At 41.5% G+C, this 72089-nt stretch overlaps 1 protein-coding gene across 1 annotated transcript; it reads right to left on the bottom strand.

The window, feature by feature from the left end:
• Window positions 1-29708: 29708 nt before the first annotated feature.
• On the bottom strand, window positions 29709-68321 carry LOC147885702 (uncharacterized). Its single transcript, XM_087396196.1, has 4 exons — window positions 66470-68321; window positions 30752-30926; window positions 30264-30402; window positions 29709-30026 (listed from the first exon to the last, which is right to left on the bottom strand). Exons 1-4 carry the CDS (start codon window positions 68319-68321, stop codon window positions 29709-29711), a joined length of 2484 nt encoding a protein of 827 aa, XP_087252322.1.
• Window positions 68322-72089: the final 3768 nt, after the last annotated feature.

Below are 72089 nucleotides of genomic sequence, written 5' to 3'. Positions count from 1 at the left end.
GAAGGCTCCTCACAATCAGTAACCATTACATAGTCTGACTTTGGAACAAACCTATCAGGTGGTCTAAACACTCTAGGCGATCTTCTTAAGAGAATTTCAGCTTGTTGTCCCACCTATATATTAGTTACATTTGGCTCATCATTTTTACCAATAGATGATCCATCATCTTCCCTTGGAATACCGGATGGCACCATTTCTTGCACATTCGGTGCATGGATAGCTTGCTGTTTATCAACATATGCAGGTGGATTTATATCCTAGAAAGTAATTCTCCTCATTTTCACATCCCTCAGGGTCATTGTTTTCTTGGGTGTAGCCATTTTTGATGAGGTTCTAGAAATTTTCTATATATAGGTATCTTGTATGATTCATAAATTTTCTACATATAGGTATCTTGCATGACCCATAAATTATGCATTGCTCAATGGAATTCGATAAACTTTATCTTCAAGTTGTAGTACATATTCAAAACTTGAACATGAGATCACAAAATTATGAAATAAGGACTTGAAACAAGACCATTAAAGCATTACAAGTGCTATATTGCATGTGAGGCATGCATCTTGAAGACTATAGGATATAGTAATTTATTCAAAAATATCAAATTCAAGTTGTACACATTTTAAACTTGAACACGAGATCCCAAAATTATGGAATAAGCACATGAAACAAGACCATTAAAGCATTACAAGTGTTATGTTGCATGTGAAGCATGCATTCTAAAGACTATAGATTATAGTAATTTATTCAAAAACATGAAAATTTTGTTATGTACATACATGCAATCAAGTAATCATTGAAAAGTACACTATGTGAGCTTCTCCTCAACCTAAGGACACATCTAAATGAGAACATTAGGTATCGGTTAACGGGCCTCCAATATTGTGCTAAAGTGATGCATACTCATTTAAGGGCATGCTCCATATCTTTTTTTGATTTGTTGAAAATCAAAACGGATTGAAACTTTGGAATCCAAACTAGTGGGACTACTACATAGTGGTCTTCAAGCATTGATAGTTGTTGATATTGGTATCTATATTCACCCTAAAATGGAAGAAGACGTAGTTAAAAATGTGCAATTTGTGCATGTACAAAGATCTTTTAATAAATCTAACACTATTTACAATTTTGAATTGTTTCTTTTTCGATCCACTTGCTTGCTGTATGTCTCATAAGTATGCTACCAAAGGTCATTGCATTTCATAATACATAGTATTAAAATCAATAGCGTGTCCTTTGGTCTATTTGTGTTTTGAAGCATTTTAGGTCAGATTGCACTTGTTTGGGATATCCAGTTTTGCTGACGTGTATCATCGGAAGGGGAAACTTAACTGTAGCTGAAAATTTTGCTACTTCCATGAATTTTGAATTTTCACACCTCCTGTCCATCAAATCTTGGAATATTAAGTACTTGCAACTTGTTTCCGCTTTGCACATGTCTTGTAAGCAGCATGCACCTCGACATGACCTTGTGCAGAATTTGGTTTGGCATTGTCTTCTTTTGGTAGGTTGTGTTCTATTCTTTGCTAGCTTCTCTGGGTCTAATTTTGGACTAATCGTGACCATGGCATTGGCGGCAACATGCAGCTTGTCATGGCCTACAAGAGAAGCAGATAGAGGCTATGAGATAGGAAAGTTGAGACGCCTGATCAAGGTATAAGGAATAAATTGCGGGTCGAGGAAAGCAATGACACGGTATCAAAACAACAATGGAAGATACTTTTGCAACATTTGCGAAGGGAGAAACAATGAGAAGAAAGAAGACTCCTTGCAGAGGAGTAGCAAGAAGCAGTTGTTTTGCAGATGCACACATTTGATCATTGTCGTCGGAGCAAAGAACGTGAGCTGTGGTGTCATGATTAGTGGAAGCATTTGAGGCAACAATATTAGGCAATTCAAGTGAATACCAGTTTTCTGTCTTCACAAACTATATCCTGCATCCTAAGTTTTGTAGAGTAATAACTCCACCAACACCTCGGGAGGTGCACATCAAGAGGCGATGTGCTCTTTCAAGAAATTACCTACAGAAAGTGAAAGGGGTGTGCATAGCTTAGATTAACTACCTGCAAAGAGGGTGACATTATGTTGATGTCCCCTGAAACAAAGGAGAAATGGCTTGGGTACACAATGTCAAAGATGTCAATCAGAAGAACCAAGGTGGCTCAAGCGGTTGAACATAGAGCAGAAGCAATGCATGATCATTCCGATTCGAGAAGCCTATGGGTTTCAATGGAAGGCTGCACGTTCAAAAGACGATGCTCTTTTCTAAGAAATTACCTATAGAAAGTGAAAGGGGTGCATAGCTTAGATTAACTAGTTGCAAAGAGGGCGACATTAGCTATGTTGATGTCCCCTAAAACAAAGGAGAAACGGCTTGGGTACACAATGTTAAAGATGTCAATCAGAAGAACCAAGGTGGCTCAAGTAGTTGAACATAGAGCAGAAGCAATGTACGATCATTCTGATCCAAGAAGCCTATGGGCTTCAATGGAAGGCAAGAAAAGGAGAGAGAGATTAAGTGCAAAAGTCATTGCTAGAGTGACGATGTTTTGGTATGAAAGTACGAGAGTTTCTCCAAATAGAAAGGAAATCTGTAAAAAGTGGACGCGATGCAAGGTGTTTGACAAGCACATCATACAGATGCTTGATACAACACATGTCAGTGGTGCCTAAACTTTAATAGTGGTTGTTTGTGATTGAGCTTTGGGATAGCATACTTGTTTCATTTCTTAAACCAAGCTTTGACTAAATGTGATTGTCCTAAATCACTCCGGTGGCGTGGTCGAGTAGAAATTTACAATAATATATTTTTGCAATGGAAAAGAAATATATTGTTATTTTACTAAACCAGTCCTGTGGTTGGAACATCATGCAACGATGGCTACTTCAACTCAATCACCAGTTATGTGATTATCTTAAATCAACATGGTTGAATAGACACAAATTGTTGACCAGCCCAATGGTTGAAATTATTGTGTTTCTTAGTACTTAAATTAGTTAAATTTAATTTCTAAGTATTCGGGACGTATATCACTTAATTTCTAAAATTGGATGGCTAGGGCTTAATGTGATTATCCTAAACCATCCCAGTGCTAGTTCTAGACAAACAACAGTTACTAATTGAAATTGTGAAATTCAAAAATGAATAGCAATATATTGTTATTTTTTAATTGTATAATTCAGAAATGAAAAGCAATATACTTGTTATTGTCTAATATGTGAAGTTGAGACTATCAAGGTAAACCAGTCCAATGGTTGAAATTGTGACAATGTTCTAAATCAACTCGGTGGTTGAAATTGTGAGTGTCTTAAATTAGTCTGGTAGTTGAAATTGTGATTGTCCTAAACGCATTCAACCATCTTGGTGGTTGAAATTGTGACCATGTCCTATATTGTGGAGATTGAAATTGTGTTTGTCTCCTAAACCAGTCTGGTAGTTGAAATTGTGACTGTCCTAATCTAGCAGGGTAGTTGAAATTATTTTTCTTCTAGTAGCTTGATTAGTTCCATTATTAGACGATTAGTTCAATTTAGATGTATTATATGTGACTATATTAAACCAGGCTAGAGATTAATTTTTTTTTGTTTTTCCCTAGGTTGATTACTTTAGTAACACCACATTTTTGCACGTATTGTGTTTTGTATCAATTTTAGTAGTGCAAAAAGGGGGCTCACAGTACTGTTGTTTCCACATGTTGGGTTGGCAGACGGAGTTGTATCTCAATTTTATGGATCAGAATGAGATCAGAATCTTGACATTTCAATTTGGCATAGGAGCTTTGAGCATTGTAAGCTTTGGTATGTTAGGAAACTCAAAGACAAGAATGTTTGTTGTTGCAAAACACACATAGACTTTGACTTGGTCCATCAAGCTATGAATAACTTGAGATCTGGACATGTTGGAGCATTGCCCCATGGGGATCAATGCCCATGTCTCCCCAATGAATGCGCAGTCCCTAGAACACTTGGATCCTCATCATGTGTTACAAGGGAGAGGAGGTTTTGTAGTCTAAGGTCTCTATGGGATCCAGTGGCTTGTCTAAAGGGAGACCGTGAGTTGCACGTGCCACGAATGCATTCAATGTATTACCATGAGAGTGCCAGCATTGCAATCTGAAGCTGAAGAAGAAGATATTTCATGTCCATCCAAATGAAATGAGATAAGATAACCATGGAGGAGATTTGAAAATGTCAATATATGAAAAGATCCGATAAAAAGAGATGGTTCATCAGAGGGAGCTTGTAAGTCACGTGGTTCAATCCATCCCAAAATATGTGCTTCACAATTTCACGGCCAACTGGCATAATAAGTAGTTTAGGACGTGTCTTGTCAATTTTTTCCATGACACTATTGTCTTTGTCATAGATTTCACTGAAAATTATTCATTTCAAGAACAAGAATGGCAACCAATTCTTGAATTGTCATTTCTTGGGAAGAAACAACAATAGGAAATGGTACCCTTTTCTTGTTTGCCATTTCATAGGAATAAATGGTAGCACAAAATCGCAACAATTTCTTGATTGTCATTTTTATAAAAGAAATGGTTGCACAAAATGACAATCATTTCTTGCATCGTGCATGAGTGTTAAAAAGATGTATCAATGTGCTTTTGGTATGTGTGTGTATATAATGGTTATGATACTTTGCAAAGGCCTTAATAAGAGTAACATAGTTTTTCTTGCACACTTTTATGTTGATTAGAACTCATGTGGATGGCTGGGCATGCATATTTTCACAATTCTTACCATGCATCGTGCATGAGTGTTAAAAAATATGCATCAGTGTGCTTCTAGAATGCATGTATGTGTGTGTGTTTGATGGGTATAATGCGTTGCACATTCCTTAATGAGAGTAAGACCCTTGTGCTTGTAAAATTTTTTTTGTATTAGATATCATTTACATGGTAGGGCATGCATATTTCCACAACTCTTGCCTTGCGTTGTGCATGAGTGTCAAAAATATGCATCAATGTACTTCTACCATATGTGTATGTGTGTTTCCATTGGGTATAATACTTTCAGATTACTTAATGATAGTAAGATCCTTGTTCTTGCAAATTTTTATGTGGATCGAGTACCATTTTCATGGTTGTGCATGTATATTTCCATAATTTTTATCATGCATTACGCATAAGGATTAAAAATATGCATTGGTGTGCTTGTACCATATGTGCATTTGTTTGACGAGTATAATTCTTTACATAGGCCTTAATGAGAGTAACATACTTTCTCTTTCAAAGTTTTATGTGGATCCAATATCATTTCCATGGTATATTTCCACAATCCTTACCGTGCACTGTGCATGACTGTTAAAAATAAGCACTAGTTTAGTTCTAGCATATGTGTATGTGTGTCTGAGATGTATGATACTTTGCATAGGCCTTATTATTATGTTTTGATGTGGATAGGGTATGTTTAGGCATGTGTATTTCCACATTTCATAACATGCATCATCCATGAGTGCTAAAAAGATGCATCGATGTGCTTCTAACATATGTGTATGTGTCTGATGGGTATGATACTTTAGATAGAACTTAACGAGGGTATTATCCTTGTTCTTGCAAATTTTTATGCCATTTTCATGGTCAAGGATGCTTATTATCACAATCTTTTCCATGCATCATCCATGAGTGTTAAAAATATGTATCAGTGTACCTTTTAGCATATGTGTGTGTGTTTGATGGGTACGATACTTTGTGGAGGTTTTAATGAGATTAATATCCTTGTTCTTACAAGTGTGATGTGAATCAAATATTATTTTCATGTCTGGGTGCGTGTATTTCCACACTCTTAATGATGCATCGTATAGGAGCCCACTTTCACATTTTTTACCATGCATCATATAGGAGTGCTAAAAAAGGTGCATCAATGTGATTCTAGCATATGCATCTCTATCTAATAGATATGATACTTTGTGTAGGATTTAATTAGAGCAGGAGGCTTTGTTCTTTCAAATTTTGATATGGATCGGATATCATTTTCATGGTTTGGCATGCACATTCTCATATTTCTTACTATGCATCATGCATGAGTTCTAAAAATGTGCATCAATGTGCTTCTAGAATATGTGTGTTTGTTGGATGGGTATGATACTTTGTAAGGATTGAATGAGAGTAAGGTCCTTTTTCTTGCAAAATTTAATGTGAATCAGGTATCATTTTCATGGTCACGCATAAGTATTTGCACAATTCTTACCTCATTCTTATGTTGAATCTTGCATGAGTGTTGAAAATATGCATTAGTGTGCTTCTAGCATATGTGTGTATGTATGATAGCCATGATACTTTATGTAAGACTTAATGAGAGTATGATCCTTATTCTTGTAGTCTTATGTAGATTAGACATCACTTTCATGATTGGGCATGTGTATACCCTCAATTCTTAGCATGCATCGTGCATGAGTAAGATCCTTTTTCTTGCAAAGTCTAATGTGAATCAGGTATCATTTTCATGGTCACACATAAGTATCTGCACAATTCTTACCTCATTCTTATGTTGCATCTTGCATGAGTGTTGAAAAAATGCATTAGTGTGCTTCTAGCATATGTGTATATGTACGATAGGCATGATACTTTGTGTAAGACTTAATGAGAGTACGATCCTTATTCTTGTAAAGTTTTATGTAGATTAGACATCACTTTCATGATTGGGCATGTGTGTACCCTCAATTCTTAGCATGCATCGTGCATGAGTGTTGATAAATATACATTAGCATTCTTCTAGCATATGTGTGTGTGTGTGCTATGGGTATGGTACTTTTTGTAGGCCTTATTAAGAGCAACATTCTTCTTCTTGCAAAGTATAGTGTGTATCAGATATCATTTGCATGGTTGGGCATGTGTATTTCGACAATTCTTACCTTGCATTGTGCATGAGTGCTAAAAATAAAAATTGGAGTATTTCTAATATATTTTTTGGCATCCAATGGGTATGATACTTGTATAGGCCTTAGTTAATATCTTTTACCTTGCAAAGTTTCATGTGGATTGGGTATCATTTGCATGGTTGGGCATATGTATTTCCACAATTCTTACCCTAGATTGTGCATGAGTGTTAAAAATATGCATCGGTGTGCTTACAAGTAGCATACATGTATGTCTTGGATGGATATGCTACTTATATACAAATTGATGAGGGTAATATTCATGTTCTTGCAAGGTTTTATGTGAATAGGGTATCATTTGTATTGTTACACATGGGTATTTTCAAGTTTCTTACAATGCATCATGCATGAGTGTTTAAAGTATGCATCGGTGTAATTCTAGCATATGTGTGTGTTTTCCATGGGTATGATATTTTTTGTAGGCCTACATGATATTAATACCCTTGTTATTGAAACTTTTGACGTGAAATAGATATCAACTGCATAGTTGGGCGTGCATATTTCCACGATTCTTACCATGCATGAGTGTTAAAAATATGCATCGGTGTGCTTCTATCATCTGTGTGTCCTATGGGTATGATACTTTGAATAGGTCTTCATCAAAATAAAATCCTTGTGCTTGCGAAATTTGGATGTGGCTTAGATATCATTTGCATGGTGGGGAATGCATATTTTCATAGTTCTTACTATGCATTGTGCATGTGTATTGAAAATATGCATAAGTGTGCTTTTACCATATGTATATGTTTCCTATGGAAATGATACTTTGCATAGGCCTCCATAAGAGTGATTTACTAATTTTTGTGTGTATTGGATATTTGCATGGTGGGACATGCTTATTTTCACAGTTCTTACCATGCATCGTGCATACATCCTAAACATTTGCATCGGTATGCTTCTAGCATATGTGTGTGTATATTATGGGTATGATACTTTGCATAGTCTTTAATGATATTGAGGTCCTTTTTCTTGCAAATTTTATGTGTATCGGATATCATTTTCATAGTTGTGCATGTGTATTTGAATTATTCTTAGCATGTGTTGTACATGAGTGCCAAAAATATGCATCAATGTGCTCCTAGCATATTTGTGTGTGCCCGATGGAGATGATGCTTTGCCCAAAAATTAATGAGATTAATATCCTTGTTATTGAAAATTTTGATATGGATTTGGTGTCATTTGCATGGTTGGGTATGCATATTTCCACAATTCTTGCCATGCATTATGCATGCGTGTTTAAAATATGCATCGTGTGCTTCTAATATATGTGTATGTATCTGATGGATATGATACTTTGCATAGTAATTAATGAGATTAATACCTCATGCTTATAAATTTTTATGTGGTTCATGTATTATTTGCACGGTGAAGCATGCAAATTTTCACAATTCTTACAATGCGTTGGAGTACATGATTGTTAAAGATATGCATTAGTCTGCTTATCTCATATGTGTACATTTGATACATATGATATTGTACATATGCCTTAATGAGATTAAGATACTTGTATATGCAGAGTTTGATATTTATCAGTTATCATTTTTACGGTTGGGTATGTGTATTTTCACAATTCTTACCATGCATTGTGTATGAGTGTTAAAACTATCCATTTGTGTGCTTTGACATCTACACATCCAGTATTGAAGATGTGGATTATCAAGTGCCACTTATAGATGTGGATTATAAAAGGCAAAGTATCCCCGACGAAGTACTAGTGGATGAAGGGTCAGGAATGTGATCATCCCCTCTGAGGATCTATTAAAAAAATTTTGTTGCAATGAACTTGCACCAGCACCATTTTAGGTCAGAATGGCTGACCAAAGAAGGATACAACCTCTTGGAATACTAAGAGGATAGGAAATTATTATTATGGTGTTGGAAATAGAGGATAGAATCACTCGCACCTCACTTCATCTCTAGCTCATACAACACTCAAAAAACTGAAAGAGAGATAGGCCAAAACTAAGATATATTCCCCCACAATCGTGGGCAACAAAAGCTAAAGAGAGAGCGTGTACAAACAGCCCAAGTGCTGTCCAGAAGATGTTGAGTCTCTTCCTCTCCCTATGCGCTTGCCTGTGTGCAAGGTTGTAAGTGTAGGTGATGAGGAATGAGGGGGGAAGGGGAGGCTATTTATAGGAGGGGCTAGGCCCCCTTGATTTGTCTGACTAGGGAGTCAGTACCTGTCCTAGACACCGACCTGCCAGCCCACCAACCGACTTGATTGGTCAACCTTTGCTGGCTAGTCAAGCCAACTTAGGTCTGTCCTATATAAAGGGCCCATAAGCCCTACCTACGGGCTACTGTTGTAGCTACCAAGTCTGCTGTGTGTAGGCCCAGGAGCACCTCAAATAGTGCGCCATCTTCTTGCTGCTGCATGGGTTGTCAGACAGGTCTGTCTTCTTCCCTTTTCATCTTCCTACCCCCTATGGTCTCTTGCCCCCTTGTTCCCTCAAATCGGGGGCTCATAGGTGGGGCACTATCCTTTTAACACCCCCTCTCAATGTCACAATTGTGGGCCAATCCCCATGCGTCGAATGAGGTGCTCTAGTTGCTCTCTAGGAAGCGCCTTCATGAAGACATTTGAGATGTTGTTGGTTGGGCAGTATATCAACTCTATGACTTCGTCGTCGATGATTTCTCAAACAAAGTGGTAGTGGGCCTTGATGTGCTTCGTTTGTGCATGGAACACGGGGTTGTTGGCGATCACTATGTGTTGAAGACTTAGTCTCCACCTACGTGGCCAATAACCTAGGATCAACATAGGTTAGGATAAGTCAGTCCCATGACAAAAGGCGGTTACTAAGTTGGTAGTGAATACCACTGTCTGTAACGGATAAGTAGTGGGCTAATGCAATAGTATGATGTTTTGTAACAAGGGCTATTACTAAAAAATACAACTGACTATAAACTTATAACAGTCAGAAGGGATTTGGACAGCTATAAAAGTCCTGTAACAACCCATTTTGAGGTTGATTTGTTGTTTATCTCTGCGAAATCATAATACCAAATATCCGTTTTGCAAGTTCATGAGTTGTCTACTATTCTTACGTTGTTTACTTCAGTCTACATGCAGTCCAAATCCTATTAGTCTCTTGTCCAACTCCTTGCACCAGTTGCATTTGAGTTGATGTGTGTTCTATGTTTTCATTAGTTGAATGCATCCTAAACACATTTGGCATTCCTGACAACGTTCATTCCTAGAGTCTCTGGTTCACACTGTTTCATGCTGATATCAATAGCAGAGATAGCAAAGCAACAACTCCATAAACAAAAAAGCAAGTAAAAGAAGAAACATATTTACTAGATATTCTTCTCCTGTGCGTATGCCATTCATACAAACCCATAGCCCAATCGAATACGGTAGCGAGGCTAGAGTGGTGAATGGTCATTCATAGTTCACACACCAAATCTACGTAGTTTGCATTACTACAAAAGCCACATACAATTCATTCAAATCGAATAGCCAGGTGCAGAAGACCACTAAGGTGAGCTATAGCCAAACAAGCTAGACTACATCAATACAGAATTCTGCAGACAACAATAGTCGGATTACCAACGGAAAGAAGACCAACAACAAAATCAACAACAAAAGAAGATTACCATTCATACAAACCCACAGCCCAATCGAATATGGTAGCTAGGCTGGAGCGGTGAACGGTCATTCATAGTTCACACACCAAATCTATGTAGTTTGCATTACTACAAAAGCCGCATACAATTCATTCAAATCAAATAGCCAGGTGCAGAAGACCACTTGTTGAGATATCGAGCTCCACTCGTGATATGCCAGGGTGACCGCTGTGCATTTATGTCACCGACTTGTTAGCTGTAGATGCGGTTGGTACACCGCCCATGAATAATAGCTGGATGACAGCTATCTTTATGTACTCTAGTTAGTGGCTCAGCTAGTATGCCACCTAGGTTAGCTGAGTTTGGTTTGAGACCCACATATAGGGTTCACCTATTCCTTTTGTACTTAGAGAGAGTTCTTTTGGCTTTCACAACAAAGAAGAGGAAAACTGTTTTCAGTTTCCACCTTTGTGTATATTCCCCCATTGTGTATATGAGAAAGCTGCAAGTGAGACTCCTTACTTCTCTCCCACTCTCTTCACATGGTATCAGAGCTCGGTTCGTGGTAAGGAGCTCAAGAAAACAAACCAAGTTTGCGGTGTCTTGGTAAGAGGTTCAGTGTTGCTTTCCTTTTTCGAGTTTAGGAGCAAATCTCTACAGGTAGCACAGCTAGAAAGTGCAAGAGTGCACTGTCTTAGATTGGGATGCCCTTCGCGATGTGGCGAGAGGGCAGTATATGCTACGGGTCAAGGGCAAAGTCCTTGGTGACATTATTTTTTTTATTAGAGGCCATTTTGGGGCCCATTTTGGTGGCGGAAGTTTTCCGTAGGCACTTAGAAAAGTACCCTGTTTTTTGTTGTGCGACCACTGTTCCATAGGTCGGTGAAAAGTTGCTGCAAAAAATTGCATCGTATGCCTATGCACATAGATATTGGGAGTGACAGAATCATTCTTATTGCCTGTTAATGCAAAATTGTCACTAGGAAGTGACTGTGTGGTCAAATACCACTTTTCGTTAGTTTTGTAGATTTGCCCTTGTGAGGCAGAAGTTGTGTTTTTTGCAGTGTTCTGTAATGGCGTTTGATGCTCTTTCATAGATAGTCACTGAAAAGCTTGACAAGAACAACTTCCAAGCATGGAAGTTTAGAATGATGAATTTCCTAAAGGGAAAAGGCTATTGGGAGTTCATTGCTGAAGCTAAACAAGAACCAGTTATTCCTAATGTTCCCAATCAACAGGAGTTGCAGGCATTTAAAGGCTAGCATGAGAGAGCTAGAAAAGTTATGTACTGGTTGTTTATCAATATTTCAGATTCTATGATTGTGCATATTCAAGATGCAAGCACGCCGAAGGAGGCATGGCATACTTTGAAAAAAATGTATAGCACAAATATGCAAACTAGGAAAATGTAGCTCAAGCAAGTGTGCAGAGAGAAAATATGAGCATCAATGACTACCACATGAAGGTGAAGAAGATTGCAGATGCACTCGCTTCGATTGGGTCGCCAGTGGAAGATGATGATTTAGTTTCTGTGACCTTGAATGGTCTAGGAAAGGATTATGCACAATTCCATACATCCATTGCCGTCCGTGAGAATTTTCCTGATTTTGAGGAGTTGATTGCTCTTCTAATTTCTAAAGAGTAGAGAAATGGTGGTGCATCTTCTTCAGGAGGAACTTCAAAAGAAACTGTCTTCTACTCAAATGCTGGAAGAGGTAGAGGTAGAGGTAGAGCAGGCCGATCTGGAGGCCGTGGCAAAAATCAGAATATGCAGCAAATTCAAGAAAACTAGTCATATGGAGGAGCAGGTGGTAACTTTAGAGGCAGGAGGAGCCAAAGATGTCGTGGTGGATGGCAGAGAGGCCAAAATGCAAACAGCAATGTTGAATGCTACTATTGTGGTAAAATGGGTCATATGGTTAAAGACTGCTATAAAAAGCAAAATGACATCATGACTGGAAAATTGCAGTAAGGCAATTATGCATCCTCTAGTAGACAGGGTGATGACAGAAATGAGCATTTGTTTATGGTGCAGCACATGACCAATTCTGTGACAAGTGTAGAAGAAAGCAATGATGTGTGGTATGTTGACTCAGGTGCATCAAACCACATGACAGGTCATGCAGAATGGATGCAGGATGCAAGGAAAATGGAAAGACCAGGATTTGTGGAGTCTGGTGATGATACTGCACATCCTATTGTGTAGATTGGTAAAATTCCTTTGTCTATGCAGGATGGGAAAAAGAAATACCTGTCTGATGTATTTCATGTCCCGAATATCACCAAGAACCTGGTTTCTGTTGGTCAAATGGTTGAGCAGGGCTTGCAGGTCAGATTTAATCCTCATGGATGCTTTGTTGAGGATATGAAAAATAAAGGTCGCTTGATAGCAAAAGGGAAGAAGAAGGGCAGGATGTTTACGTTGGATGCGGACATGCCTCAATTGAGTGCAGCAATGTTTGCACATGGGACCGGTGTAGTTGCAGATATTGATATCTGGCATAAACGCATTGGTCATGTTAATGTACAGCGACTTAAATTAATGTAGGCCCAAAATATTGTTGCAGGATTGCCTAAGTTCAAGGTTGCAGAAATACATAAGGTATGTGAAGCCTGTCAATTTGGAAAACAGGCAAGGAAACCATTTCCTAGACATGTTCAAGAGAGTAAGAGGCCATTGGAATTAATCCACTCTAATGTGTGGACTACTAAAGCTGCATCTATTGGAGGCTATCATTATTTTGTCACTTTTATTGATGACTACAGCAGAAAAGTTTGGGTGTATTTTATGAAAAAGAAAAGTGAAGTGTTTGGGCATTTCAAAGCTTTTAAAGCTATGGTTGAGAAAGAAACAGGCCTGTAAATAAAATGCCTAAGGTCAAATGGAGGGGGAGAGTACCTCTCAAATGAGTTTGCAAGGTTCCTATAGGAGCATGGCATAAAGCAGTAATATTCATGTAGTCATACCCCACAGCAAAATGGACTTGCAGAAAGGAAAAATAGGCATATTGGAGAGGTATCTCGTGCCATGCTCAACGAAAAAGACCTGCCAAATTATTATTGGGCTGAAGCAGTTGCTACAACAGTCTACATAATGAACAAGACTCGCACTGCAGCAATACATGGCATGACACCAGAGGAGAGGTATACTGGTAGGAAACCAGATATTTCTCATTTGAAAGTTTTTGGTTGCATTGCCTATGTTCATGTGTCAAATGAGTTGAGATCCAAGTTGGATCCAAAAGATGAGAAGTGTATCTTTATTGGTTATTCTCTGCAGCAGAAAGGGTATAGATGCTATAACCCTTCTACTCGTAAGTTTACAGTAAGTAGAGATGCTGTTTTTGATGAGATGAGCAGTTGGTATAAACCAGTAAATGTGATTGATGATGTAGATGCACAAAATGGTAATGCTGCACAGAATTCACAATAGCAATCACAAAATATTAGTGGACCTGTAGTGTCCTCTAGCAGTGGTTCACATACTTTGTCATGGACAGGCAGATTGAGATCAGGAGGATCTCCTCAAAGCAATGCAAATAGTGGTATGCAAGTATCACAAAAAGGAAAAGAGAAAGTAGATCAGCCCATGTTTGATGTGAATGCAAGTCACTCTTATGTGGATGGTGAATCCAATGGCTCAGAACAGATCCTTGATGATGAGTTGGGTATTCCTTTTGTTGTTACACCTGGAGTAAGGAAGATAAGGGATGTTTTGAGAGCACTTGGTAGTGAGCCTATTTTGCGCAGGTCTACCAGAGTTAAGTATCTTGTGGATAGGCTGAAATATAATGGATTTACAGCCATTCACTATGCCTATATGGTCAAAGTGATACAAGAACCAGAACCCACTTCTTTTGAGCAAGCCATGGGAAAAGAAATCCATGGATGAAGAAATGGATGCCTTGGAAGCAAATGCTACATGGGAATTGGTGCCTTTGCCTAAAGACAAGAATGCAATTGACTGGAAGTGGGTTTATAAGGTGAAGCACAATGCAGATGGTTCTGTGAATAGATACAAGGCAAGATTAGTTGTCAAGAGGTATGCACAGACATATGGCATTGATTATGAAGAAACATTCAGTTCGGTTGCAAGGATGGCAATTGTAAGAGTAGTCATTGCTATGGCTGCATCAAAGGGATGGTCTTTACAACAGATGGATGTAAAGAATGCCTTCTTGCATGGTGATTTGAAAGAAGAGGTCTATATGGAGCAGCCACCAAGTTATGTGCATGCTGTTCATCCTGAGTTTGTTTGCAAGTTGAAGAAAGCCTTGTATGGCTTGAAGCAAGCACCCAGAGCATGGTCTGACAAGATAGGATAGTATCTTGTCACTATTGGCTTTCAGATTTCCAAGGCAAATTTCTCACTTTATGTGAGAAAAACAGAGAAAGGTATTATGCTGCTTGTCATTTATGTTAATGATTTGATCATCACAAGTGATAGTGATGAAGATATCCTTCATGTGAAAATGCTATTGAAGCAAAGTTTGAGATGAAGGATTTGGGAGAGCTGCGTTACTTCTTGGGCATTGAGGTGATTAGATCCACGTGGGATATGGCTCTTGTAGAGGCAGTATGGATTGGACATGTTGTCCAAATATGGGATGACAGGCTGTAAGCCTATTTCACTTCCTTTGGAGCAGAATGTGAAGTTGAGCGCAGATGCAGGTGAGCTTCTGGAAGACCCTACTATGTACAGATGCATAGTAGGAAGTTTGATTTATATGACTATTACCAAGCCAAATTTGAGCTATGCTGTTGGGTTGGCAAGTCAGTTTATGCAAGCTCCAAGGAAACCGCATTTGGATGCAGCTAGACGCATACTGAGGTATGTGAAGCCACATTGCAGTATGGACTATTTTATGAGACTGGGGTTCAGATACAATTGCATGGATACACTGATGCTGATTGGGCTGGTAGTATTTCTGATAGACGATCTACTAGTGGACTCCTAGTGGATATGTGTTCTCTTTTGAGAGTGCTGCAGTCACTTGGAGCAGCAAGAAACAACCTACAATTGCCTTGTTGAGCACAGAGGCTGAGTACAGGGGTGCAGCAATGGCTGTATGTGAGATAGCTTGGTTGCATAAGCTACTTTATGATATGCATCAGTCTACAGATGGGCCAGTTGTCATTTATTGTGACAACATGAGCAGTATACACTTGGAAAATAACCCAATCTATCATGCTAGAACAAAGCACATTGAGGTGCATTATCACTATGTGCGGGAGAGGGTTCTAGTAGGTTTTATTGATCTAGTTTATGTCAGCACAAAGGACTAGGTAGCTGACATATTCACGACGGCATTGGGTGTAGAGAAGCTGCGCAAGTTCAGATACCTGCTTGTTGGTGTGTAGCAATTGGGATTGAGCTCGAGGGGGAGTGTTGAGATATCGAGCTCCACTCGTGATATGCCAAGGTGACCGTTGTGCATTTATGTCACCGACTTATTAGCTGCAAATGTGGTTGGTACACCATCCATGAATAAGAGCTGGATGACAGCTATCTTTATGTACTCTAGTTATGGCTCAGTTATTATGCCACCTAGGTTAGCTGAGTTTTGTTTGAGACCCACATATAGGGTTCACCTATTCTTTTTGTACTTAGAGAGAGTTCTTTTGGCTTTCACAACAAAGAAGAGGAAAACTATTTTTAGCCTCCACCTTTGTGTGTATTCCCCCATTGTGTATGTGAGAAAGCTGCAAGTGAGACTCCTTACTTCTCTCCCACTCTCTTTACACCACTAAGGCGAGCTATAGCCAAATAAGCTAGACTACATCAATACACAATTCTATAGACAACAACAGTCGGATTACCAGCGGAAAGAAGACCAATAACAGAAGCAAATAAATCAAGACAACAACAGTCGGATTACTGGTGAAAAGAAGACCAACAACAAACATCAATGAATCAACACAACACCAGTCGGATTATTGACGAAAAAACGACGGGCAATAGGTAACATAAAAAACGACAAACAACTACGACAACTACAATCCCAGATCAACATGGCATTGCAATAGGAAGATCAACATTCGAGCTTCAACCTCAAGAACAATCAATTGACTGAAATCCAGTAAAACTTTCTCTATTTATTTCATGGAAAGCACAGTCCATGTCAAATAGGCCTGAGGAAGATATCTCTCCATGTCACATTGGTATTGCATACTTCACACGAAATAGAAGTTGGGCAGACATTGCATCACAAATGAAAGATCCTGACGACATTCTACATGACTCTGATTATATTCCAAGTGGCACAAGTTCCTCAGACAATTCATTACATAGCACGGAACTGCATAACGCACAAGCTGAGTTACAAAAACTGATGCTGCTCAGTCCTACACAAGAACTCCTACAAAGAGCACTTGCAGTAAATATTGCAACTAATGTATTTGTGAGTGCAAGACAGGGGCTGAATTTCAATCCCCTCCCTAAACCTCCTAAAAAGAAGATCTCCCAAGTATAAGCTAGTGCACCAGTACAACCAAAGATGCAGAACCCACTTGTCAAAGCAGCCAAATTTACTGGCAAATATAAAGAAGATGCTAATAGTCATGTTGGACAGTTTGAGACAAGATGGACAGCTAGTGGATTTGGACAATTGCCAGATGCTACCAAGAAAGAACAATTTGTAGCTACCTTCAATGGTAAAGCAATGAGCTGGTTTATGCAGTACGGTGTTGCTCATTTTGTTGACTATGACACATTGAAAGGAGCATTCTTGAGTCGTTTCAGAAAAAAAAAAACTTCGGAGGACATCCTCAAGAAACTGAGAACTCTGAAACAAAAAGACCTTATGGTTGAAGATTATTCTCAGATGTTTCGAAACCTCAATAGAAGACTAACAGTAGACCAACAACCCACCCAGGAGCAACTGGGGGATTACTTTTGCAAAGGATTAAACAAAGAACTGAGAACTGTAGTAGCTGGCATGGACCATCTTGGAGGGACAAATGACTTTAATAATTTTGTGGAAGCAGCACAACAGGCAAAAAGGAGACTTGGTACAGTTTCCAAATCCAAGAAGATAAGGAACAAAAAGCATTTAGATTCACAATCAGATTCAGATACGGACACAGATAGTAAAGTAGAAGAAGACACTGATGAAGAAGAAGTTACCTCATCCGAAGAAGATGAAGAAGAATATTCCAAGAAGAAAAAGAAAGAAAAGAAGCAGAAAAACAAAGAAAAAAAAGACAGCAGATAAAATCTCCAAGCTGGAGAAAATGATCAAGGAGTAGCTTCAAAGCTTGAAGCCACCACCTCAAGCACCATAGTCCCAAAAGATTCCATGTGAATTTTGCAAGAAAGATAACCATGACAAAGAAAGATGTTGGTACAACCTAAACAATAGAGGGAGAGTACCACCCTATGTCCAACAACACAACACTCAAGAGCCAGCTGTATCTGCCAATCAAGTAGCAGTAGCAAGGCCAGCCCAACAAAGATATCTAAATGCAGCCCCTAGAAGGCAATTTCAACAACAATGGGGACATCAACAACAACAACAGCAAGGACAAACCCCACATGCACTTATTGTGGCATGGATGGCCATAGGCAAGGCTCACAATGTGAACTTTGGTGTAAACACCTTGGCGAAAGAGGTATACCAATCATTCATTATGATGGAAGAAACAATCAAAACAGTCAACAACAACCTTAGCAGTTGCAAGGTCACAAAATACAAAGCCAATACCAGGATTGGGATAAACACAAAGAGATGCAATGAATTGGCCTAATCAAAATGAGACAAGAAACAAAGCATTGCAACAAGTACTTGCCCACAATGCTTCGTAGGATGTCAAAAGAGAGCATCATATTAACAAAGGCAAGGGCATCAGTCAATATAGATAGATACAACAGCAGTCCAAAAGTAGTACGTCTGCACTACAAACCAAAGAGGGCAACCAGATTCAAGCTCCTCAAAGTAGTCAAAAGACAACAGAACAAATTACAATAGAGAGAAACTACATAGAAAAAGCTTCCTCAGAACAAGGCACATGTGCAAAATAGCATATGCATTCTACAGACACAACAGGGTCAGAAATAAAGATATAAAAGCAGAACCAAAAGATGCGCTACATTCCATCACAGCAGAAAAAAGTCAGATGCCTGTGACGATGGACAATGAGCAGAAAGCAGGCTTCAATACACAACAAGAGGACCATACACTCTTTTACCAAAAGCTTATGGAGTCACAAGTTCAAATCACTCTTGACCAGTTATTGAACTTGGTCCTAGCCTTCAAACATCAGATTTGCAAGGGATTTCTCACACAAGAGTCAGATACATGCAAAGACAATAAAGCAAGTGATGACGAAGAAGAAACTCCAGACATTTATACATCTACAATTGAAGATGTGGACTATCAAGTACCACTCATTGAGAGCTCATTGATGTACTATACTAACACATGTGACATGGTTATCCCCAATTGTTATTGTTCCAGAGAAAAATGGAAAACTGAGAATATGTGTTGATTATAGAAAGTTGAATGCAACAACTATCACCGATCCATTCCCTCTTCCATTTTGTGATTCATTGCTTGATGTTGTGGCTGGACATGAGATTTATAATTTTTTAGATGGTTTCATTGGGTATAACCAAATCAGAATGGCTCCAGAAGATAGAGATAAATTTGCATTTGTAACAGAATGGGGTGTATTTGCATCCAATGTCATGACCTTTGGATTGAAAAATGCACCACCCACTTTCCAAAAATATATACAAGAGATATTTGCAGAGTACCTGACCTCATTCATGAAGGTATTTCTGGATGACTTCTCAGTATTTGGAAAAAGGATAGATCATTTGCATCACTTGTCATTATGCTTTGCTAAATGTAGATTTGCTGTAAACCCAGCAAAATGTGCTTTTGCTGTCAGTAGAGGTATTCTCTTGGGACATATTATCTCACAAGAAGGCATGGAGATTGACCCTGACAAGGTCTCAGCAATCCAAAATGCTAAGGCTCCCAAAAATGTCAAGCAACTACAGAGATTCATTGGCCAAATAAAATGGCACTGCAGATTTCTAAGATACCTTGCTGATATCTGTTCTCCTCTTACTAAGCTCACACGGGATAGTGAACCATTTATCTGGGACACTCCTCAAGAACAAGCTTTCAACATTCTCAAGAAAATGTTAATGGTTGCTCCTGTATTATAGCCCCCTGATTGGTCTCTCCCTTTTGAAGTATTTGTGGATGCATCGGATTCAGCAGTGGGAGCAGTCCTCATGCAACAACAATTGCCTAAGTGGTTCCGACCTATATATTATGCAAGTAGAATCCTGACAAAACATGAAAAGAATTATGCAACAACAGAAAGAGAAGCGCCTACTGATTAATGCACAAAATGGGTTGAGGTTGTTGCACTCAAAACGTGCAAAGCTAGAACAGTTGCACATTTTCTATACCATAATATTGTTATCAGATTTGGTGTTCCAATTGAGATTGTATCTGATAGAGGGACCCATTTCATAAACAAAACAATCAGAAACATGACAAAAATGCACATGATGTTGCACAAAAAGTCTACAGCATATTACCCACAAGCCAATGGTTTGGCTAAGAGTACAAACAAGTTGATGAAAAAGGTTTATAGAAGAACCATTGTTGATCATCTAGAGGATTGGGATCAGCATTTAGACTCAGTACTTTGGGCACTGAGGATAGCTCATAAAGTAGCCACGGGATTGACACCTTTCAGGCTAGTGTATGGATGTGAGACAGTAGTACCCATGGAATTCATTGCAAGAAGTCTCAGAGTAGCAATTGACAACAAACTTTCGCCATAAGACTCCATCAATGCAAGATTGGAGCAACTTTTGCAATTGGATGAGGATAGATTGACAAGCTCTCATACAATTGACATTATTCAAAGAAGAAGAGCAGCATGGATAAACAGAAACATAAAATTTCAGCTTTTCAAAAAGGGAGATTTAGTGTTGATATTCAACACCAAACTAGGAAAAATGCCCAAAAAATTCAAGCTTAGATATGATGGTCCATTTATAATACTTGAGGCATATGAACAAGGAACATTTCTTCTCTCAGATCTGCATGGTAATCCATTTGACAAACCAATAAATGGCTTCAGGCTCAAACCATACATTGATGACCCTACAACAGAGGCAAAAATAAATATAGTTTCTCTTCAGGATTCTGTACATACAATAGAATATTTTCACTCTGTTTCAACATTTTAGGTTAACTAAGTACCAAGCATCCCCAAAGTGCAAATGCTATGTATATCACATAGCCAAGGACCTGCAAAAGGACAGTATTTACATGGATTTCAGACATTACATATGTTCAGTCTACAACAAATCAAAGCAGAACTATCTCTAGTATCGAATGAAGAAAATAATGAAATACCAGGATTATTCTACACCCCGACAGATGGAAGAAAGAAAGAGCAGCACAACTCCAGAGCATTAAGCAAAGCAGCAGCAAACAAAGAGTACTACAACATCAAAAGCAACAACAGACATCTCTCCGCCACCCTAAGAGAGAACAAAGGATTAATTATAATATCATCACAGGAGAGCTGGAACACACACAAAAACTATATGTGATTGAAGTGGCAATCCCCGACAGGAGTCCAACTCCCTGGACCACGCAGTCCAACTGGTATCTGATAGCACATCCAGCTCAGTCGGATTTATTCGACTCGCGTCCGCAGGCACTCCGCCACAATTTGTTCGGCCAAAGACTGTTTGATACTAAGGCAACGAGTCATGCCCGCTTGACACATACGAGGTCCGACTCACGTTTGCCCCTCTTCCGATTGAAGTTCCGCACATTGCCAAGCACCCGACTTTGCCTCGACTCCAGTCCATCAATCATCTGCACCCCCGACTATTGCACACCGACTATCTACTGCCAAGGGAATTTTGTCCCATTCGTCGCATGATTCGCAAGATTCATCGTACTCTTCCCTCAGAATGCGATCATACGACCTCACCATCCACACTATGTGGATAATTTCCCACTTTCATGCAAAGCTCCAGTCTCGGCGCGGCCAATCATCACACTTACAAATGACATCGACGCAACCCTCACAAGGACTCTCATAATCCGACAATGGGAGCTTGATGCAACTCTCCCCCAATCACCGACTCTGACTGCCAGTCGACAACAAGCAAACTCCACAAACATCGGCTAGAAAATGCCAGTTTTTGCAAGCTCTATGCCACACGAGCTGGTACATATGGCACCAAAATGAAGATCCCGCCCCACAACCCCTCCCTCTTCTCAGCCTCAATAGCCATCCCTCGACCTCCTCATCTCTACCGCCCTCCTCGAATCGGACATGGCTCCCAAGAAGAAGCCGATGACTCCAACATGCAAGAGCCCACACCAGAGCCCTGCTGTAGAGAAAACCATCATGACGGAAGCGAACGAAGATACAGAAAGCGACTAAGAGACGTCACAGCCAGCACTGAAGAAGTAGATCATTACCGCTACCTCCCTCAAATTCAAAGTCTCTCTCAACGTGCAGTAGAACCACAAGTGGCTGAAGAAGATCGGATTGCTAAACTATGCGACACTGCCCTGGGCGGCTTGGAAGTCCTCACCCGATGCTCTCAAACAGTACGAGCATTTCCAAAAAATGGGAGGAAAGTTGACAGAAACCTTGATGGTTACCCCCGAAGTCGTTGCTCAAGTCTTTCAATTACCATTGACAAGGGAGGAGTTAACGTATCAAAAAGATATTGATCAAGAGATGCAGCAAGAGTTCGGCCCGCCTGAGACGACCAAAAAGTATTTTATTGTGAGTAATATACAAGACAGCAGGAGGAGGCAGCAATTAATATGGTATTTGGAAAGAATGTAATTGCTGGTTAAAACCAATACCATGAGCCGTGACTCATATAGCTTGCTCAGAGCAGCAGAAAAGGGGACCAGAATCAGTTGGGCTCATATCCTGCATTCCAGGGTCATGAGCGAGATTGTGAAGAAGCACTTAACATCCACAAATTCACACTCGAAGATTTCGCCTATCATCACCACTCTATTCGAGTTTGCAGCACAGGGTTCGACTAAGAAGCCTCATGTGAGTATCCAATATCGAGAGCAAAGAATGAAAATGCGGCACAGCCTAGATACACAGCAAGAGGGTAGGCACAGCCTAGATAAAAAAAAAGATGCCTTGGTAAGAGATTTGGAGGCAGCCAACTATTCGCATGAAGCGAACATGCAAGTAGTGTATGGCACATCACTCGCCGAATCATTATGGGATACTCCCATTGCCAAAGAAGCAGAGCTACCAAGCAAATCACAAAAGCCAGCAACAAGGAAGATTAAGCTAAATCCAAGAGCAAAGAAGGTTGTGAAATAGACATGGGTGTAGCCTGAGGATGACCTCCCAAGGATCCTACTCAACTCTCGTCCACATAGCTTGGTAAGTGCTTTCTCCCCACTACACAAACTAGTTCTTCTTTCGGAGACCCCGCTATCAGATGAACTGGTAAAGAGAACACATGAGGAAGTGTCAACAATGGAAGTCGACCATGCATTAATCACATTGAAAGATTACTGTGATCAGCAAAGAAAAAAGAATCGGGAATTGCAAAAGCAAGTGCAGGAATTACAAAGAGAGAAAGAGGCAACAAATTGTTTACTTCTTAAACAGACTGAACTTGGCTAGTGCACATGCAGAGCTTGTTGAGATGACTAAAGAGTACAACAGCTCTAAGGAACAGCAAAACAAGTACATAGCAAGATTGACAGGGCAGGTCAAAGTACAAAAAGAATGCATGCCCACTATTAAAACATGGCTGCAAGAAATGAAGGATGAGTTTTTATTCAACTTGACAAAATGGGCGTTGATAAGAGAGAATTACAGATTGAGAATACACTTCTCAAAGACCACATCTGTGTGCTTGAAAATGTTGAAATCCAACTCAAGGAAATGGCAGCAAAAGTTGACGGGGTGTTTATGACATCTGATGTCACTGAAATGAAGAATCACCTCAGTATAACTGCACAAGAAGCCTAGGACAATCTTAAAAGCAGGCTTTTTGCAATTGCTACATGCGCATATCAAGCATTTGCTTTAGCTGCTTACGCATATGAGGCTATGGCACACGAGCTCAAAGATCTCCGAGCAAAAGTAGGCACGAACTCACAGACAAATGCCATTTGAGCAAAATTTTTCCCTTCCAGAAGAAGAACCAGCTAGCACCTCAGCACCTCCTACAATGTAGGCACAAGAGGCTCATCAATCTGACCACGAAGATGCCAGTAATATTTGGACAAGCTGATGCTCTGCACAGCCCAACTCAATCATGGTGTGCTAGTCCACCTAAGACCACAGCAGTAGCAAAAAGTACAGATGTAGAGCAATGTGACACAGAGGAAGATCAACCCACAGCTCATCCTATTATCACTCAAAGTACCGAAATTGACCTGGCAGTGACACATAGTTTGACCTGAAGGATTATTTCTAGTAAAGGGTTTGAGTCTCCAACTTTTTGAGAAAAAGACTCTCCACCGAAAGTGCCAGGTGTTGAAGACTTAGTCTCCACCTACGTGGCCAATAACCTAGGGTCAGCATAGGTTAGGATAAGTCAGTCCCATGACAAAAGGCGGTTACTAAGCAGGTAGTGAATACCACTGTCTGTAACGGATAAGTAGTGGGCTAATGCAATAGTATGATGTTTTGTAATAAGGGCTGCAGACTTATAACAGTCGAAAGGGATCTGGATAGCTATAAAAGTCCTGTAACAACCCATTTTGAGGTTGAGTTGTTGTTTATCTCTGCAAAAGCATAATACCAAATATCCTTTTTGCAAGTTCATGAGTTTTCTGCTGTTCTTACGTTGTTTAGTTCAGTCCTACATGCAGTTCGACTCCTATCAGTCTCTTGTCCAAACCCTTGCACCAGTTGCATTTGAGTTGACGTGTGTTCTGTGTTTTCATTAGTTGAATGTTTCTTGAACACTATGCAACTCTGGTTGTTGCACATAACTGCAGTCGCATCTTCTTGGGCCACATTCATGTCCTCCAAGATCCACTTGAGCCACAATGCTTCACATGTCGCTGCCACTGTATAGGCAGCCCTGTACTCCATCTCTGTAGATGAAAGGGCGACAGTAGGTTGTTTCTTACTCAGCCATGACACGGCTCCTAGTGAGAGTAAGAAACAATATCCAGAGGTCGGATCTATGGGTATCAATGTCACCTGCCCAATCACTGTCACAGAAACCTCCCAACTCGATGCCTTTGGTATAAGTGATGCCGTAGGTGGTGGTATCCTTCAAGTACCTTAGCACCCTCATACATGTGTCCCAATCCCTCAAATACTGGTGTCGATGCTACAATAAAAAGATCATGTTCTTCTATGCTATCATCTCTACCTGAGGACTGATGGGCACATAAATCTTGCACCATATCATTAAACAGCTCCTCCTCCACAGCCTCATGAGGTAATGGTGGACGGCAACTATCACCATCACTCCATGCATCCATAACGGTCCCTTCTGAAGATCCCACCTCATATCACCAATGCTTCACCTCCTCACGAGATGAGCAAGGGCAACATATGGCAGGTGTGGCACTGCATCCTGTATCAAATTAGAAAAGGATCATATATCAAACACTTGAACACCCATAGGTATCTCAATCAACCTCAACACTTTAACACTTACCATGGATACAATCACATCCCATTCTCCGTACTTTAAGATGTGACTGAGTGTAATTCTACGTGCACGATACATGTTTCCTCAACATCAATCACACATACATTTGATTTTTTGCTCCAACCACATTTCTCGATGGTGGATATGGAGGGATTCATCATTACTGGAGGTACTTGTTGAAGATGAAGACATCCTACAAATAATAACAACTCAAAAAAAGTGTTAAAGCTTGCAAATTTAATGCCAAAACTATGTAGCACGTCTAAAAGCGTGTCTATTGGCACGTATTTACTATGAAACACGTCTAATACAAAGTGTAGACATGCCAATAGATGTGCTAACTAGTTTTTAAACCTACATTTTGCTCATTTCCTCACTCCGCTATGCTTGCTTTCCTTTCAACACCCACACCCACCTCCAAGAGGAGCTCATCTCCAAGCGACTTACACCTCATCACCAAGCATACACATTCATCTCCAAGCATACAAGAGAAGAGGGTGAAGAAGGAAGCCAGAAGAGAAGAAGGAGAAGAAGCTTTTGAGAAGAAAGAGAAGAAGCTTTCCATACCTCTATCCAATGTAAGTCTCTTGTCAGTTGCTCTTCTCTCTCAATCTATGATGCTTCTTGTACTTGTGGAAAGTTGTTCTCTTCAGATTCATCCTTTGTCGCATGCAAGAAAGAATGTTTTTGGGTACTTTTGTTCTTTTTGGGGTTGGGCGGTCTATCGTTGTCAGATTTTTTCGAGATCCATCTATCAGAGCGCATTTAACAGCACGTCAAACTATATTTTAAACTATGCAACCATGCCTATAGACGCACTATATGCTGCGTCTATAGATGCGCTACGATAGTTCTACTGTAGTTTTACAGTTCTTCTCCTTCTCCTTCTCCTTCCCCTTCCCCTTCCCGTTCCCATCTCCCTTCTCCTTCCATTCTTTCTTCTCTTTCTCTTCTCTTTCTTGATCCTTCCCTTCTCCTTTCCCTTGCATGCATGTTTAAGTCATTTTTATTTTATTTTTTTGGGCAGAAAAAAAGTTTGTGTTATATTAGAACGTCATCATCATAAATATTTATATTACATGTTCTTTAGCATAGAACAACTAGTCCCCATGGGGAGAGTTTCTTAATCAAAACTTTTCTGAGAGATAGTCCTGGAGTTGTCATAACAGTAGTTGCAACAAAATCAAAAGAGAGGAACATAGGAGTCATCTGTATCATCTGTGTTGTCATCATTGAAGTAGTTAGAGTAGTTGAAGCTCTGTGAGTCCCCAGAGCTGTCAGAGTCATTTGTGGCAGCAGCCTAGGGTTCACAGGGTGAGTCTGGCTGCCCTCTTCAATGCTAACCTCCAAGACCATACTCAAAGCTATTTTGGGATTGACAACACCACACCTTTTGAAATCCCTACTGAGATTACTGAGTTTCTTAAACAGGTCCCCCCCTTAAGTCGAATTTTCAATGCCTTAAGCATTCATGAGGAAATAAGGGATTGCATGCATGATGGAAATAAGGGATTGCATGAGGGAAATTGGGCTGCAGCATGAGGGCAAGATAAAGAGAGGGCATGCATGATGGAAATCACGGGATTGCATGAGGGAAATTGGGAAATTAGCATAACTCTTTTATATATCCATATGGAAAGAGGGCATGCATGATGGAAAACACCCCTCTTACGAGCCTCTTACTTCTTTCTTTCTTCTCTTCTCGTCTCTTCTCTGCTCTTCTATCTTTCTTCTCTTCTCTTCTCTACTCTTCTTATCTTCAACCCTTCTTCTCTTCTCTTCTAATCTTGTTCTCTTCTTTTTTGCAGTTCATCATGTGGCCAGAAAGCTCTTCAGATGTGGCCAAAAAGCTCTTCAGGAGCCTCGCTTGACCCTCAAGATGCCTTGTTACAGCATTTATATAACATTTTGGGGCACCCTCCCACTCCACAAGAGTTATATACATACATGACAAACACTCAAAACACCCCTCATGATTTGAGAGTACAGACTCTAAACCACACACCACCTGAGATTACTCCTGTGGAGTCGAGATAGTCCAGCAGGTGGCAGAGCCGCCAGCCTTCTCCTCAATCATTAGGAGTCCCTTCTCCCCTATGGTTTGGAGTCCCTTCTCTCCTATGGTCTGGAGTCCCTTGTCCCCTACGGTTTGGAGTCCCTTCTCCCCTATAGCCAGTCAAGAGGCCCTTCTAGATCATAGAGCGACCAGCATACTCCCGTGTAGTCAGGAGCCCCTTCTCCAGAGACGAGTGCCCATCATAGTGGCTCATCTCACGACATGGCAGCAAGCATAGTAGTAGGGAGAGCTCTGGCACAGGATGCATGGCACAATGCTTTGGAGGCATCATTGGGGGCGGGGAGGATTTATATGCAGACGCAATGCTTTGGAGGCATCATTGGGGGCGGGGAGGATTTATATGCAGACGTGCCAGAGGGTGATGGTATGATCTTCTATGATATCTCACTGAGACGGGCATCATCTTGATGGGGGAAGCATATCATGGCCTTCATGTGCTCTGTAGTTCATAACAACTATAGAGATTGCTTTATTCAATTCAAAGAGTAGAAAAAAAGTTTGGCTGATGATACCGTCAATGCTATACGCTCCAAGTATCCCAATCCATCCAGTGTTGTGTTCATTGACAAATGGGCAAAATCAAAGATTACCATTATCCTTGCCAATAAGAGATCTTTGCTTAAGAGGCAGGCACTAGTCGAGATTGCCAAGAGAAAGGGAGGTCAACCACCAAGGGGCCAGCTCCACCCTGCTCATAAGCACGAGTGGAAGAAAGCGATGAAGGCAGTGAAAGCGGACCCCATTCTACAGCACGTGGAGGCATGACGGATCCAAATGGAGTGATATGGAAACATGCATTTTGGAGCAGGGGGTATTGTAGCATGGGAGGCCCAATTTGTAAGTATCGATCTCAAATTACATTGTGTTTATGTGGTTTATTAGGAGGTTGTTCCTTTGTACTAACCCCTCTACAAATTGTATCATCTTGTAGCTTGATATCGTGGGTAGATACCCTACTCCTGGCGAGACAGCCTACCATCATGGACATCACAGGTGACATACTTGGAGGCACTTCTATGATGAGGGGTTGATTACTAAGAAGCAGTATATCTGGGCTACTGGAGCGCCCTTGCAGGTATTTAAAAGTACTTTGAAAATGTCAATGTTGTAAATAAAGACTTGATTTTTCATACATTGATACATGTTGTCCCTTGTTTACAAGCTCCAGGGGATATTGAGGAGGCAGAAGGCGAGGATACTGAGGAGGAAGAAGGCAATGAAGAAGGCAATGAAGATGGGAGCAAGGACGAGGATGCAACCGATTAGATGTAGAAGTACTGCTAGAATTAGTGCTAGCTATTATTTTTTGTACTTGAAGCCATTGGCTTGAATTCGTTCTTTATGTATATATACTCCTCTTATTTTTTGTACTTAAAACCATAGGTGGCTTGGCTTCGTGCTATATGTATATACAAGCACTTTTTGGCATTCAATTTCCTTGTGCAATGTTTTATCAATGAATGCTTTGTGATGTAAATATTTTGTGTTAAAGATAGTGTAAATTGCACTATTCTCATAGGGCATAGGGGCAAACCCTAACCCTAACCCTAAGGGATTCACATGTATATCTTCATGTTCATTGTCAATACACTAAGTGTATAGGTAGCTATATCTTGTGCACTCCTCTCTCTCTACCTCTCTCACTTCCGCTATCATGGTATCAGAGCCGACGGTGCTCCACTCCCTTTGTGAGTGTCAAGCCCTCCTTCCGCGAGGCATCTTTCATTGAGAGAGATTTTCATCAGAGAGAGTGAAAGCTCTTGCTTCCATCAAGGCACGCAAGCCCTTGCTCTGTCAAGGCACAAGCCCTCTCATTGAGGCATCTTCACTCATCTTCAGCTCTCATCGTAGAGCTCTTTTCCACCTTCATTTTGCTTCAGAAACCTCCGAGATCTGACATATGGAGCTCATGATATGGTGTTGAGAAGATTCCTGGGTTTCCTTGAGTGTTCAATGAGAAAGAGACTCTGTTCTCTGATTTCCTGAGAGATTCTCTGTGCATTCCTTAAAGTATTGGGAATTCTGTAAGGTCTAACAGCAGCTCGGTCGAGAGCTCCAAGTAGCAACAATTCAATTGCAACGACCTACCTACGCTGCTCCAAAGCTGCAAGCCCGCACTCTCAAAGTCCACTACAGTCGACCCTAGCTCTAAGCTAGATACTAAATCAACTGCGCCGCAGCTCCTATCAGCAACCTCCTATTGACTTACAACACCACCGAAATCTCATCGGCTTTGCCTTCCCCAGCGAGAACTAGCAAGCTCTCCGTGCAACGCCTTGCCTCCAATGACGAGCAAGCCTTACCTCTGCAAGGGGCTCTACTGTTGCCCCACTCAAGCTCGACTGCACATCTCTCTCTCACAGCTCCACGACTCAGCGCCTATGGGCACGCCTCCACGGATGGAGCAGTCTTACCATGAGCGCTCCTCAAGCATGTAATAGCTTATGACCCTCCTTCAATGAGCAAGCCGACTGTCTCACACAGCTTCTGCATGCAAACAGCAACCACGATCAGTTCCATCAACGCCTCAACACACTCCCACGGGCTCGACTCTCACTGATAACAAAGCTCGACGGACCTCCATCGGCATAACGACGACTCACAGTGCTCTCAACGTTCTTAATGACTTGAATGGCGCACACGGCCCATGAAGCAGCTCCAGCGCTTCGGAACGGCCTCTTGACCCAGATGCTAGCTTCACCGAGGAGCCTCCAAATAGCAAGGCGCATCAATAGCTCACAACGACACTGCAACACCTCTCGCCCAACGCAGACCACATGCCCGCCTTCTTCAACATCGTCTTCAGCAAGCCGAACCTCCAAACGCCAAGCCGCCGTCTACCACAGCTTCAGCACAAACAACGGGCTCACAGCGGCTCCCTCTACAGAGCGACTAGTGCCTCACACTCCGTGATGGCCTCCACTGACCAGTGCCTCAAGCTCAATAAAGCCCGCCATCCTTGCAGTCCTTCTCAGGCGCTCAGAGGCCAGTGACACCAAAGCGAGCTCTAGGCTCCAGGTTTCCAACACCAATGTCCATGCTCAAACGGCTCATACGCAGCTATGCCTCCTTACCTCGACCGACCTCCAGCCGGCTCCACAGAACGACAGCCGAGCTCCAATGCTGACAAACATCCACCATCGACGACCCCGCTCCAACGCGATGACCGACGATGAAATCTTCAGAGATTCCATCGCATCTTGTCTCTCCCAACTGCATCGACAAGCACATGGCACTTCAGCAAGCACTCTTGCCACATCAGCAAGTTATCTGCCACGTGGTAGATCCCTTCTGACACGTCAGCATACACGCATGTAGGCCATGTCACCAGCAACAAGTAGTGCCACATTGTATGCTATCTGCAACCAAGTCATTGGACAACTCATTGACTAAACCATGGTCCAGTTTAGATAACCATGTGTCAAGAAGTTTGGTCATACGACATAAATAGTAGCTGTCAGAGTAATTGAAACTATCTGAATCTCCAGAGCTGTCAATGTCATACATTTGCTTGGGCTTCACAAGGTGAGTCAGGTTCCTTTTTGACCTTTGTGGAGGGTACCTGATTAAGACACTCAGTGATCTTAGCAAGGACTTCAAAGGGTGTGGAATTATCAATCCCAAAGCAGCTTTGAGTGTGTTCTTGTAAGTCAGCATTGAAGAGGGCAACCTCTGCTTGGAAACCTCTGCTTGGAAAGTGTTGATCAATTCTATGATTTTCTTCTGGTCTTGTTCAGCTAGTTAACAAATAGTAAGTCAGCTTGCAAAATAACTTGATTAAACTGAAGATTATTCCTGGTTACCCATATAAACCAAAGAGCATGTGCTCTCAGCGGTGACCAAGTGTCCTGTTTTATCCTTGAGGAGTCTCCAAGCAAGATGGCCTTCCAATTCACTGGCTCCCCTGTCTCCAGTTAGACTATTTTCCATACCTTTCTACCCACTGGACAAGCCACAAAGAGATGAAAGATATCTTCATTGGTAGAGGGACAATTCATACATCTACCATTACCCTTCCCAATCTTGAGTCCTCTGATATTGATCCACACAGCTTTATGCAGTATGAGCCACATCAAGGTAGATAGTTTGTCTAGAATTGAAGGAGACCAGATGGCACAGAACTTGAATTTCCATTTCTCTTTGGAGTCATGAAGTTTCCACCTGTCTCATTAAGAACCCTACAAAGATCACCCATGTCCCTGCTTGGTGTGGGTATAGGGAAGAAAGAGGAACTTTCCACCAAGCTGAATTCCCTACTGTACACAAGGAAAGATCCCCCCTTCCATTGTTGGCTACCACTCCAAAGTTGTATTCTACTCATAACAAGTGACTGGATTTTGTTGTTTAGACTGAACTCTCTCCTAATCTCTACCCAAGTTTTCCACCTTAGTTCAGATTTGTTCCACAGCTGCCCCCAGCTTTGCAAACCCTTTTTAAATAAAAGAGCTGCCTTGGCTATCTCTTCATCAGAAAGCATAGCTTCTTTGAAAATAATAGAAATCCAAATTGAGTCCAAGGTCATAAAGGCACCTTTACCTGAGAAGACAATTTGGCTTTTAATCCCTTCAAAATCTATCCAAAGAGAGACCCAAAGCTGGTTGCCTTTAGGTTTACAGGGTTCTGGGTTACATATAGCTGACAACATGGGGTAGTTTTTCCACTTGAGGACTCTGAGGAGTCTTAGGGAGCTGACATTCTTAAGGAGAAGTTGAGCCCGGTCTTCAATAGGGTTAAGGATTGCCTTTAAAATCTAGGTTAAGGAGAGTTTTAGAGCAGCCTGTTCTATGTCAATAACTCCTAATCCACCCTCCTGCTTGGGTTTGATATAGAAGTCCCACCTGAACTTGGGTAACTTGCCTCCCCACAAAAAAGATATGCAAGTTTTTATGAATCTATTAATTCCAGCTTTGGAGGGGGACCAAGCCATGAGGTAGAAGATAGCAATAGGATAAATGCAATGGTTAAGAATAGTTCTTCTTCCCGCCAGACTAGCCTGAAATCCTCTCCACTTCTCCATCTTGTTTTGGAATCTATTCATGAACCAGTCCCACCTTTGCTTGAGGGAAATATGAAACCCCATGGGGATACCCAGCAGTCTGAAGACTGAGCCATGCTTGACCCTTTGGCATCCCATCCCTTCTAACACTTGCTGTTCATCACCTTTGATTTGGACCCAAAGGCTTTGCAAAATATATCTGAAGACTCCATGGCCACCTTGATATATTGTGACTCATTCTTGAGGGTTAAGTTTGTATCATCATCAAACTGATGACAGATAAGGTGCTTGCCTGAGGGTAGCTCAATACCTTTCAACTTGTTTTCTTGGCTCTGTTGATGGAAAAGCCATCCGAGGGAGTCTGCTGCAATTGCAAAGAGTAGAGGGGCAATAGGGCACCCCTGCCTTATAGATCTTTTAAGCTCAAATGGTTGGATCATGATCCCATTAACACAAATCTTTGAAGTAGCATTTATGAGGAGGAGTTTGATAAAAGAAATGTAAGGAGGTATGGGCCAACAATGGACTAGAATCTTTTGTAGAATTCAATTGGTAGTCCATCCTCTCCTGGTGTTTTACCATCAGCCATCACCTTGACAGCTTCAAAAAGCTCCTCTATAGTCAGAGGTTTCTCCAGGTACTTGTTTTTCAAAGCTGAGAATAGTTCTTTTTCTAGCTTCCTTGCAAAGTTCTCTGGCTTTAATCACTTCATTGTCTACTTGAATGGTGGAGGACAATAAAGTCTGAAAATGAAGCTGAATGAGGTCAATGTTTTCCTCATTGGACAGGGCCAAAGAGTTGTCAGCTTTTCTAAGAAGGGGTACCTCTTCATTAGACCTTTTCCTTCTAATACTTTTGCAGTACTCCTTGGTAGGTCTGTTAGCTATACCAGCCCACCAATCTCTGAAGTATACCTTAGAGTCATTTAGAAGAATCTGCTCTTGAATCCTAAACTCATTTCTTTTGAGCACCAAGTCGTCAGTCTGTGCCTGAGGGTCCCCTTGTCTAGCTAGGGTCTCCAGGGTAGTAATCATGCTCTAAATGCTGTCCATCCTCTTGGCCCTAATTTTAGCTCTGTCCTTTCTAGCTTTTTTGAGGAACTTTTAGGTCTGGTCAACTGCAGTATACCAGGATTCATTGGCAGAAGGAGACTCAGTGAAAGCCGTGAGCCAAATAAGTTTAACACCTTCTTGAACACTCCTTAAGTCAAAAAATTTCGAATCAACCTTAAACCATGATGTGGTTTTTCGGCCCAAGCCAAAGTCACACTTGAGTAGGATTGGCTTGTGGTCTGGAAGAAAGAAAGAGGAAAAAACATGATTCTAGCAAGAGCTGGTTTGGCTAACTAGATCTTGTGAGACATATATCCTATCAAGTCTGGCCTCTCTTCTGTTGTCCCCCACTTGACTGTTTGACCATGTGAAGGTGTCCTTCATCCCCATGTCCACTAGACTTAGCTCTTCTTTCAAGTCCTCCCAGAAAGTCAGTTCTCTGCCTCTGATGACAGTTCCTTTACCCATTCATCTGTCCTTGGAACTTTCCACCATGTTAAAGTCACTAGCCACAAAACATTTATTTCCTGCCAGTAGAGCAGGAGTGATTCCCAGCTAATCATTCTTTTGTGTGAACTGTTAGAAGCATAGAGTAACACCACTGTGAATGTCTACCCATGTATCATGCATTTAATCATAATCCATCTGTTCTATGTATCCATTTCCACACCCAAAATACCCTGAGCATACTTAGATAGTATACCAATTGCTACCCCACCCTTGCCCTCCTCATGGTCAGTGAAGTACCATTTCCTTCTCTTGTCAATAACCAAAAAAGAACTAGAGACTTGCAAAGTAAGGAAAGTAGGAGAAAGAGCATTAGTTCTTAGCCAAAAATCTAACTCTCCTCCTCTGCTAGGGTCAGTAAGCCCTTTGACATTGAGTGAGAGGATGGCTATTGGTTTACTTGACATTCTTCTTAGTTCCCTTTCTAGCCCTGGGATTGGGGCTGTTTATCTGAGGGGAGGCATTTTTTCCTTGAGAGATTTTTCTCTTGCTTTGTACCTGAGTAAAAGCCTTACCTTGGTCAATAGTATCCTTTTTAGCCCCCATATCTTGATCACCTCCTAGGTCTTCCCACTGATTTTTGAAGATGCCATCTCATCCTCTCTGTTTATATCCTCCTCAAAATCTTTTGACCAGCGTGTTTCAATCTGAGAGTCAATGCCTAGGTTTTGATTTTTTCTTATCCACTCCTCAGTTTCACTGTCTGCCAGGGTGTCAAAAACATTGTTCAGAACTATGGTGTCATCAATCATCCCTTTGCCTTTATCTTGGGGGAGTAAGGGTTTGACAGGGTTTATCTTTTGGAGAAGGGTTTTTTCAGTAGAAACTGGCTTGGGGATCCTTTTTTAGCTTGTTTACTGCGGGTGGGTGCAGTCAGTCCACACAAAAAACAAGAATTTGGAAGATTTTTATAGAGGAGGGGTTGTTCCCTGTACACACTTCCATTCCTGTTGACCATTACCAAGGTGTTGGGAAGGTCCTCAGCAATATCCATCTTAATACACACTTGCGGGTTAGCTCTAGGATTGATGAAGTTCTCCTTCTCAACTCTAACTACCTCACCCAAATAGTTGCACAGGGAAGCTAGTTGGTTGCAGAGAGAGGGGGGCAAATCTGGGAGCTCTACTCACACGAGTATTAGACTTGGATCTAGGGAGATCAAAGTTAAAGTTATGCTTCCACTTCTCTAAGTAGAGAGGTTGGTGTCTGACAGTCCAGAGGGTGCAGTTGAGAGCCTTGGAGGCCATGCTTAGAGACTAAGGTTGATAGCCAAAGCTGCTCAAATGTAGGAAGAATTATAGGATGCAGATCAAAAGAATCCAAGGATACCACATGATAGTGTTGAGGCGATTGCTAAGTATGAGGTGTTATGTCTACATGATAAACATATGCATGAAGATGCTATTATTGAGAAATTTCCATGTTCTATTGATGATGGGGATCTGATCCAAAAAGTGATTCATTCATGAAGTATAATCATTGGTATGATGTTTCAAATATCCTTTGAGTGGACCAAGGAATGCTAGACATCCTTCGAAAACCTCAAGCTAGCTCTAGCCACTGCACCAATGTTGAGGTCACCCGAATGGAGTTTAATATTCCACATCCATATTGATGCCTCCAACTTTGCCATCAGGTGTGTGTTAGCCCAACCCGGGGAGTATAATCTAGATTACCTGGTATACTGGTCTACGTCGTCAAGAAGTTCATGCACTACTTGTTGGCTAACAAGTTTTTCTTCTTCGTGGACCACCAAGCATTGCTATACTTTGTCAACAAACCCTGCATGACGGGACACATCACCAGGTGGATCTTAATCTTGTGAAGAGAGTGGGAGAGAGGTTTATGGTGGATAGTGAGAAGCATACATAGGATCACACATAGGGAGTATACTAAATCCAATACTCTTTCTCTTCCATTCATCAAATGATCATATACATTGTTTTATAGCCACAAAGGGTTATCTCCAATCCTCACTTAGGTCCACATGTTAACACCTCATTCTTGCAATCTACTCCATCCAATCACCTATTTCTTCCTACTAGTGACTCTTCGACTGTAGCACTGTGTGCATACAATATGCCTTAGCATCACATTTCCAACACCCCCCTTAATGCTAACCTAGCCTATTATGCAAATCATGCCATCCAAGGTGTAGGGTTGCCCCCTTAATGCATTCCTTGCCTCTAGCATAGATAGTGTCATAGGGTGTAGGGAAATTACACAAGATCTACCTTCTAGGCAGCACATGTATATCCTATAAAATCTTACCTTGAGCTCAATCCCAATTCCTGCACACCAAGCAGGTCTCTGAACATGCGCAGCTTCTCTGTGCCCAATGCCTTCATGAATATGTCAGCTACCTGATCCTCTGTGCTGACATAAACTAGATTAATAAAACCTTCTAGAACCTTCTCCTGCACATAGTGGTAATGCACCTGAATGTGCTTTGTTCTAGCATGATAGACTGGGTTATTTGCCAAGTGTATATTGCTCATGTTGTCACAATAAATGACAACTGGCCCACTGTAGACTGATGCATATCATAAAGCAGCTTATGCAACCAAGCTGCCTCACATGCAGCCATTGCTGCACCCCTGTATTCAGCCTCTGTGCTCGACAAGGCATCTGTAGGCTATTTCTTGCTGCTTCAAGTGACTGCACTCCTAAAAGAAAACACATATCCACTAGTAGATCGTCTATCAGAAATATTACTAGCCCAATCAGCATCAGTGTATCCATGCAACTGTGTCTGAACCCCAGTCTCATAAAATAGTCCATACTGCAATGTGGACTTCACATACCTCAGTATGCGTCTAGCCGCATCCAAATGCGATTTCCTTGGAGCCTGTATGAACTGACTTACCAACCCAACAGCTTTCTCACATACACAATGGGGGAATACACACAAAGGTGGAGGCTAAAAACCAAAAGAACTCTCTCTCTCAGTACAAAAGGAATAGATGAACCCTATATGTGGGTCTCAAACCAAACTTAGCTAACCTAGGTGGCATACTAATTGAGCCACTAACTAGAGTACATAAAGATAGTTGTCATCTAGCTATTAATAATTCATGGGCGGTGTGCCAACCGCATCTGCAGCTAACAAGTCGGTGACATAAATGCACAACGGTCACCCTGGCATATCACGAGTGGAGCTCGATATCTCAACACTCCCCCTGAAGCTCAATCCCAATTCCTGCACATGCGCAGCTTCTCTGCACCCAATGCCTTCATGAATATGTCAGCTACCTGGTCCTTTGTGCTGACATAAACTCGATCAATAAAACCTTATAGAACCTTCTCCCACACATAATGATAATGCACCTCAATGTGCTTTGTTCTAGCATGATAGACTGGGTTATTTGCCAAGTGTATACTACTCATGTTGTCACAATAAATGACAACTGGCCCATCTATAGACTAATGCATATCATAAAGTAGCTTATGCAACCAAGCTGCCTCACATGCAGCCATTGTTGCACCCCTGTATTCAGCCTCTGTGCTTGACAAGGTAATTGTAGGCTATTTCTTGCTGCTCCAAGTGACTACAACACTCCCAAAAGAAAACACATATCCACTAGTAGATCGTCTATCAGAAATACTACCAGCCCAATCAGCATCAGTGTATCCATGCAATTGTATCTGAACCCCAGTCTCATAAAATAGTCCATACTGCAATGTGGACTTCACATACCTCAGTATGCGTCTAACCCAATTTGCTCTCACCCAATTCTCAATGAAGGGTAGAGGAGGTCTAGGCCCTGGGAGGAAACCAATTAATGCATGGGTACTAAGCCATTCAATGGAATCAGAAAGTAAGTCTTCATTGATGAAGGCAGCAATCTGCTTACCTCTTGGAGATTCTTGGCCCTCACTACAAGTAGCCTCTTCTTCTTCAGCTGGTTTGGTGCTATCTTCTGGGGTCTGTGCATCATTCTTTTCCTTCTCATGGTGAAGGGCCTCCTTGTTTCCTTCTTCTTCTCCCCCTTGGGGTCTGTCGCTCCTGCTTCGGTGGATTTTGGCTCTTGGAGAAGTTCCAAAGGTTCCTCTTTCACCTCCCGTTCACAACTCCACATGTGCTCTCATCCATATGACTCAACAAAGACTACATTCATTTTTGGCAACTACCAAGGCAACGAATCTTAAATACATCTGCTTTCCATATGAACATTAAAGCAAATACAAGGGAGGTTACTCTATGTCTATCTACTCAATCAGAAGCACTTTTAGCTCCCTTTTTTTCTTCAAACAAATCCTCATCCAAGTGGAAAAGGAATAATTCCACTCTCTGCTTTGCTCTTGGCAAGAGTGAAGACCTCATGTTCACCTAGAATTTGCCCCTTACTGTTATTGCCTAGCATAGGTCAAACATGTCACACCGCCTCTGTGTTTTACCAATTTTGACATTTACCTTGGTTTGAATCATGGATGCCTCTTTTGTAACCTTGTGATGGTCTTCTCCCATGTTTCAACACTTGCAAACAAAAGGGACACAAAAATTATGTTTGATTTGCATCATTTACAAGAGTGAGAACCTTGCATTGTAAGGTAAATAGTTTTAAGGTCCGAGCATGCATAGGAGAAATGCTTCCCCTTAAAAAATAGAGCCTTCGCGGGTCATTGTTTGCTTGGGTGTGGTGTAGCCATGTTTGGTGAGGTTTAGGGAATTTTTTGTATATAGGTATCTTGCATGACCCATAACTTATGCATTGCTCAACGGAATTTTAAAAACTTTGTCTTCAAGTTGTAGTACACATTCTGAACTTGAACATGAGACCAGAAAATTATGTGATAAATATTTGTAATGAGATCGTCAAAGCATTACAAGTGCTATGTTGCATGTGAAGCATGCATCCCAAAGACTATAGGATATAGCAATTTATTCAAAAACATCAAAATTTTATTCTATACATATATGCAAGAAAGTAATCATTCAAAAGTACACTACTTGAGCTTCTCCTCAAACCAAGGACAGACCTAAATGAGAACATTAGGCATGGATTAATGGGCCTCCAATGTTGTGCTAAAGTAATGCACACCCATTTGAGGGCACGCTCCATAACTTTTTTTGATTTGTTGAAAACCAAAATGGATTGAAAATTTGGAATCCAAACTAGTGGGACTACTGCATGGTGGTCCTAAAACATTGATAGTTGTTGGTATTGGTCTCTAGATTCACCCTAAAATGGAAGCAATTGAAAATGTGCAATTTGTGCATGTGAAAAGATCTTTTAATAAATCCAACACTATTTACAATTTCGAATTGTTTCTTTTTCCATGCACTTGCTTGTTGTATGGCTCATAAGCATGCCAAAGGTCATTGCATTTCATAATACATAGCATCAAACCCGATAGCTTGCCCTTTGGCCTATTTGCGTTTTGAAGAATTTTAGGCCACATTGCACTTGTTTGGGATATCCACTTCTATTGACGTGTATCGCCGAAGGGGGAGAAAATCAACAGCTGAAAATTTAGCTACTCCCGCGAATTTCAAATTTTCACACCTCTTGCCTATCAAATCTTGGAAGATTAAGTACCTGCAACCTGCCCTCGCCCGACAACCCGCACGCACCTCAACGTGACCTTGCATAGACTTTGGTTTGGCATTGTCTTCTTTCGGGTGCGTTGTCTTCTATTCTTTGCTTGCCTCACAAGCTAGCTTCTCTGGGTCTATTCTAGAGTGATCGTGGCCATGGCGTCAATGGAAACATGTAACTCGCCATGGCTTGCAAGAGAAGAAGATAGAGGTTACGAGACAGGAAAGCTGAAAAGCCTGGTCAACGCGCAAGGAACGGATTGCGGGTCGAGGAAAGCAATGGCATAGTACCGAGATGGCAATTGAAGACACTTTTGCAACATCTGTGAAGGGAGAAACAATGAGAAGGAAGAAGACTCCTTGTAAAGCAACAACAGGAAGCGATTGCAGATGCACGCATTCGATCATTGCCATCAGAGCGAAGAACACGAGCTATGGTGTCTTGATTGGTGGGAGCATTTGAGGTAGGAACATCAGGCCATTCAGTTGAATACCAGTCTCTAGTCTTCAGAATAGCTTGCACCCTAAAGTTCATAGAATAACAACCTACCAACACCTCGTGCATGTCGAAGAGGCGATGCTCTCTCACCTGAGAAATGGCCTACAAAAATTGAGAGGGGTGCACAGCTTAGATCAAGTAGCTGCAAAGAGGGCAACATTAGCTATGTTGGTACCCTCTGAAACAAAGGAGAAACGGCTTGGGCGCACAATGTCAAAGATGTTGTCAATCAGAAGGACCAATGTGGCTCTACTGGTTGAACATAGAGCAGAAGCAATGCACGATCATCCCGATCCAAGAAGTCTATGGGCTGCAATAGAATGCAAGAAAAGGAGAGACAGCCTAAGTGCGGAAGTCATTGCTGCAATGACAATGTTTTGACACGAAAATACGAGAGTTTCTCTAAATAGAAAGGACATTTGTAAAAAGCAAATGAGAACAAGGTGTTTGAGGAGCACATCATAAACATGCTTGATATAACGCAAGTCAGTGGGGTGCCTAAACTAGCCCAGTGGTTGTTTGTGATTGAGCTTTGGGATAGTTTACTTGTTTCATTTCTTAAACTAGGCTTAGACTAAATGTGATTTTCCTACACCAGCCCAATGGTTGGAACATCATGCAACTGTAGGCTAGTTCAGCTCAATCACCGGTTATGTGATTGTTATGAACTAGTGTGGTTGAACAGACATTAGTTGTTGGCCAACCCGGTGGCTTGGTTAAGCAGAAATTAACAACAATATATTTCACAACAATGGAATAGCAATATATTGTTATTTTACTAAACCAGCCCGGTGGTTGGAACATCATGCAACCATGGATGGTTCAACTCAATCACTAGTTATGTGATTGTGTCAAATCCCTACTAAACCAGCGTGGTTGAACAGACAGAGAACATACATTAGTTGTTGAGCACCCCAGTGGTGTGGTTGAGCAAAACTTAACAGCAATATATTTTGCATCAAAAAAGAAATATATTGTTATTTTTCTAAACATCATGCAACCGTGACTGGTTTAGCTCAATCACCAGTTATGTGATAGTCCTGAACTAGCGTGGTTGAACAGACATTAGTTATTGACTAGCCCGGTGGTTGAAATTATTGTGTTTCTTAGTACTTAAATTCATTAACTTTAATTTTCTTCTATTTGGGTCATATACCACTATTTCTAGACCAGGATGGCTTGGACTTAATGTGATTTTCCTAAACCAGCCCGGTGCTGGTTCAAGACAAGCAGCAGTTTACTGACCGAAATTGTGATTGAAATTGTGAAATTCAAAAATGAAAAGCAATATATTGTTATTTTCTAATTGTGAAATGTTATTTTCAAATTGTGAAGTTTTAGAAATGACAAGCAAGATACTTGTCATTGTCTAATATGTGAAGTTGAGACTGTCAGGCTAAACCAGCCCGGTGGTTGAAATTGTGACAATGTCCTAAACCATCCTAGTGGTTGAAATTGTGATTGTCCTAAATGTGTCTTAAACGAGCCTAGTGGTTGACTGTCCTAAACCAACTCAGTGATTGAAATTGTGACTATCCTAAATCATCCTAGCTTTGATTAAATCATATTTTTGCACGTACTGTGTTTTGTCTTGTTTTAGTAGTGCAAAAAGGGGGCTCACTGTACTGTTGTTCCATTTAAAAGAGGGCTCACTGTTCTATTGTTCCCGCATGTTGGGTCAGCAAACAGAGTTGTATCTCCAGCTTATGGATCAAAATCCTGACATTTCAATTGGGCTGAGGAGCTTTGAGCATTGTAAGCCCTAGAACGCCAGGAAACTCAAAGATAGGAATGTTTGCTATTGCAAAACACAATTAGACTTTGACCTGGCTTGGCAAGCTATGAAAGACTTGAGATCTGGTCGTGTTGGTCCATGCGGATCGATTCCCATGTCTCCCCAATGAATGTGCAGTCTGTAGGCCACCTGGATCCTCATCATGTGTTGCAAGGGAGAGTAGGTTTTGAAGCCTAATTTCTCTATGAGAGCCAATAATTTGTCCAAAGGGAGACCGTGAGTGGCACCACATTGAATGCATTCATGGCACATGCAAGCATTGCAGTCTGAAGCTAAAGAAGAAGACATTTCATGTCTATCCAAATGAAATGAGGGAAGACAACCATGTTGCTCTAAAATGGAGGACATTTGAAAATGTCAATGTTGAAAGATCCGATAAAAAGAGAATGCTACTATCACATAAGAGCACTCAGCTGAGGGAGCTTATAGGTTACGTGGTTCAATCCATCCCAAAATATGTGCTTCACAATTTCATGGCCAGCTGGGCAAGATAAGTAGTTTAGGACGTGCCTTGCCAATTCTCCCCATGACACTATTGTCTCTGTCATAGATTTTGCTGAAAATTATTTATTTCAAGAATAAGATGAGATACAAAGTGCTCACTGGTACAACAAGCAGATAAGAATTCTTGTGCATATCACGTACAATCATTTGCTTGATTCTTCTACGACTGATGCCAATTTGCTTGCTGACTCACAGGAGTCCAAGGCAGTGCAACACACATACCATTTCTACATTTGAAATGATAGGGAACATGACACCTTATTTGTGCAGCATGCTTTTCTACTGCATTGGGAATGGCTGAAAAAGGAAAATCCCCATGAAAAAATATAAAACTACAACATTGGGTGTGGTCAGATGGTGGTGCCTCTTAATTTAAATCAGCCCGTGGATTCTACTTTGTCTCAAGGTTCAAATCCCTGCCCGGTCTAGACATGATGTGGAATTTCTTTGGGTCTAGCCATGGCAAGGGTGAACATGATGGATGTGGTGATGTCATTAAGCAAGCTCTATTTAAACCCCAATTAACATGCCCTCAAGAAAAACTCAATGATGCCCATGATGCTATAACATGGCTTATAGCCAACCTCTCCACAGGCATGCATTCAACATACAGTAAACAAAGCCTTAAGAATAGTGTAGTACACAGAGTGTTCCATGAAGTGAAAGTGGATGAAGTGCAAAGGAGAAGTGACATGATTGCAAGAAAATTAGAGAAGTTCGTGGTCTGCATAGCATATGAGGCTTTTCAAACAGCCAACTGATTAAAACAAGAAAACTTTCTTGTTTTCGCGGTGTGTGCATCATAGGGGATCATGACCATTGTGAGAACATTGCAGCTATGAAGACAGGGGAGCGAGTTCACGTTTTCCCTCTACATTCAGATGGAGTGAAAAACAATGAAGAGACAAACAATGACTTGCTACAGTTTGGAGAGAGTTTTGATGACCTCACTGACTGTTTGGAAGAGGGAGATAACTTTGTAGTTGTCGCTGCCTCTGAGGAGAATGAGGAAGATGACCCATACTTTTTGTTGCAATGCAGAAAACCTAAGCATAAGGTTGAGCTAGCATTTAAGTATAATTGGGGAACACCTATGAGAAGTGAAATATAGTAGTCGGAGCTTTTTGGTATAAACAAACATCCAATAGTGGCAACTACGAACTGCTACATAAGTGGGATATAGTACTCGAACCACCAACTGCTTGCTTGCCTCCGCCGACTTCTATGCCCATAGTAACTCCTCCTTTCACTCGAGGTCCTCTTCAACCTGGTATTGGCGCTCTATACAACTTCGTGCTGCCATCATATCCTGCCAAAAGAAACCTACATCATGAGTTGACAAGTATCTTAAAGGGCCAGGAAAAATGATAGCTAGGGAAATTAATATTCACCATCTTTGCCAAGACTCCAAGTCATACACCCAATTGCGAAGCATGTCCTCCTTGTAGCTATTTTCCTCCCTCTTCTCCAAGTCTGTTTCTACGACGAGGTCATCCAACATTGTTCTCAAATAGAACATGAGCATTCCAAAGTCTCTTGGGTATGCCATAGATTTGCAGTAGGTGGATCGGTATATAGAGTTTTGGGGCTAGATTTCATAACGGGCTCTTAGTTGTGCTCACTAGTACAAAAAACAGATATCAATTATAGTGCATATTTTGTAAAGTTATTTGCTTAATTCTTGTACGATTGATGCTAATTTTCTTGCTAACTTGGAGTTAACACTATATTGGAGGATTTTGGAATTTTAAGATAGTTTGGGAATTCCCAACATGGTCAAGATTTGGCCACATGGTTAAATCTTAACTCCTTACTTGAAACAATGTGATTTGTCTTATGAATCAGCGATTCAATGTTCTTGTATTTAGATTCCAAATCCATATGCTTTTGACTCCCTAAATATTAATGGTTTGAAGTTGAAACTTGAGAATCGAGATTGAAAATTTTGAAATAAGTTTGAAGAATTTGTGTAGGCTATAGGAGGAGTTTAAGGGTTAGAGTGAGGTTTAGGGTTCAAAAGGAGGTTTCAAAGTTTAGAAGAGGTTTTGGGTTTAGAAGGAGGATCCAAGGTTCAAGGTAGAGTACATGGTGGAGAACTCGTCTCCCTCGTAGATCATGGAGGTCACAGTATTGAGGGACTAAGGGTTTAGGAGGAGCATAGGAGTGGGAGAGGTAGAAGGTGTAAGAGCAGGGGGGAGGAGGAGAGGGTGGAGAAGGGAGGAGGAGAGGGAGGAGAAGGGGGGAGGAGGAGGAGGGAGGAGGGAGGAGGAGGGAGGAGGAGGAGGGAGAGGAGGAGTTGAGAGGATGAGAGGGAGAGGAGGGGTTGCAAGGTTGGAGGAGGGGGGAGGAGGAGTTGCAAGGTTAAGGCATGCTTTTGGACATGGAGTGCAAGGAAGCATGGACACTTGGAGACAATTGCTTGGAATACCAAAACATAATTCCCCAAAGAGTGTGGGCTTCATTCCATTATGGGGTATTCATACACGTTGGAGAGCTTCTCTCTCTGCATGTAAGAATTGTTAGATATTCTCTCTCTACATATAGAACTTGCATCTAGAAGTTGCATATAGGAGTTGCATGCTGCATGTAGGAGTTGCATATAGAACTCGCATGTAGAACATGCATGTAGGAATCACATGTAGGAGTCACATGTAGGAATTACATGTAGAACATGCATGTAGGAGTTGCATGTAGAACCTGCATGTAGGAGTTACATGTAGAAACTATATATAGGAATCATATGTAGAACTTGCATCATGTAGAACATGCAAGTTGGATTCCTAAGAGGGATTATTCCTAGCCTTATGCAAGTACAAGCGGAGCTTTGCCACTAGTCTACACACACATTCTATGCTACCTAAGTCCATGTTGGCACAAAGACAACAAATTTTGTGTAACTTTAAAATTTTTTTTAAGTTTTTTTTTAAGAGGAGAGATGTGGGAATTCAAATGTTTTACAACCCATAAATAAATTGTTCAAAGGCAAGTACAACATAACATGTGACTTCTCATCTATATCTTTAGAAGGATATTATTGTTCATATATTAACACATCATTGCCATCATGTTAAGTCTTCAATGTCCAACCCATTGGAAATTAGATGTCCTGCATTTAGGTCTAAGGAAGGATTTAAGGAGCTTGGACTATGTTGTATTGAATCATGCAATATGGGAGGAGACTTGGAAATTATTGCGTCCATATTATCTATTAGGCAATTTTCATCTCTTCCTTAGCCTCCACATCTTTAAGGACACCTTGCTTCCTTGGTGCAATTTGAATCACATTTTGATTTTGGAATAGATTTCTTTTCTAGAATTTCATGGAGTGTGTCCCTTCTTGTTGGTAATGGTAAGGCATTTTCATCCTCAATAGAATGCTATATTATGATCATGGTTGTATGGGATATTGGAATAAGTCTCTTTTTCCACCTTAGCCATGCTTAGTGAGATTCAACGCTCCTCAAAAATGAAATCTTTAATGTGATCCTTTTTGTTGGAAAAGTTTCTCTCTTGATCTTTTCTTCATTTGAATCAAACAATTAGATGGGAAAAACTCTTTTTTAACGTAGGAAAGGGCCTCGAGGATAGTTGAAATATGAAATCTCACTCATTCACCTAGCCTCTTTTAATTTCCAGCATTCCACTAGTAGATCGATCGTCTTGTAGGATCGATTATGGGCTAAATGGTTTAAAGCTTTGTATATCTATTATTGGATTTGGATTCCTTAAGCTTGACTGCATTGATCTAGCATGTGCTTCAACTAATTGATCTCTTTGGTCAACTCCTTTATGTGGATTGCCAATTATATTTCAAGGACTCAAATTCTGTGTCCTTGGATGACACTCCTGGTTGGCCACTTCAAACCTCAACACTTCTTCACAGAATCTCATTTTCAATTCTCTACTTAAGCAAACTAGACCTGGGTTTCATGCTGTTGCAATGAAGCTTTTGGGTCACCATTGGACTAAACAATGTAACATCTAATTCAAGTACGTAACATTGGTACTTGTTTTAAGATTCCCTCAGAAATTCATTAAAATTATAACTTTTTCAAAAAAAGGTCATATTTTGCGTAGTGAATTTTTCAAAACATTTAAAATTCTATCAATTTTGGTATATAATGCCCGTAAATTAATAAGGACCTCGACTCCAGAACACAATATCAATGTATTTATAAAAATCAAGAAGTCTGTAATTTTTTCCTTCCTTTGACCTTTTATTTTCAATAGAAAAACTACATGATACAACTTTCATTGCTACATGTAGTAACATAACCTTATCAAAATTCTTAAGTTGAACTTTGTAGTATCACATAAAGTACTGAAAGAATAAAAAAATATCATCAAATTAATGGGAAAAACTAAATGCCTCCTTCCTTCAAAACATTCAATGCATATGGATTCTCAAATGTATTAAGAACACTTGTCTATTGAAACAATTCAAAATCACAAAATTGTCAATATAATTCCATAACTGGAGTCTACTCAATTCTCCCATATGTGTCATCTACATCTTCTTCATAACCATCCCCAACAACAAATTAATGGTAAAAACTAAATGTTCAAAACATTCAAAGCATATGGATTCTAAAATGTCTTAAGAACACTTGTCTATTGAAACCATTCAAATTCAAAAGACTATTAATACTATTCCAGAGTCTACTCAATTTTCCCATATGTGTCATCTACATCATCTTCATCACCCTCCCTAGTCTTGGTTTCCTGTATGGGTTTCTCAATCACTTTCTCTTTCACAACCTCCTTCTCCCATGTATCAGCAGTAGCTAGCTCACTTGCCTCCGTAAAATTGGGTTTCAATATCTCAAGAGGTTGGGGCTCCCGTGACGAGGCTACCACCGAACGTGCATCAAACTTCCCACCTTTCAAACCAAGCTCTTGATGCTCATCAAGAAAGTGATGAATAGCAGTCACTCTCTTCTTTATGTAATCATATTGAATAGGATCTTTTTCAACTGCAATTACATTTTGGCCCTTTTTTAAGGCACATGCTGTGACTGTGCCTAAACCAGCAACAAATAGATCGAGTATCCACTCATGCTCGTTTGAAAACAAATCTACGAATGATTGATTAGGAGTTTTGGCTTCTTATAAGGATTTACTATCTCCCCATTTTTATCCATGGTCACATCTTTGAGCTTCTTCATCATCAAAGCTGGATTAATGAAATGATCAGGAGTAAATGGAGGGAAATTGATGTGACCAATACTTTTTTTTCCATCGATGAACCAATACCCAACTGAAATGTTTTCTGTAGCAGACGTGAATCGATGTCCTTTCATTTATCGCACATTGGGTTTCATCCTACAACATGCAACAAAATTAAGTTTTAAATTTATCAAAAGAAAACACAACTATGACAATAATAATTGACAAAAAAAAATATTTGCATTTCATTGCTGCACTCACCAATAAAGGTGGTCACGTCTAGCACATTTATCATTGATGACACTCATCATTGCCCCGGACTGCAAGTATGAATGAAAAATTACGACATGCCAAAGCGTTGCCATCGTAATTGACATGAACTGGTCAAGAAGACTCATTAGTTCTTTCGCTTTGTAAATCGAAGAGCTTTGAACTCTGCTCTAGGGGGCTCTAGTTTCTTGTGGGTTGGGGGTTGAAGTAGAGGTAGCAAGTCCTTCCTTGGCCTCGTCTGTCCTTCCTGAGCTAGCAAAGCGAGTAATAAGCTACTTTCTCGCTGGAAGGGAGAAGAACCCTCCTCTAGCTTTCTGAGCAGCCGTCGAGTAAGATATCGTGGCGCCTCCCCTCCAAGCTCTGAGATCTGGCAACGCAGTCCATTCTTTTCCTGAGGTGTTGGCTTTTCACTCAAGGTGGGAGAAAGTCTATCTTGTCTGAGGGTCCCTGAGCCCCTTTTCAGGCTCGACTGTCAAAGATTGGTTGTGAGTGTTCTCTTGGGAGTTCTGGAAATGTGTCTTCAAAGGTCACATCAGAAGACCAATTTGACTGGGATCGATGCTCCTGTCGATTCAGGCCGTCAATTCTATCTGTTGATACCAACTCTTCATCATAGTCATTTCCCAGACCATGTCCTCTGTGAGCACTCAGTGGTGGATGAGGGAATCTAGTGTGTAATCTTCCGTCTTCCTCTCCATCTCCTTTGTCAATTTCCATCATTTTTTTTTCTATTGACTATTTTTGGCATTAGTTTCTGCACGCATATATCAGCCTTTGTATAGCCCCTTGGCTACTTTCGACACTCAGTTGTCATCTTCAATTTACAGGCTTGATCCTTGGCATACTACGTTCTCACATGACTTGGTTTGACAGTTTCGCATAAGCCCCTCAGTGGCAGCTCTTTTACAATGTTCTCATGAGTAGACACTTGCCAGTACATGGGTAAGCCTCTTGCACAGAGCACCAGACCGCCTCCATCATGGAGTTATCCACATCACACAGTTGATGATACAACAGTCATAACTCTAGACGAGATTCGTGAGTGGAAAGAGAACCTTCTTCGACCTTTTATTGCCACAGGGTATGTTCCAATGTATGATGCCGACTTGAGCCTCATTGGCCTTGATAAATCAGATGCAGACGCCGATACTTCACATGTTAGCATGGATCAGCCCACAATTTCTGATCATGCACACTTCTTGGTAAGCCCTCAGCATGAGGCACACTTCTTGGTAAGCCCTCAGCATGAGGCACATTCAACTGCTGTAAGTCCTCAGTACGAGGCAGTCCCATTACCCTCATGCATGGATTCGACTCCATCCTTTACCATAAATGCAGATACTCAACAAGAGTTTAGTGATCATGTAGATTTATAGCAGGTAAGTCCTCAGTACGAGGCACTCACATCTTTTGCCACATGCAGAGATATATGCCACAATGCATCCATCTCTTCAGGTAATTCCATTCGAGCATCTATCACTGATACTTTCACCTCTGACACAGAGCATACCTTGGGCTCAGTTCCCTTTAGTAGTTCAGATCAGCTTATCAATCTTCAAGACGTTCTAGCATCGGCTCAGTCATGCCGCATTGCACCCTTGGATCCCAGTGATCACCACCTCTTTCGATCAACACATCATTCCTCAGCATGAGGATACCTATGCATCAGTGTGGTCCTGCCCTAGTGTAGTAGACATCATCAGGTTCAGCCATAGCGCAACCTAGGGAGACTCAGTGTTTCATCATGCACTTATGGCTGTCATATACAGTCCATACTTGATGCAGATCAATGGTTGGATCCATGATTACAGATCAATCCCTACATCAGTACTCGGCACCTCATTTGCCTCAGGGACATCATATGCAGTTTAATTGTATTTTAGGCTTCTAGACCTTTACACTATTAGCTCCACCTCAAGCCTATGATAGCCCGCTACATCCCATGTCGATGGATGTTTAGCTATGCACACATCAGACGACCTCCAACTCATGACAGTTGAGCATACGGGTTTGACATGTTGCCATACCTTGTCATTTGTACGTGCCTTATTCAGTAGAGTAGCGTATCATACATGCACCTTCGGCCCCAGATTCTCAGCCCCTGGATCACTCTATCCACACTGACTATGCAGTCTTCTTTGACGTCGCATCATTCGACAGAGATTACATTACTGCAACATACCTCGCACATTGTTGTCAGTTCTTTTGTGTTAGTGACACCCTTGTATGTCACAACCTATCGAATCACATCGGTACATCGACTAGCCTCACATCTGGATGCCTCTTCCACAGAGCAGCTACACAGTCCATGGTGACTCATGACATGTTCAATACGCAGTCATACACACTATTACTCACGCAGTCATCTTTTGATCGACCAATCTTTGATCCAGGTGGACTTGACTTTCTACATATTTCCTTCCTCTCCCTTTCGGCGTATCTTCTGGGTTTTATTCCCAAAGGCAAAGGATGAACCACAACTTAAGAGGGGGAAATCTATGATATCTACAGGATCTCGTAAGTTGTACTTATTGTACATGCTTCCGCTACGTAGTCACTATGCTCACATACGCACATACTACCTCTTATTTCTTTTAGTTTTCTTTTCAGTTTTGGATGCTATCATATGTACCAAACAAAATCCAAAAAAAAGGTCTTGTACATTGCACCCTCTACTTTCCCAGTGCAATTTAAGAGGGGGTGTTAAAGATAGTGTAAATTGCTTTATCCACATAGGGCATAAGGGCAAACCCTAACCCTAACCCTAACCCTAAGGGGTTCACATGTATATCTTCATGTTCATTGTCAATACATTAAGTGTACAGATAGCTATATCGTGTGCACTCCTCTCTCTCTCTCCCTCTCTCACTTCCGCTATCATTTTGGAGTTGTAATGTTTTATTCAGAATTGTAATTGTCGGCTATAAACGTGCATGGAATCTTGCAAATTAAAATGCGATTGGCTTTAAGAATTGCATTGCATATTGTAGAAATGGGATTCTTGCAACCACACAGCATACACAGCATTCTGTTCAACCACACATCATTCTATTTTTTTGTAAAAATTCTACAGAGCGTCTATAAGCATGTTTATTAGCACATCTTTCTATTTTTTACAAATTTTGTACAAAGCATCTATTAGCGCGTCTATGGGCACGTCTCTCTGTTATATAGATGTGCCTATAGACGCGAGTCTGTAGATGCACTAATAGACGCGCAATGCAAGTCACAAAATTTGCTAGCTAGGGATACTTAGTCACTAGCAAGCACTACCAATCACTAGGAGGTGGGAAATCACTATTCCATGAAATGCATTAAGATATGCATCAACATCTTTCATGGCAAGTAAGAAATCCTTGCATTGACTAAGGAGGACGTTAATCACAAGAAAACAAAACCTAATCATATTAAACATCTAGAGGAGCAAAGATCTCAGTAACTATCTTCCAACTGAGTACATGATTCCTAACATATAGACCAAAGCATTTGCAAAATTCAAGCATAAAGACATGTAACATAGTGGTGAGTTGGGTGATATGTTGAGAGGGGGTGTTTGATTTGCAAGCCTTGCCCAAGTTTAGTAGTGTTTTGGGAATATAATAATTTGTCATCCTAAACTATAGGTTGGTTCTTAGTGTTTTGAGTTTGGGCGGGAGAACTAATAGAGTAGTAGATAACTGATAAAAGGATAGGCGAGTGTGGTGTGAGGGGTGTTGGATTTGCAAGATTGACCAAGTTTAGGAGAGTTTTGGGAATATCATCATTTGGGTTCTTAGTGTTTGGAGTTTGGGCAGGAGAACTAATACAAGTAGATAATTGATAAAGGTATAGGTGAGTGTGGTGTCTATGAGTGCCCTTTGCATCTATGTGCAAAGGAAGACTCTTTGAAAGTCTTTGCACGTCTTGAATGACAATTTGTGAGACACACTAGACTATCTAGGCCATGACTTCATCACATGTTTGTAGCTTTATATCTATTAATGTTGAATAAAAGCTGTTTAGCTCTTTTGCTTTTAGCTATGTATCTTGCTCTACCTAACATGTCTAAGGCTGTATAAGGGAACAATAAAAAAGATAAGATATAGAGATTCTAAATTTGAGATCTTGCAAGGAAGATTGACATTGAAACTAAATACAAACAAGAGAAGGAACTAAACATAAATTTTCACTCCCGCATGTATGTCATGATATATCTCTTAATATGTAGTAGTGCACGTGCATTTGCATGCACATGCACACATGTGAGTAATATATCTATTGATATGTTGTAGTCTCATTGTAGTGCCCCTTCCTTTGCCCTTATTATTTCTCATTTTGTAGCTTTCAAAAATACTATAGGGGGAAGCCTTGCTAATACAAAATAAGTAAGAAAAATATTAGCATGTGTGGAGCTTTTATTTTTAAGAATAGGGCCTGTAGAATACATCATGTATGGGGGTCTTAAGCCCCCACCACATAGCCATTTCATACCCCTAGAGCCCCTAAAAGTCTTAGAGAGAATGTTGTAGCAAGGGACCATGGTCTTATGTATGTATGGCCTCCATGAGGTCCCATTTGTATGTGGAAATGAGGTCTCCTCTATTTCCACATGACTCTAGGTTGTCCATCCTTGCATTAGGCCTATCTATAATTAATTAAAGGGTAGAAAATCAACCCTTACAATCCCCCAAGAGGATAAACCCACCAATTTGCCATGTGTCCCATCTTAGGATCTAGGTTCCCATCCACATAGAAGGGGAGCTACCTATATGCCATTAGCTCACAATCACTTGTCATAAGCATCCCCTCATGTGAGGGGTTACACCAATCATGTTGTGTGCAAAGAACTCTAAAGTCTCTAGAGTACCTAATCTAGGTGTATTGCCTACCCATGGACATAGGTTTGTGTCGTAGAGACTATACTTTGAAACCATGTTGAAGCCCATGTGCCACAAAGCATAGGGCTTGTGGAAGACGTCATATATGGGCGGTCCTAAAACTCCCAATGCATGGGGCTCCTTAATCTCCCAATGCCTAGCCACATCATGCATGGGGCTCCTTAATCTCCCAATGTGCCTAGCCACATCATGCCTCTAGAGCCCCCAAAGTCTTCGAGAGGATGCTCAAGGGGGGTCCAAGGTGTTTTATATACAAGGCTTCCATGAGCCCCCATTACTAGGGTCCCTCTATGGCCACATTGTTCATAGATTTTCCATCCTCATCCTCATCCTCATCCTCATCCTCATGTTAGGCCTACCTCCAGTAGATTAAAGGGTGATGCCATATAACCCATAATTTTCATCTTGCATATATTTCTAAAATAAAATTTCACATCCTTTGGATCATATTTATTGTGTTTGAGATACATGAGTTGTAAGAATAATGTAGTTTTTTCTATTCCAAACGACATTTGAAAGCTTAGAAGTGTTTTTAAAAAAAAAGGCAAACTATGTACAATAAAACTTTAAAAATTTTGCTACATCACATGGTATCACAATTGCAAATAGTATCTAGAAGAATGTATGATAAGAATTAGATGTAAAACCTCATTCTATTCTTAGCCACTTTTAAGAATCCCCCTTAAAAAAATCATCAAAAATTCAAGTTTTACTAAGAAATATTTTTTTTCATGATTTCAAAAATCCAAAAAAGAAATCATCTTCGAGTTACTTTTTGGCCTTAAAATGTGAAAAGCTACAGGAAAAACCAATGAGGTGAGAAGTTGTACATTTCCCTATCTGTACAAACATAAAACTTTTGTATGGACACTAGCTTAGTGATTTCCAAAGCCATCTCAAATTTCCACCATTGTTTTAATCTTAAATTAGTTTTTTTTTTTAAATTTTGATCCTCCATGCAAAGAAATAGAACATGAGATTGACATCATCCATGGGGACCCTTTGCCAAATAAACTATTGTACTTTGCCAAAAGATTAGTACCAATCATCGCCTCTAGAGAAATTCGGAGTTTGTAGCATAAGGCCAAGAGCTATTTGTTGATAAAATTTTGATAAAGAAAGTGTTTTCCCTTCTCCTTTTCTAAATTTACTTGCTTAGGACAAATATGATAGCTGGAGTATGTGCATGGAAGCATCGTAGATTTAGGATGATATCATGGACTAGCTCTACAAGGTGCAAATTATTTCAATCTATACCTCTAATTATTACAACTTTAAGAATCTTTCATGGCATGGTCAATTTACTTAATTTTATAAGGCCAACCATAGACACCATGAATAATAATGTTGATGTCTATAGGATTTATGAAAAGGAGCAACATTCTGATCTATAAAACAAAAGGTGAAGATTCATTTTTTTTCAATCATCTTTTTGAAGGACCTATGGGAAAACGCCGTTAACATTTCTTTACAAGGACCTATGACAAAAAGTTGTTAACCAAGCACTCTCCTAGGTGTTTCAAGTAAAGATAATGGTTGAACGATAGCTCATGGGAGTTTCCATGGACCTACAACTTAGTGCATCCATGTTTTGCAATTAAATGCTTTAGAATGAAGTAGAAAGTCTGGCGATTCTAACATGGTGCAAGACAATATGATCAGTATTTACATTTTGCATGGGATTTTTGTTCATACACATTGTTTTGATTTGGAGTCTAGAATATCTTCAAATGGATGGAAGATGTCATACTGATGGAAATAGTAATCAAATGCTTGTGGGCAATAGTGACCTCCATCACGAAATCAAGGACCTTATGGGGTTATGCAATTTGTCGCTCGATTATCATGTGGAAGAGACACAACTTGTGCTTTGATGCTTATGGAAAATGAAGTGGGTGGTTGTGAAGGACTACTCATCAACGAAGACAATGAAAACATGGGGCATCCTCCAAGGAAAGCATCCACATGGGACCACAATGGTCAACATAAACAAGTTGAATGGGTCGATGAAAAAAGTGTTTTTTTGTTAGGAAAGCTCTCTTTTGTGGCTTCCAAAGTGTACAAGGCTCACAAAAGGGTCACTTGTGATGAGACTCATGGGAGTTCCTTTGGCTATTTTTAGGTTATAGAATTTATGCATACAGTGGCTAATTTGTTGATCTCTAGCATTAGATTTAAATTTAGAAACATGAAAATGTGTGAAGCAGTCAATTGACATTATGTTTTGTTTTATAACACAACGGCCAACAAAAAGTTGTTTTTGTAGAGGCATGAATTTGGCACCCTTCTATAACTTTTCCTTTTTGTCTAGCTTCAAGAGACTTGTGCAACTCCCATTGGCTTCCCCAAACTTGGACATTTGAGTCTATCCTTCATTTTCTTCCCTGCTCTTCAATTCTAGTAAGGTCATGGTGTCCATGTACAAAATCTATGAAGTAAATATAAATCTTGTAAATGAAGTGGAGACATTCAACATCACCATCGATAAGAAAAGGGACAACTACATGCATGGTTATCAGACATAGTACAAATACAGATTACTGCAACAAGGACAGCTACATGCATGGTTATAGATTAATAAACTCTTGCATGATGCAATCAGTGCATGAATAGTTTTATAGACTATTGTATATTATGGAGCTAAAATTGTCATAGAAGAACAATTTATATGGATATAATGAGGCTTTGAGCTAATATTCAAGCCATATCAAGACTTATGGAAGCATATCAAGACATATGGACATATGAGGCTTTTTCAAGGCATAGCAAGACCTATGGAATCATGTAGACAAAAGGTCAGTGAGACAATTTGAACGAATTTCGTGCCTCACCTAGGACAACTATTTTTTATGTTGTAATGACGCCTTTGATCAACAAGTTTGTCAATGTGTGTGTATTCCATGCCAAGAAGGAAGGTATCTAAATCCGATAGCATTCAAAACATAGAATTTGATAGCAAAAGGATTTCCCTCGTTAAGCAAGGAGATACCATAACAATTTTGTGCGAAGAGACAGCTTATGCAACTAGAGATATCAAAGCATGGCAATCGATCATGAAATCCTTGTGAAGTGTTATGTCTAACATCAATACCCACTTCCATTGGAAGAACACAAGGCATAAAACTAAAACCAAGTCTCTCATAGCTCAAGTTACCACCTACATACAACAACGATAAAGCAAGCCGTAAGAACTTCTTGATTACATATTTGTTGAATTTGCACTACTAATTTATTACATGTCTACAGAGTATATGGTAGGATGGGAAAATGTTAATGATAAGAATATGAGTGTACGTAGAGCAATAGTAAGAATCATAGAAAGAAAATCAAATCTTGGTATAATTGAGCAAAGAGAGATGGTTAGAAGGTAAATACAACATGTAATTAAGAATTAATATTACACCATTGGACCTTGGACGAAATGCCTACTACAAGCTTGAGGTACCAAATTAGGCAGAGGATTAACCCCAGATTTGATATTGCAAAACTAAATCATTGTCATAGTTATAAAGAGTTGCATTGCAAATCAAGACATTAAAAAGAGTTGTCATAGTTATAACTCTCTCTCTCTCTCTCTCTCTCTCTTAGGGTCTCTAATGGCATTTGGACACGATCTAGTCTTTCTACGATACACATGATTTGAAGGTCCAACTTGGTTAAAACCAAGATCATGATCTTCAACACATCTTGAGTGGCCACCCATAGAGATCAATTTACCTTCGATGGGGCTTCGATATAGATTGTTGCACTACACATATGTGGGTGTTATCTTTTCAAGTCCAATCTTCATCGTGATGCGACCAACTATGAAGGCCCATTTGAGTAGAGGATATGCCACACCAACCAACTCAAGCATCAATGCTTCCATTCACATTTTCAGGATCCAAAAACTGACTCCCTCCTTTTTTACTCAATGGTCCATCCAACAAGGATGTAGGGTAGTCGCTTTTGGGGGACAAACTTATTGGTCCTACATAGAGAGACTTCAATCCACAAATATAGGACTAGCACTTACTGAGCTTTCAGTGAAACTCACTTTATATAGATCTCAGTGCTTACGGCTCATAGAGGCAAGTTCATCGAACCGTCGGGCTACATCTAGATCATGCACTGACGATCTTCATTGGTCAGTTTCGAGCATCTTCACATAGGTTACAAGTTGAGCTTGTTCGAGTATGGGGCATCCCACATGAGAGGTGGATCTATAGACTGAGACAAAGGACCAATATGCATTCAAATGCCCTAAGATCCGTGGATAGCACAACTGTCTATTGACTAGTAATTTTAGCCCACTCAAAGAGTTACTGGCACATCCAAATCAACGGTGTGTGGCTATTTTCATTTTTGAGGCCCAAGACATAGAGACCAAGTTCTACGAGCACAAAGGAGGGCACATGAGGGATTGGGTGAGTCCAGCTAGAGCATGAACACAATTTTTTTCTCTAGTGACACAAGACAAGCATAATAGGGACCAAACACAATAAAGAGCTAGAGGGCGAGGGCACGACTCGATAGACCCATCTTGGGTGGACACTCACATGAGGACCACAAACATATCCTCTCTCTTCGAGCTACTCTCGTGCGAGGATTTGAACACTCAATCTATACTAATTCGGGACTGAAGATCAATTGTGGATAGGGGGTGGAGAGAGAGAGAGAATTGGCTAGAGGGGGTAGCCTTGCTTGACCCTTATATCACTACTTATGACAGCTTCCTTTTCGAGCAAGACCCCTTTAACTTTCGCTTTACAGAGAGACAAAGAGAGAAGACAATTTGGTGGAACAACAATGTGACAATAAGGAAGAATGAGTGTGCTCTTTGCAAATCTTAAGAGAAATCTCATTTATAAGGCCTCTTCCATGCATCATATCCATCTATTCGACGCACACACATCAAGAAAACATTCCATCAAAATAAAAATATTGCATGTCATCCAATCACGGCCTAATATGTTGTTCTTGCTTTGCGACACTTGTTCACAATTAGTTCTTCATGTAGCAACATGCTCCTCATGGCCTCTTGCCATAGGCATATTCTTCAACTTTGATAACTTACTCATTCTCCTACATGTTTAGCCAAAAGTCTATCTTGCTAGAATTCTCCAAACTATACTTAACCAACCATGGCAACTTCTTCAATGTGAGTACATATCTTTTCTTCTACACATTTACCCAAAGTCTCAGTATCTTGCTGGAATTTGGCAAACTCTACTTCAACACTTGAGATGATGTCCTCGTTCTTTGACCATGTTGCCTTCATCATCTCCATGATGTTCAATTGTTAGAGCATGATTTGGTCTTAGATTTGAATGCCTTGCACAACTTTCCTTATGTTTCATGGTCAATGAATGCTCACGTCCATGTTGCCCTATTTGCATAATGATCACCACTTCTTTCAGGATTTAGGCTGCCTCTTAAAGTAATGAAGACAAGCATTCCTTTTTGGCAAAGATGAAGTCCCATGACTTAATGATGCAATGAATGGTTAGGTCTTATACCATGTGTCCCTTGCTAGCTTCAATGAATGCTCCCGCCCATGTTAACGATCACGCTTTGGCACACTCTATGAAACTCAACTGAGAGGTACTCACCTCCATTTTTAGCATGTAATTTAAAATCCTCTCACCGTCAAAGTCATGGGGGCTTGTAGATGCAATCTTTGCTGTTGGATCAAGTCTCCTTAAATCATGGAAAATGGTGGGCTCTATGAGCTGAGTGATGTGTCAAAAGCTTACCTACCCACCCGTCACATCATACCAAAGCACTTTCCTAAATGCTGACATGTCAAAATCTTCCTAGCGTACCCATCACATCAAACTTTTAATTGTTGATGTGTCAACTCTTCGCCCCATGACTGCGACGACCGGGAGAAGCCATGGGGAGGCCTTTCCCTCGAATGAAAGTGTGGAGGAGCTCCTCCCTTTCCCTCATATGAAAGTGCCGAGGGGCTCTTGGAATTATATGAAGTTAAGTAAGGTCGTACTGTATCGTTGAATCGAGCACCTACATTGCATAGATTGGGCATACAAGCGTTTCAATCTATTTTAATAGAAGTGTGTCTACACCCATTGGTTCGCGGGGGATTCAACGCAAATTCTGACGGAGATCAGATGGTCCTACATGTTCCTTCATCTCTAGAAGCTCGGATTGAGGCTCGTTCTCCAACGTTTTCACATACAAATTTATTACTCTTTGCATCCCTGGGATAGATTCTTACTTGTTCCAAGTCGCGGATATTGTGTACAAGATCCGAAGTTGTGTGAAGATGGGGAATTTCCCATTGATGCTGTGAAATGTAAATCATAGCATTCACCTATTTGGAAACAGTAGAGAGATACCATCTCCGAATGAGGCACCTTGCTAGAAATTTGAGCCGCTCTGCACTTTCATATGAGCGAAAGGCCAAGGCCCCGCCTCTCACGAAGAAATAGATAGACAGTCAATCATGTGGAATGACTCTATATTAAATGAGCATGGTAGATCACTAGGAGTGTCACATTATATGCTGTGGTCTAGATGGGAGAGGGGACCTACTTCCACAATAGGTATTTGCGGCTTTTAGGAAGCTTCCAGAGGATCAAATACTCTTATTAGTTGGCCACCTCAGAGGGATTGCAGTCAAGATGCACCAGATAGACGCATCCATACCAGCAGAGTGGATAGATACAGATGACATGCCGATCACGGAGTCCACTTGGTTGGGAGTTTTCACGGTCTGGGTATTCCTTTCCAAGTTATTGCCTTGTGGGATGCACATGAGGAGACCCTTGTCTTTGATGTTCAGTCGGGAGGCAGACTTCTTAGATCTTCAGATGATATTCTTTTGGAGATTGCCTTCCAGCTTGTTAGGATTACAGGTTACATGGAGTGGGGCACGGACTCACAGTGCTATCTTGATCTTGAGCCTGTTCTCCTGGCACTTGGGTCTTGGAGACTCTGGTTATATGGTGGTTTCCCCATTAGGTTCTTGCAATGGGACCAGGGAACTGGGAATGGATTGATGAAGGGCACCGAGAGAAGAGCATCCCCTTCTTTCGTTACATGGTCAAAAATGCCAAGAGATTTCAGCTTGTTAGCAGTAATTGGAGGCCCTCCAGAGCTCCTCATTGGGATAGTTTTCAAATTTGTGCAAAGATGCAGAAAAACTTTTGGAGGAGGCTCTGGAAATCCCTCAGGAATAGAAAGATCACTCTTTTCTTTAGGATTTCTATTCATGGAGGGATTGCAATGAACCTGTGGAGATCCAGGTTCGGGGTTGACCCTACTTGTCCTCGATGCCACACAGCAGTTGAGTCAGTTCAGCAGTACAAACACGCGAGGTCGATTTGGAAGGGTGTTGCTAGGATATTTAGCATATTTCATAGAGCACCCTTCTTCATGACTTGGGGATCAGTGACATGGTTATCTCTTACTGGTCCTTAGGTGTTTTTCGAGGGACATGACTTAGACTCAGCCTTCATTATACAATGACACTCTGTGGAGTCATGTTCCCTCCAAGATGTTCCCTTCACTCCTTTCAGAGCTACTCATGCCTCGGTAGACACATCATGGGAGATTCTAGCTAGCATTGCAGCTTGGAATATTTGGAGGGCCAAATGTACAAAGGCGATAGAGGGTTACCAGGTTCACCCTTCCCAGTCTATGGCCAGTATATGGACTGATACTATACACACACTGATGGCCATCTGGGCGAGCATGACTGGATCCTCCTGAGCAGCTACAGCTAGGAGAGATACTTTTTTCAAAGTTTGGAGAGGATCTCCTTTCTTATCTGAGTCTCCTTCCCACCTTGGATTTTTGTTAGCTCTTTTTGAGCTGGTTTTTTTTCTCATGCACGGCATGATGTATTCATGCATTAGAGCTTGCTCTTACAGTTTTCATTCATACTTAATGAAGTAATATTTTTGAAAAAAAAAAATCTGGATATTCCATATGAGTATCTACTTATACTTGAGGTACTCAATCACGATTTTGCAGCCCCAAAAAGGGGGCACCATTACCGTAGTTGGAAGACCGACTCAATCTTTTTGGGCTTCAACTTCATGGCCACGGATGAGTAGTAGTGCACTCCCATTCCCTTTTGAGAAATTAGACATTCATGATGATGGACAAGTGGCTAGGGCAGCAACAAGGGAAGGAACTGTGAATCACAATGGAGACACAACTACTTTCTGGTTAGGCCTTGACAAGAGAGGTTTGAGCCTAGTAGTGGTGGCAGTTTGCTTAAGGCCAGATGGGCATCTCAGACAGATGATCCATTGGGCGCTGAACTAGTGCACTAGAGCCGGTTGGGTGTGTAGGCCTCTTGGTTGATGCAGTGGGCGCTAAAGGTGGGCATTGAGCTAGTGATGCCTTTAGTATGCTGCTGCACAGACATGGACTACTCACTCTTGAAGTCTCCCTTGAAAACTTAAAATTGTATTGCCACACACATAGGAGGGCCTCGCTCACCCACCCTAATGAGTTGGACCTGAAGATGCAAGACATGGAATGGAAAGGAAAGTAGAAAAGCATGATTAGGCAAACATAAATAAATGAATGAATGCTAGAAAGAAATATACAACCAAAGAAAAGTACTTACATGACCAAGAAAGGATTGAGACTTGATTATGTGACATGAGAAAGTACAATGCCTTTATAGGATAGGCACACTCACACTCTAAGTGTCAAGTGTATATGGGATAGGTCTCATAGTGACTGTGGCACTCTAGGATATAAAGCAGTATAGTACTACTCTAGAACTCAATAAAAACACACTAAAAGTCACTCAAATTGACTCCATTTCCTAACACCCTCCCATGGAGGAAAGGTGAGCGACTATAGGTATGAAACCAAAGTCATGATAATGACGGTCATCAAAACTGTGCATGCCAGTCTAGAACTAGACATGGTTCCCACACAATCTCAGAGGCAAGTGAGCATGGCTCATAGGCTAGTGAGCATAACATAAAAATACTCATCTAGCATGGCTCAGAGGCTCATCATGTATGGATGCATGATCAACTCAGAGGTCTAGGAGACCAATGCTATCAAAGCCAAAACATATGGCTCCCACAGTACATCTCCTTTTGGCTCCAAAGACTAATGAGGAACAAGAAGCCACACACCAAAAATAGAAAAGAAATACATCATTTTAGGAGGACTATCCAAGGCAGAGTACCTTTATTGACTCAACACAAATTATTCATTTTTGGGAAACACCCCCAGGACAGAGTACCCGCACACATCATGCTCAAAAAGCAAATGAATCATCATCTCCATCATCCTCTAGATGTTGGAGACAGACATGTCAGATTTGAGCAGTGAGAGCATGATCCTGTGTCGGATTGTCATCTTCGTCTGCATCATCACTAGTGACGGATGCCACCCAACTCGCGTGATCCTTCGATTGTTGTTGGGAAAGCTTCTGGTAGCACCTATCCTCCGTATGACCAAGCTTGTTGCAATATGTGCACTTGAACGGTTTAAATGTCTTTCCTTGTGTTGGTGGAGGCGATGGCCTAGGACTCCATTTGCTGGTGGAGGCAAGAGCCTGTGTAGTATCCGATGAGTAGAATGGAGATTCTTTGTTGCGGCGATCCTTTTCAAGAAGAAGAGACACCATGTCTTCGAAGGTAGTCGATGCAATTCGAAGTACTTCAAGGGCATTCTCAAAGCGAGAGATCCCTTCCATACTCGTCATGAGGACAGCCATTTTGTCCTCGTCATCCGGGGGACACTTCAAGTTGGAGAGTTGTTGAACTAAAGATTGAATTTTTGCTATATGTGCACTCAAGGTATCGCACTCTTCCATTTTCAACTTATAAAATTGCATTTTCAAAAAAACCTTGGAGTTGGTGATTTTGTTACCAAATATATTCTCAAGGCGTGCCCAAATCTCCTTGGCCGTTGACTTGAAGTCGATGTGATGAATCAAAGAATCATCTAGGCAAAGCCCGATGATTGCAATGGCTCTCGAGTTGTGTTGCTTCCAAATCTTGCGTGTTGGAGACTCGTTGATGTAGCCATATTTTCATCATCTTCAATGGCATCCCAAACATTCTCCTTCATGAGAAGGAGTTGGACCTTCATTTGCCATGTGGGGAATCCTTCCCCCGTGAACTTGTCCACTAGCAAGGAACTTGCAGATAGTGAACCCATTATGAATATACAAGCTTGTGAATGGCGGGTAGCTCTATAGGACAGCTAGAAGAGCTCGAATGTTTGCTGCTATAGAACGGGCGATGGGCAGCTGATAGTAGACGAATGTTTGCTATAGAACGGGCGACAGGAAGCTGACAGTAGACGGAGTTGTTGCTGGTGTAATGGTGGGCAGAGAGGCGGCAGAATGGCGGGCAGATCAGACGGCAGAATGGCAGGCAGAACAGAGGAAATTGAGCGGGCTGAGCAGTGTGAAATGAAGCGAGCTGAGCAGTGTGGAATGGCGGGCAGAGAAGCAGCAGGATGGTGGGCAGAACAGAGGGGAATGAAGCAGGCTGAGCAGAGGAAATGGAGCAGCAGGAGCTTCAGTCATCACGAACTGAACAGTCACCTTCTTTGCTTGATGAAGCCATTGTTGTCGATTTGTTGGTGAGGCTCGGGTGGAGAAGGAGTTGAGCTCAAAGTGGAATAGAGAAAGCAGCCCTCCAAGGGGAATGAGGGAGAGAGGCTTCAATGTCCTCAACCTCTTACCTCTTGGAAGTTAGCCTAGCTCTAATACCATATGAAGATGCAAGATATGGAATGGAAAGGAAAGTAGAAAAGCATGATTAGGCAAACATAAAGAAATGAATGAATGCTAGAAAGAAATGTACAACCAAAGAAAAGTACTTACGTGACCAAGAAAGGATTGAGGCTTGATTATGTGACATGAGAAAGTACAATGCCTTTATAGGATAGGCACACTCACACTCTAAGTGTCAAGTGTATATGGAATAAGTCCCATAGTGATGGTAGGGTGGACAGTGGATATTCTCATGGTTCAAGAGCACATGTTTTTAGCACGTGGTGCCTTGTAGTGGACTGAGTGTGAAAATAATCGTCAAGCTAAGCATCTCTGCCACTGAAACTGAAGAGGAAGGCATCCCAAACTTCCCTCTCCAAAGAATGGATGCCACCATCTCTACCCCCTTTTTCATCTAAGGGTAACTCTACCATGTTGAAGTCTCCTCCTATGACCCATGAATCTGCAATGGTGGCCCAGGAGAGCAACTCCTTCAAAAACAGTACACGATCCCCTCTGTTATTGGGGGCGTTAAGGTTGAGGAGTCCAACCTTGCAACCCCCAATCAAGAGAAGAACCCACTGGTAAGATCACACCATGTCCGACAACCAAGGGGAGAAAAGAATACGAAACTGAAATACAAGTACTTCCCCTAGAACCAAAGGCAGGTCCAAAAGGTGTGCCCTGAAAGTAGCTTGCCTGACTTTGTACAATCACTAGCATCCAATTTGTGCTCTTGCAAGAGTAAAACATCAATAGAGCCACCAGTAACACCTGGATGAAGCTGATTCTGGATCAGCTATCTGCGGCGGCAATGAGGGATGCCACCAAGGCCCTGTATGTTCTAGCTAACAATCCTTCATCATCGAGAGGATGTATAATGGAACATCTTACCCAACCTAGTGGCGAAAACAAACCCCTCAACTCCTACTCAAAGAGTGAGGGATGAAACCAAGTGGCGGAAACTCACAGGAGAAAACACCTTGCCACCTGAAGAAGACGACGCCCTGTCAACAGGAATCCCAATCACTACCTCACCAAAAGAAGAGGGAACAAAGTCCTCCTCGAGGAAATCTACCAAGGCTGAAAAAGAGTTCCTGTAAATCAAGCCCAACACAGGGGTGAGAAGGATCCCTTCAAAGGGAAGTGGATCAACAAGGTACCCAACCCCCTTTCTTCTATCCAAGAGGGGAGCTGAAGGCTGCTTCTAAGAAGCCTGTGTCTAAAAAGCTACGGAGGCTCGTCCAACCAGAGAATGTGCATGGTCAGGGAGAGGGGCTACCACTGAGACAGGGAGAGGGACAACCAATGGGTCTGGAGGAGAAGCTGCAATTGGGGCTGCAACTGTAGCTGAAGCGTCCTGGACTGCGTGAGGTGCAACACTGGGAACACCAAAACGGGTGACTCCAAAGCTCCTCAGGAGGTGGAGTTGAGAACGGCGGTCTCCTGAAATGATGGTGGTGGAGGCTGCGTACGAAACAGAACCCAATGAAGCGCTGCGGGTGCCACTGGAGGACGTGAGGTACCAGAGGTAGGAGGCAGCAGCGGTACCGAAAGGGCACTTTGTCGAGGAGGAGCGCTCTATCGTGGAAGAGCAGTACCACCACCACCCTGCCAAGGACGAGGAGCTGTCCCACCCCCCTGTCAAGGTCGAAGGGGAGCTATTGTACCAGAAGGCTTTTTGGGCCTTTTCTTCTTCCTGGGGCAATCCCTGACGTATGCCCAAGGGTCCCACAGATCCTACATTGGTCCTGTCTACCTGCAACCTCCACTCTTTGCCAAAAGAAAGATCCATCCCAGCATTGAAGCAAGATGTGATCATCCGAAACGTTAGGGTCCTCCGTACGATCAAAGTGATCAAGCATTCAAGCTTTACATCCTTCTTGAGCTGCTGCAACTCGTCTTTTGAAAATGTGAGAGTTTTCGCGGCCATTGGAGGCAGAGTAAGATTGGCCGAGGCAGGATCCATCACCAATCGAGGTGAGAAGGCCAACTCGAATAGAAGAAAGCTGCGGGAAGAAGAAAGGTGAAGAGGGGCAACAAGAGGAGAGAGGAGAAGGGGTCAGAAGAAGAAGAAGAAGAATGTATTACCGTCCTCTGGGGGCCGAGAAACCGACCCATGGGACCCATGAAAATCACAATACAAGTGTCTCCCTTCTTTTATGGAAGGGGTAGGAAAACAACTATTCTGAAATACATTGAGTAATACAACATTCCCGATATTGAAGAATCTTGGCAATAAAATTGCCCAGAGTGGCTATATGGGTATGTGAAAGCAAGCTTGCGAGGGTGTCGTGTTCCTTTGTAATGTTGTTAAAGTCCCTCCTTATGCATGCATATCGTGGGCATGTAAGGAGGACATGTGCCTCTGTCTCTACTTGTTCTTGGTCACATAACTTGCAAAATCTTTGTTCCCTTGAGACATCTCCCCAAGCACCTTTCTCTACCTCCAAAGTGTGTGATCGGGTGCGGATGAGTGCAATACTTCTTCTTGCATTTGCAGGTATGGGTATAGTTATGTACTTTTGTGCATTATCTTCCTCCTTGGAGTAGGTGTCCCAATAGATGGGATTGATATGTGTACAATAGTACTCATACTTAGCCCTTTTCTCAGCTGATTGCCATTTTTGTTGCAATATTCCCAACAAAGCTTTATGAAATGCCTTCTCATCCATTTCCCCGGATGACATCTCAAGGTAGGATGTTACTCTCCATCTTTGGAACCATCTTTGAATGTCTTGCCACCAACCAGATGATAACATCTTGCTTTTGTTTGTCTTTTGAGGCCTTTTACTTGCTTCCCATGCTTTCATTGGTAATCTCTGCCACCCCATGTTCTTGACCTTCTTCACATATTTGAAAACCCTTCGTAGTGCTCTCAGTTCAATGGGCCTTGTACCAGTCTCAATAAGCATGATTGAGTACGGTGTAGTAATTTTGACTCCTAGATGCCGTCTTAGAAATGATTTCTGTATTTTTTCAATATCATTCCATTTTGATGCTGAGATGCTTCCTCCCCATACTTCTACTGCATATAGCACTGTTTGCACCACATATGCATCAAATAGAATCCGTTTGATGCTCCATCTCTTAGTGTCACTATTTCTGCAGTCATTTTCAAAATGATAATACTTTCCCCACCCAGCATCTATCCTTCTATGGACACAATCATTCCATCTATGATTTGCTGGCACATCTATTCCCAAGTATTTGAATGTGTTTACCCTCTCAATTTCCTGCTCATTGAACATAATACTTGGGGTGTTTGCAGGCTGCTTTGTTTTTACTATCATCATTTTAGTTTTGGTGGCATTTACCATGAGTCCACTCTCTGCACAGAGCTTGTGTAGAATGGGCATCATCCTCTGCATACTTTCTGCTGTGTATGAGAAAAAGACAACATCATCTGCATATAACAACAGTAGTACGGTGTATGCACATATTTCAGGGCCCTCTAGCTGCTGCTCTTGCATCATTTCTTTGGCCAACTCCTCCAATCTGTCAATACATAGTCCAAATAATGTTGGTGACAAAGGGCAACCCTGTTTAACCCCCATATTACTGTGGAATGTATTTGACAATCCGTTTCTGCCTTTGAGTTGGCAAGTTACCCTCTCATACAATCTGAAAACTGCTGTTTTTAAGTGGTTTGGCACTCTTAATTGGTCCATTCTTTCCCCCAACTTGTTTCTAGGCACTGTGTCAAATGCCTTCTTGAAATCTATGAAGCAACAATAGAGAGGCTTTCCTTGCAACCGGCTCTCTTCCATTAGAACCCGTAGTGTGACCAAGTGATCCACAGTGCTATGGTTTCTTCGAAAACCAGCTTGTCCGATGGCCCTCTTACCATTTAGTTCTGCCCATATACTAAGTTCTGTCTCAATGATTGTGCCAAAGAGCTTGGCCATGGTGGATCCCACCATGATGGTTCTATAATTGGAAAGCTGGTTACGATCTCCACCTTTATATATTGGTTTTATCCAATTTTCTTGCCACTCTGGGGGGAAGCCATTGGCAATTGCATCATTAAGCAAAGAGACTAGGCATATTCGTGTGTAGTCCCCTGTCCATTTTAGTAGCTCAGCCTTTATATGCAATGTATCATCTGCTTTTCCATTGGCCATTTTCTTCAAGCCCTCATTCACATCGTCCAAAGAGAAAATATGTGGGCTATTGTAGTGAGCTATGTCTGTGAATATAGGTAAGGCATGTGGATGGGTGTAAAGTTGCTTGGCATATTGGAGCATTTCCTCATCTGTGAAGTCTCCCATGATTTCTTTTGATCTCCCTTTAGTTTGTCTCCATGTTCCTCTCGGGTTCTTAGCAAAATCAATGGCATCTTGCCACTCTTTGTCTAACTGATATTTCCTCTTTTTTCTCCGAGTAAGTGCATGGAAGTGCTTTTCAGCCTCTTTACGTTGCAAGTCATTTGGCATCTGTTTAATTTTCAGCCTGACTTTTATGCATTCACCATCAAACCATTTGTTTTGTGGTAAACCCTTTGTGCTTACTCTCTTGATCTTTTTCTGTCCCATGACTGTATGTGCAGCTGAGAGTAAAGCCTGTTTCATTTCACTCCAGTTCAGCCTGCAAACATTCTTAATAAGAGCATCAGTGGTGTCAGCATACTCCTCCCTCTTGTCTATGTCCATCCGAAAAGACCAATTCTTTGCTGCCTGGGCTGTAGTTTCTGCCGAATGAGGTATGTGCATTTTGAGATAAAGGGGGGTATGATCTGATTCTGGATATTTTGGGCCAATTATATAATCATGTACCAAATGTACTGCATCTAGTGAAATTAAGGCGTAGTCTATCACACTTGACCCTCCACTAGCTGGGAAACATGTTGGAACTTTTGTATGTGGAAAGAGGCCTGATCCATTCAGCACTATCATATTAAGCCCATTCACTAGGCTTGTCAATGCCTCTCCATGTGCATTTACTTCCTTGTCCTCCGAGTATCTCTGCCACTTGGGGTCTATCTCAATTTCTTTATCTTTGTCATATTCATGTCCTGTAAGTGACTGAAACTGGGTGTCCCCAATGCGTGCATTCATGTCTCCTAGAAACAATACTCTCCCCTTGGAATTAAATTCCACCAAATCTGAGCATAAGTCTCCGTATGGATCTGATGCATCTCTATCATATCGTTGATAGTATGTTGACCCCGAGTGCGGTATGTAGCATCCAACTATGAAAATTGGTAGGGGCTCTGCTTTCACCATGATCCAGATGAATCGTTTGTAAGGGTCATCTTTGCATATGCTAATACTATCTTGTAAGTGTTCTTTGTATAAGCATGCAACTCCTCCTTGCCCTCTTGTACCAGTGTGTGTTTGGCATATCGAATGTATTATGTATCCATTGATTGGAGGTAGTCTATGCGTATCCCTCTCCCATGTCTCTGCAAGAAAGACTACATCTGCATCCTCAAGCACATCATTAAGCCCTGCTCCCTTCTGCCAGGGGAAACCTCTGCAGTTCCAAAACATTACTTTGAGTTCTTTCTGGGTCCCAGAGGAGGAAGTAGGTAGGGAGGAGGGAGGCAAGAAAAGAGAGGATGCAAGTTGAAGGGGTGGGGGAGAGGGTAGGAAGAGGGGAAGGGGGAGGGAAGAGAGGTGAGAAAGACCCGGGGGGGAGGGCAGGCTGAGGGGCGGGAGAAGGGGCAGGGTTAGAGGCAGGCTGAGGGCGGGGGAGGAGGGGGCTGGAGGGCGGGGGGAGGGGGGCAGGTAGGCAGGCTGAGGGAGGGAGGGGGTAGGGGAAGGGAGGGGCTGAGTGAGAGGGAGAGGGAGAGGGAGAGGAGAGGGCTGAGGCATAGAGAGGGGGAGGGAGCAGCGTGGAGAGCGAGAGGGAGCAACATTTGGCACGTGGACAATTGTGTGGGACTAATCCCATAATCAAATGTGTGTATTGAGGGGCCTTGGATATAAAGGCCTAATTTTTCCTCTCTCTCAGAGATGCTCTTTGCATAGCTAGGGGGCGGGCCTTGGGAACCCCCATACCCTCTGCGCGCTTACATTTTTTATGAGATACTGCATGATCAGTGAATCAGCCAAAAAGATGAAGTGCTTAGGCAACAGTAGGATCCGAATTTGCATATAACAAAGACATCCCCTGTTTCTCTACCTTTGAATACCTCCTTTCAACATCCACTAGGCGATGACTAGACTAGCATAATACACACACTGCATATATCCCTTCTCTCCTTTCTATAGTAAGACAGAAGCTGTGGCATCCTTGGGTGAAATGACAGTGATAGAGAAATTCTTCCCCGAGTCAAGTGGAATCATGATAGGCCCTTTCTCTTTGACTTTTAGGTTTGTCCCGGCCATACAGATTCAGCCCCTTTCTTTGTCAACTGATGAACGGGATGAAGCACCTGAGTCCATTCCCACAAATTGGTCCCATAATACATGACTTTCTGTAAGACAGTCTTCAGATACGGGTCCATTCCCACAAAAATGTCCCATAATTCATGACTTTCTGCAAGAAAGTTTTCAGATACTAGGTTGTTCTTGGTGCTGGCAAAGCCTGTATTGTTGAGACCTTCTCAAGGTTCATTTCAATCCCTTCTGCTAAAATAAGTCTCGCTTTGTCGTCTACTATATGACATTTACTAGAGCATCATCTATTATTTTTAGAGCTAAAAGAGTATTCTCCAAATGTTTCCCAACCGAATTGTAGATGCAAACATCATCTATGAAGACTCGTATGAATTTCCCCAAATAAGGTTCGAACACATGACACATTAACCTTTGGAAAGTGGCTGATGTACTAACCAGACCAAATAGCATGACTCGGAAAGCATTAAGTTCTCCAGGGTGTCACAACCGTCATCTTCCTCTTCCTCAGCAATGTGAATCAGGTAATACCTTGAGTACCTATCACACACTATATATAAGAGCTTACTTATCTCCTGCTTCAAAACATCCGCTTGAATCACCGCCAACCTTAGGATGTTTTGAACTACCAGCTTAGCATCGGACTTCAACTTGATTTCATGCTGCATCATTGTCATTGTGAATTTGCCAGTCGTCCGTGAAAAATGATGAAGAAATCCAAATATTCCTCCTCCTCTGAAGCTTCCAATTGTGGATTCAGATTTTTTGATTTGCTGCCCTCGTCTGAGATATTTTATCAGCATCCTCTTCTTCCTAAGGTGTTCTAGCTATCCAAAGTCGTGCCAAATCATCATTCAAACAAATCAATCCTCAGCTCAATGACTGGGGAAGCGAGCCAGAGTCAAAATTTACCTAAAATGCCAACCTAAGGGGGGTGTGAATGATCTCTCGCAAGCACCTAAAGAAGGACACCATCCTCCCGGGCACTTTTCTGAAGGGAGGGTCTTGAGGGCCTCCGAAAGCTCCTCCTTAGTGAAAGGGGCCTCTACCTATCTGCTCATACTCTAGGAGGCTATGGGCCTAGACTACCTTCCTAGCTGCAAGGATCTAGGGGGACAACTCCTTGGACTGAAACAATTGCCAATAGAGCATGTGGTCAACTCCAAGATCTCCTTTGGGTCTAAGTGCAATTGAAACACCTGCATACCACAGCTGTTGAAGCTATGTACCTGTTAAGCGAGGGCCAACCGCTTGAAAATATTGTGTGGTCATCTTGTCTCCCTGTTGCACCCGATGTGCATTGGAGGAAACTTGGCTAGAGGATCTTTGTGACCTGAAGGTCTAGCCTAGTGCTCTCATAATGATCTAAAAGCCACTAAGAGGCTAGATCTTTCTCTCTGAGCCTCTCAATGGAAGAAGTCTTCTCAACTCTTGCTCACACGCCTTAAGAGATTGGCATCGCTGGAGAGCCTGCGCCCGAAGCTCCTCATTGCTCCTATGTATTGCTTAGCTACCTAGGATGCCCACCCTTCTGCGGGTGACCTCTCTGGCTGCTGCCAAATCCCTGCCACCACGGCCTCCTTCACCTTCTTATCATGTAGTCAAGCATTAGGTATATAAACCCCCTTTTGAGGGAGTCCCTGCGACAGGGCTGCTCTAGGTGGAGCACAATCGAGGAGTGGTCTGACGTCATTGTCTCTGCCGAAATGCCCATGGCTCCCTCCCTATGCATCACCCAATATCAAGTCACTCTAACATCCGTCATGCCACCTCTGGTTAAAGGAGAGATAAAGGCTACTGGGTAATCTGGATAACTCCGCCTCTCTCCAAGGGTCTCGGCCATTGATAATAAAGATGGACTGCTCCCAAGTACTCCACTCAGCCACAGGCATAGCGGACAAAGAGGCACCACCAAGCTTGTCCTCCTTGAACTCTAAAGTTGTTGCAATCACCTAAGAGACAACATCCGGAAGACTATCAATCGTCTCCACAAGGAGAGGGCGGTGTTGTCTACATGCTAGGGCATAAACCTTTAGGATCCCGACCTTGGAGTCACCCCTCTACCCTCCTTGTGATATCCTCAACCTAAGCAAAACTTTTGAGGCCAGCGCCTAAGAAACTAAAATGCAAACCCCTCCGCTTCTGTCACAGTCACTCCTGTATTCTTGGTCGAACAGGAGGCCGCAAATGCCTATCCATGCACGGATTGATCGATTTTATGTTGATGATTGGGCCTTGGATAGAGGAGGATTAGTTTGCATTGCCCCTGGGGTTTCAATTCGGATCACGTCCAGTGATTCTCATGGTTTCCAAGCTGCATTTGAGAGGACAGTTTGCCAGCATTAGGATTCCTGATACCCTTTATGCAAAGGAGGACCTCTCAGAGGCAACTTTGCAGATCTGGGTTTCTCATGTGCAGGGTGGAGTGCCCTCCCCTTCACATATGGCAGCAGCCCTCTCTAATATTAGTGACTTTTATCACCTAGTTGCTAGTACCAGGACATGTGACATTCTGAGAGGAGAGATAGGTATTTGCCATCAGTTGGCAGATTTGCAAAGGGAAGACTAGAAGAGGCTACTCGATGCTTGGATTCAAGAGCGCCTTGATGTAGCAAGGCTTCATCAGCAGATTTTGTTGGATCAGAGAGCAGA

Source organism: Dipteris shenzhenensis, chromosome 25, assembly GCF_047967505.1.
Source record: "Dipteris shenzhenensis isolate YYH24624 ecotype China chromosome 25, Dip_SZ_1.0, whole genome shotgun sequence".
Classification (NCBI taxonomy): Eukaryota; Viridiplantae; Streptophyta; class Polypodiopsida; order Gleicheniales; family Dipteridaceae; genus Dipteris; species Dipteris shenzhenensis.
This window is presented reverse-complemented; position numbering and strand designations above follow the sequence as displayed.

Coding starts and splice junctions, on each gene's coding strand:
- LOC147885702 (XM_087396196.1), bottom strand. CDS start 68,321: ATGGTGAAAGCAGAGCCCCTACCAATTTTCATAGTTGGATGCTACATA. Junction 30,927..66,469: donor TTTCTCATACACAGCAGAAA/GTATGCAGAGGA, acceptor TTTGTTAACTAG/CTGAACAAGACCAGAAGAAA. Junction 30,027..30,263: donor CCGGCTGGAGGTCGGTCGAG/GTAAGGAGGCAT, acceptor AAGCTGTGGTAG/ACGGCGGCTTGGCGTTTGGA.